The sequence below is a fragment of the Hordeum vulgare genome, chromosome 2H (genome assembly GCF_904849725.1).
Source record: "Hordeum vulgare subsp. vulgare chromosome 2H, MorexV3_pseudomolecules_assembly, whole genome shotgun sequence".
Classification (NCBI taxonomy): Eukaryota; Viridiplantae; Streptophyta; class Magnoliopsida; order Poales; family Poaceae; genus Hordeum; species Hordeum vulgare.
The window spans coordinates 520,248,066-520,320,154 of NC_058519.1; positions in this window are offsets into that span (position 1 = coordinate 520,248,066).

The window sequence follows — 72,089 nt, forward strand, 5'->3', positions numbered from 1 at the left end:
CGACTGCTAAAAATTCCTTTTCTGTAGTAGCATAGTTTCTCTGGGCACTGTCTAGAGTTTTACTAGCATAGTGAATAACATTCAACTTCTTATCGACTCTTTGCCCTAGAATAGCACCAACAGCATAATCACTAGCGTCACACATGATCTCAAACGGCAAGTTCCAATCAGGTGGTTGAACAATAGGTGCAATTATCAAAGCCCTCTTAAGTATTTCGAATGCTTCCTCACAATCATCGTCAAAGACAAAAGGAATATCCTTTTGCAAGAGATTGGTAAGAGGCCTAGAAATCTTAGAGACGTCTTTAATGAACCTTCTATAGAAACCAACATGACCAAGTAAACTTCTTATCCCTTTGATATCTGTGGGGTATGGCATTTTCTCGATTGCATCAACCTTAGCCTTATCGACTTCAATACCTCTTTCGGAAATTTTATGTCCTAAGACGATGCCTTCATTAACCATAAAGTGGCACTTCTCCCAATTCAAGACAAGATTGGTGTCTTTACATCTCTGTAAGACTTGATCAAGGTTACTGAGGCAATTGTCAAAGGAAGACCCGTAAACGGAGAAGTCATCCATGAAAACCTCAACAATCTTTTCACAAAAATCAGAGAATATAGCCATCATACATCTTTGAAAGGTGGCAGGTGCATTAAATAAGCCAAAAGGCATACGTCTATAAGCAAAGGTACTGAAACGGCAGGTGAAGGTGGTTTTATCCTGATCAGATTGTGCAACTGGTATTTGGGAGAAACCAGAACAACCGTCTAGAAAGCAAAAGTGTGTGTGTTTGGACAACCTTTCTAGCATTTGGTCGATAAAAAAGGCAAAGGGTAATGATCTTTCCTAGTGGCTTTATTCAATTTCCTAAAATCGATCACCATCCTATAGCCAGTAATAATCCTCTGTGGGATCAATTCATCCTTATCATTAGGGACAACGGTAATGCCTCCCTTCTTAGGAACGCAATGCACCAGACTCACCCAATCGCTATGAGCAACAGGATAGATAATACCCGCTTCCAGGAGCTTTAGTATTTCTTTTCTTACTACCTCTTTCATCTGAGGATTCAATCTCCTTTGATGATCAGCAACTGGTTTGACTTCAGGATCAGTTCTGATCTTGTGCTGGCATAGGGTGGGACTAATGCCCTTAAGATCATCAAGAGTATATCCTATAGCAGCGGTGCTTCCTTAGAGTTTTTAGTAACTTCTTTTCTTCCTGCTCTGAGAGGCTAGCACTGATAATAACAGGATATATCTCCTTTTCATCAAGATAGGCATACTTAAGAGTATCAGGCAACTGTTTAAGCTCGAACACAGGATCACCCTTTGGTGGGGGTGGATCCCCAAGTAGTTCAACAAGCAAGTTATTCTTAAGGATAGGATATTGTTCTAGGACAACTCTATCTATCTCATCTCTTTCATCCATATGCATATCATTTTCATGCTCAAGCAAGTATTGCTCTAAGGGATCAGTAGGAGGCACGACAATAGAGGCTAAGGCAATAGTTTCATCCCTACTACGCAACTCCTTTTCATGAGGTTGTCTACCAAACTTAGAGAAATTGAACTCATGTGACACTCCTTCAAAGCCAACAGTGACAGTTTGCTTCTCACAGTCAATATGAGCATTGACGGTATTGAGAAAAGGTCTACCAAATATGATGGGACAAAAGATATCTTGTGCGGTAGCAAGAACGAGGAAATCAGCAGGATACTTCGTTTTACCACACAAGACTTCAACATCCCTAACAATTCCCACAGGGCAGATAGTATCTCTATTGGCAAGCTGAATAGTGACATCTATAGGTTCTATCTCAACAGGTGCAATCTCATCTTTGACTTCATCATATAAGGATTGAGGTATTACACTAACACTAGCACCCAAGTCACATAAGCCATGATAACAATGATCTCCTATCTTAAGAGAAACCACAGGCATTCCAACAACAGGCCTATGTTTGTCTCTAGCGTGAGGTTTAGCAATTCTAGCAGCATCTTCACAAAAGTGAATATTATGTCCCTCAACTTCTTTAGGCAGAAGATCTTTGATAATAGAAATGATAGGTTCAACTCTAATTTGCTCACGGGGTGTAGGTGTACTAATATAGCCCCTATGTATCACAGTTGATGCTTTAGAATGATCCTTTATCCTAACAGGGAAAGGTGGTTTCTCAATGTAAGCACTTGGAACAACAGGATCATTATAGGCAATGACTTTCTCTTCAACTGGAGTGGGTTTAACTACATTGACTTCTAAAGGAGGATGAAATTTAAACCACTTCTCTTTGGGGAGATCAATATGAGCAGCAAAGGATTCACACAATGAAGCTACTATCTCAGAGTCAAGTCCAAACTTAGCGCTAAAGTCACAAAAAGTATTTGTCTCAACAAAGGATTTAACGCAATCAAAAGTGAAATTCATACCTAACTTCTTACCTTCTTCGAGCTCCCAATCTTCAGAGTTGTGTTTAATTCTCTCCAATAAGTTCCATTTGAAGTCAATATCTCTCTTCATAAAAGAACCGGTACAAGAAGTGTCAAGCATGGTGCGATCATCATGAGAAAGCCGAGCATAGAAGTTCTGAATGATAATTTCTCTCGAGAGATCATGATTGGGGCATGAATATAACATTGATTTAAGCCTCCCCCAAGCTTGAGCGATGCTTTCTCTGTCACGAGGCCAAAAATTGTAAATATAATTTTGATCACGATGTACTAAATGCATAGGATAAAACTTTTGATGAAATTCCAATTTCAACCGATTGTAGTCCCATGATCCATGTCAACGCCTTATCCTTCAAAGATAAAGGAAAGACCTTCTTCTTGACCTCATCCTCGGGCACACCTGCAAGCTAAAATAAACCACAAACTTCATCTACATAGATTAGATGCAAGTCTGGATGTGATGTTGCATCTCCTGTAAAAGGATTAACCAGCAGTTTCTCAAGCATACCCGAAGGAAATTCAAAGCAAATATTTTCAGTAGGTGCAGCAACTTGAGGAGAAACTCTTTCTGCTTCCGTTCGAGGTGAAGACACCCCGAACAAGCCCCTCAAAGGATTAGTCTCCATAGTGACAAGTGACAATAAATTTCAGCACACTATATGAATGTTTCCTTACCAAGTTCCACTTACCAAAGGCGCTTCACTCCCCGGCAAAGGTGCCAGAAAAGAGTCTTGATGACCCACAAGTATAGGGGGTCAATCGTAGTCCTTTCTATAAGTAAGAGTGTCGAACCCAACGAGGAGCAGAAGGATCTGACAAATGGTTTTCAACAAGGAAATATTTGCAAGCACTAAAATTGTCGGTAACAAGTGATTGTGTGGTGAGATGATTCATAGCGAGCAACAAGTAACAAAAGTAGAAACGGTGCAGCAAGGTGTCCCAATCCCTTTTGTAGCAAGGGACAATCCTGGACAAAGTCTTATAGGAGTAAAAATGCTCCCGAGGACACACGGGAATTTCTGTCATGCTAGTTTCATCATGTTCATATGATTCGCGTTCGTTACTTTGATAGTTTGATATGTGGCTGGACCAGCGCTTGGGTACTGCCCTTACTTGGACAAGCATCCCACTTATGATTAACCCCTCTCGCAAGCATCCACAACTACGAAAGAAGAAATAAGACAAAGTCTAACCATAGCATTAAACTAGTGGATCCAAATCAGCCCCTTACGAAGCAACGCATAAACTAGGGTTTAAGCTTTTGTCACTCTAGCAACCCATCATCTACTTACTACTTCCCCATGCCTTCCTATAGGCCCAAATAATGGTGAAGTGTCATGTAGTCGATGTTCACATAACACCACTAGAGGAAAAATAACATACAACATATCAAAATACCGAACGAATACCAAATTTACATGACTATTATTAGCATGACTTATCCCATGTCCCGAGGAACAAAAGTAACTACTCACAAAGCATAATCGTAATCATGACCAGAGGTGTAATGAGTTGCATCAAGGATCTGAACATAAACTCTTCCACCAAGTAATCGAACTAGCATCAACTACAAAGAGTAATCAACACTACTAGCAACCTTACAAGTACCAATCGGAGTCGCGAGATGGAGATTGCTTACAAGAGATGAACTAGGGTTTGGAGATGTGATGGTGCTGATGAAGATGTTGATGGTGACGAGTCCCCTCCGATGAGAGGAGTGTTGGTGATGACGATGGCGACGATTTCCCCCTCCGGGAGGGAAGTTTCCCCGGCACGATCGTCCTGCCGGAGCTCTAGATTGGTTCTACTCAAGTTCCGCCTCGTGGCGGCGGTGAAAACCACGAAAAAGCTCCCTTCTTTTTTTTTCTGGACGAAACCCTCCATATAGCAAAAGAGGGGGGCCAGTGGGCTAGCAGGGAGCCCACAAGCCCCCATGGCGCGGCCTGGGGGGTGGTCGCGCCGTGCAGGCTTGTGGCCACCCCCTGGCGGCCCTCTGGCGCTTCTTCGGCCCAGTATTTTTTATATATTCGGAAAACAATCTCCGTTTATTTTCACGGTGTTTGGAGTTGCGCAGAATAGGTATCTCAACTTTGCTCCACTTTCAGTCCAGAATTCCAGTTGCCGGTATTCTCCCTCTTCATGTAAACCTTGCAAAATAAGAGAGGAAAGGCATAAGAATTGTACCGTGAAGTGAAATAACAGCCAAAGAAGAGATAAATAACAACATGAAAACATGATGCAAAATGGACGTATCAAGTATACTGTTCATATTTATTGGAGATGAATTCTTCGAGCCCGGCGTTGCGAACAAATGTATCAAACTCGTCCTTGAAACCTGCATCAATCATGAATTCAGCGGAAGGCCATTCACATGGTTGCACCGGTGCGTTCCTCGGCTGATAAGGATCGGGCTCCCGAATCGCGAGACGGGGACCCCTTTTGCTTGAGGAACCACCATGATAGTTTTTCCTGAACTTCTTCCTTTTTTTTGAAATAATTCTGAAATTTTTAGTGACTCAAAATAAAATTGAACAAGGCTTAACAAAACTCGTAGCAACTACTCCTACAAGTGCCTAGAGGCCATATCATGCATAAAAACTACTTGGGACCAACTAAAATTAACATGCAAAGCTCAAGAACAGGGTCCCCAAGGCAGCAATAATATCCAACGAATAAAGCACAAGAACAAAAACTAATTGGATCAATGGAGGAGTCACATACCAAGGAGCAGTTCCCCAAAACAGTTTGGTGAATGGGGCTTTGCATAAGGAGATCAAAAAATGCAGCAAAATGAGCAAGAACACGGGTTTGAGCTGTGGAATGATTTTTTCTGGAGGTAGACAAAGGAGATGGGTGCTGGAATAAGTGGAGGGGGTCCACGTGGGACCCATGAGCCTGCCAGGCGCACCCAGGGGGGTGGGCGTGCCTCCTGGGCTCGTGGCCCCCTGACGCATCCCCCTGACTAGTTATCTAACTCAGAAATTCTTAAATATTCCTGAAAGAATCATACTTGAATTTCAGGGCATTTGGAGAACTTTTATTTTCAGGTCATTTTTTTATTGAACGGATAATACAGAAAACAGGAAAATAATGCTATATTTATTATTTTCTACTAAATAACACAAAGTAAAAGTTGGGAACACAAGGTTGTGACTTCTAGATTCATCAATCTCATGGTCATCAAAAGAAATCGGTCAATGAGGTTGATCGAGTCTCCTTGACAAACTTTTTTTTCAATCACATAAAACCGGAGAATTTTCGAATAATCACTAGGTTACCTCAACGGGGATGTGCATATCCCCAATAACAGGTATGTCATATTTCATCTTGACAGTAGGTATAGGGAATTCAAAGCTTCCAATAATAATTGATGAAGATTTTTCAATAGCATTAATGCAATGAACTCGATATTGTTTCTTCGGAAAGTGCATCGTGTGCTCATTACCATTAACATGGAAAGTGACATTGCCTTTGTTGCAATCAATAACAGCCCCTACAGTGTTTAAAAAGGGTCTTCCAACGATGACCGCCATGGCATCATCCTCGGGAATATCAAGAATTACAAAGTCCGTTAAGACAGTAACGTTCGCAACCATAACACGCACATCCTCGCAAATGCCGATAGGAAGCAGTTGATTTGTCGGCCATTTGCAAAGAAATTTCAGTGAGGTCAACTTATTCAATTGAAGTCTACGATATAAAGAGAGAGGCATAACACTAACACCGGCTCCAAGATCACATAAAGTAGTTCTAACATAATTTCCTTTAATGGAGCAAGGTATAGTGGGCACTCTGGGATCACCTAGTTTCTTAGGAGTCCCACCCTTAAAATTGTAATTAGCAAGCATGGTGGAAATCTCAACATCAGGTATCTTTCTTTTATTAGTCACAATGTCTTTCATGTACTTAGCATAAGGAGACATTTTAAGCATATCAGTCAAACGCATTTGCAAAAAGATAGGTCTAATCATTTCAACAAAGCGCTCAAAATCCTCATCATTGTTTTTCTTGGATGGTTTGCGAGGAAAGGGCATGGGTTTCCGAACCCACGGTTCTCTTTCTTTACCATGCTTCCTAGCAATAAAATCATTCTTATCATATCTCTTGTTCTTAGGTTGTGGGTTATCAAGATCAACAACAGGTTCAATCTCCACATCATTATCATTACTAGGTTGAGCATCATCATGAACATCATTATCAATATTATCACTCGGCTCATGTTCATCACCAGATTGTGTTTTGGCATCAGAAATAGAAACATCATTTGGATTCTCACATGTAACAGCAACAGGTTTACTAGCATGCAAGTTCCTATCATCTTTATTATTCTTCCTATTACCAGGATGACTAGGTGCATCCGTATTAACTCCTTGAGAATCTTGTTCTATTATCTTAGGATGGCCCTCGGGATACAAAGGTTCCTAAGTCATTCTACCACCTCTAGTAACAAATCTAACATAATTGTCATTCAATTCATTAAGCAAGTCATTTTGAGCCTTCAGTACTTGTTCTACTTGAGTAGTGACCATAGAAGCATGTTTACCAATAAGCTTAAGATCATTAACATTTCTATCCACACAAGCACTCATATGATTAATCATACGAGCATTTTGTTTCAGTTGTCTGCTAACATAATCATTAAAACTTTGTTGTTTGGCAATAAAGTTATCAAATTCATCTAAGCATAAGCTAGCAGGTTTATCATAAGGAATATCACTCTCATTGAATCTACGAAGAGAATTTACCTCTACTACCTGTGTCGGGTTATCAAGACCATGTATTTCTTCAATAGGTGGTAGATTCTTAATATCTTCAGATTTAATACCTTTCTCTTGCATAGATTTCTTGGCTTCTTTCCTATCTTCAGGAACGAGGAATAGAATACCTATTTTCTTCGGAGTTGGCTTCGGAGGTGGTTCGGGAATAGTCCAAGCATTATCATTGCTCAAGATATTATTCAATAGAATTTAAGCTTGTTCCACAGTTCATTCCCTGAAAACACAACGAACACAACTATCTAGGTGGTCCCTAGAAGCATCTGTCAGTCCATTATAAAAGATATCCAGTATTTCATTTTTTAAGAGGGTGATCAGGCAAAGCATTAAGTAACTGGACAAGCCTCCCCAAAGCTTGTGGGAGACTCTCTTCTTCAATTTGCACAAAGTTATATATATCCTGCAAGGCAGCTTGTTTCTGATGGGCAGGAAAATATTTCTCAGAGAAGTAGTGTATCATATCCTGGGGACTACGCACACAACCAGGAGCAAGAGAAGTAAACCAAATTTTAGGATCACCCTTTACTGAGAAAGGAAACAACTTAAGTATATAGTAATAGCGAATTTTTTCCTCATTAGTGAATAGGGTGGCTATATCATCCAGTTTAGTAAGATGTGCTACAACAGTTTCAGATTCATAACCATGAAAAGGATCAGATTCAACCAAAGTGATCAACTCGGGATCGATAGAGAATTCATAATCCTTATGAGTAACAAAGATGGGTGAAGTAGCAAAGTTAGGATCATATTTCATTCTAGCATTCAAAGATTTTTCTTTCCACTTGCGTAATAAATTCTCAAGATCATAGCTATTTTTACAAGCAAGAAAGTCTTCAGCTACCTCTCCCTCCATAACATAACCCTTAGGTATATTAGGCAATTCATATCTAGGAGAGCTAGGTCTAACAGGTGTAACAGCAGGTTCCATTTAAATAATTTCATCCATTTCAGAAGTAACTCTAGCAATTTGGGCATCAAGAAATTCACCCAGTGGCATATCATTATTAAGAAAAGCATCATCATAAGCATCATGGATAGTAGAAGTAGCATCATCAAGCACACACGGCATATCAGAATTACTAATAGGTGGTGGTGTCGCAAATTTACTCATAACTGAAGGTGAATCAAGTGCAGAGCTAGACGACAGTTTCTTACCTGTCCCCGTAGTTGAGGGCAAGACTTTAATTTTTGGATCTCTCGGATTCCTCATAGTGATCAACAGATATAAATCCCAAGTGACTCAGAGAATAGAGCTATGCTCCCCGGCAACGGCGCCCGAAAAAGGTCTTGATAACCCACAAGTATAGGGGATCGCAACAATTTTCGAGGGTAGAGTATTCAACCCAAATTTATTGATTCGACAGAAGGGGGGCCAAAGAATACTCTCGAGTATTAGAAACTGAGTTGTCAATTCAACCACACCTGAAAGACTTAGTATCTGCAGCAAAGTTGTAACATCCCAATTTTCGTAAATTCGGATGTTAATAGATCATTCATTTGCATTCCATATTTTATGCATCATTGTGTTCTTGTGAAAATTTTATCGTCATGTGACTGCAGGCAATTTATCGGAGCGGAGATAATATGACTTCTCCCCTGTGAGTTAAAGTCATCATTTTTGGTTTTTGCAAATTTTTCCAAACTCCGAATTATTTTAGTCGAGTTTTTTTTCGATCGCGTTGTGTGATCCTAGTGCATAAAACTTTTTTTTAAAGTTGCATTAGGTGGAACTAGGGTTCCTATATATATTATATATATATATATTAGTTGTATATGTTATTTTGTTTTCTCCTAAGTTCTAGTACATATATGTATATTAGTTCCTACTTTTTGTTAGCTAGGAATATATATATTTTTTTACTGTTTTGGTTTTCTTTCTTTTCTTTTTTGCTGCTGTTAGTTTGTTTAAAAAAAATAGAACTGCCAGGCCGAGCCACAAGGGCTAAGCCCAGCCCCCATGCATGCACGCATGCAATTTCCATGCATGCACTCCCTCCCCACGTGAGTCTTCCCTCCCCTTTCCTTATTTATCTCCTTCCTTCTTTCTCTCCCTCCTTTTCCTTTTACTCCCCACGTTCACCTCTCCCTCTCTTTCCTATTTTCTCTCCCATGATCTCCTTCCCAAAGTTCTCCCTCTCCTTCCTTCTACTCCCCTCCCCTAAGCCTCTATAAACCCCCCCCCCACCGTCACCTCTCCCCAACCCTAGTCGTCGTCTCTCCACCGCCGCCTCCACAAGCCGCCGCCGGCGCCTCACCCCACCGCCGCCCTAGCCGCCGCCGCGAGCAGCGGCAGCAGCCCGAAAGCTGCTGCACCTCGGCCTCGCCGCGGAGGAGGAGCCCTCCCCGAACTCTCTCTCCACCGCCGCCTCTTCCCCGCGGAGGAGGAACCTCACCGCTGCCGCCCGACGCCCCACCGCCCGGAGCTACTCCCTCCTTCCTCGCCGGCCATCTCCTTTCTTGCCGGTGCAACACCTCCAGCAGCGGGTAGCAACCTCTCTCTCTCTATTTCATGCACTCCATCTCAGCCATTAGAAGCTTGCCACGTGTGCCTCTCATTAGCACTAGCAGTTTTGTAATTTTCTGTCCAGATTTCGAAAACAGAAACTTTCAATCTTGTTTTGATCAAAACTTTTTATCCCTACGTCCAATGACATTGATTCTTTTTCCAGTAGCTCACAAATTTCCTGTAGTTTTTAAAAATATATAATTTTCCAATATAAGTTAGAGCAGATTTAGTTTAAACACTGTTTTGCCTATTCCAGGAGTTTGAAAAATGATATTGAGTTGATTCTTTTTGCTACTGTTTTCTAGTGATAAAACCTTACTGTAGTAGAATTTTCAGAATTTTCCAAGTATTTTTACTAGTGTTTTCAACAGAAACAAGTTTCTGTCCTACCGACGCACGATAAAATTCTTTTGCGTAGTCGTTTGCCAATCATTGCATGTGATGTTATTTTTACTCGTGGCATGATTGAATTGCTTATGGTGTGCTTTGTGTTTGTATCAGTAGATCATCCGGAGTGCGAAGCGTGTTACTTAGAGACGCTCGAGCAGGACAACTATCATCAAGGCAAGTCATCTTTGATCATGTTATTTTTACCTATGTTTTCAATGCATAGTAGATCACCTTCTTTGCCCTATTTGCATGCTGCCTAGGTACTTGGAAACTTTAGTCATAGGTGTAGTATCATGTGGTAGGAACACCAACACCCCGATACTTGGCCCCGGGACGACAAAGTTATATATATGCTATCCTTAAGTAGACGGGTTATCGGTTGAGTGTATGCCACGAGAGATGCGAGATTGATATAATAACCAAGACCGGACTAAGACAAGATTTTCAAGACCTCGGACGCAATGCAACACTGGGTGAAGGACGGTTGATCGGCTCCCTGGAAAACCCAGTGGATGCCCGGGATGCTGGAGAGGCCATGTCATCCTGCGGAAAGCTTCACCCAGGCTCAAAGGGACGGACGGAGACTTCAAGACTCAAGGCTTACCTGCACAGCCACAAGTCATTATGGGCTCTGGCTTGGTTGGACAACGTGGCGACTCTGGACAGGCGGTGCTAGCAGATGTAGACGAATGGTAGGAATGGATGGGCACCGACAGGGATTCAGAGGGACCCGTTGAAAGACCATGTTTTGATCATCCGGTCTTCAAACACCCTGAAGTGCGAGGACATACACGGAGGCGATCAAATCTTGTGGGGAACGTGTGCAAAACTCTGCAGAGTACTCAACCTAATCGATTAGCCGTGTCCACGGTCATGGACGACTTGAGCCAAAGGAACTGAAGTTATCTGGATTTCTCAACACCATTATATATATTTGATGAGGGTAAATATTGACAACTCGGGTACGAGAACTGGTTGGCGGAACCATCTCGTTAACAACAAACTATGTAGTAATATTTTGCTTTCGACCCCTTTTGTTGTAGGAGAAAACTGGCTTTATGCAAAAACTTAGCTCCACCGGCCAAATATGCATGTAGAGATAGTTGATTATTAGTTTACTCCCTCTCTTGATGATTTGCCAGCATAGTCGATATGCTGACCTACACGGCTGCAACATATCATGTTGCAGAGTACTTTTCCGACCAGGAGTGAGGCTACGGTTCTACGCTCAGCGACATGCCCTTGGAGTCGGATGGACTCGCCTACCTGATGCTTCCGCTTAGTCTTCGTTAGATAATCTCATGAGTTGGCCTTCAGCCACTTTATTGTTCTCCTTTATTGTAATAAAGTACTCTTTATGAGATTTCGATTAATAAAGCTGTGTGATTGCACTCTTGAATATATACATTATGTACTGTGTGTGTACCAGCATGATCTTGGGATGGTACAGGAACACCAGAGGCTTGACTCGTTGAGTCGGGTCGTTACAAAAGTTTTAGTAGCAAAGTAGTATGATAGTAATGGTAGCGGCGGTAACAGTAGCAGTAGTAATTTGTATAGCAATTGTGACAGCAGTAGCGGTGAAGTAACTTAGCAAGGACCAGTATAGGAAAAGCTCGTAGGCATTGGATTGGTGATGGATAATTATGTCGGATGGCATTCTTCATGTAACAGTTATAACATAGGGTGATATGCAACCAGCTCCAGTTCGTCAATGTAATGTAGGCACATATTCCGTATTTAGTCATACGTGCTGATGGAAAAGAACTTGCATGACATCTTTTGTCCATCCCTCCCGTGGCAGCGGGGTCCTAGTGGAAACTAAGGGATATTAAGGTCTCCTTTTAATAGAGAACCGGAACAAAGCATTAGCACATAGTGAATACATGAACTCCTCATACTATGGTCATCTCCGGGAGTGGTTCCGGTTATTGTCACTCCGGGGTTGCCGGGTCATAACACATAGTAGGTGACTACAACTTGCAAGATAGGATCAAGAACACACATATATTGATGAAAACATAATAGGTTCGGATCTGAAATCATGGCACTCGGGCCCTAGTGACAAGCATTAAGCATAGCAAAGTAGTAGCAACATCAATCTTAGAACATAGTGGATACTAGGGATCAAACCCCATTAAAACTAACTCGATTACATGATAGATCTCATCCAACCCATCACCGTCCAGCAAGCCTACGATAAGATTACTCACGAACGATGGAGAGCATCATGGAATTGGCGATGGAGGATGGTTGATGATGACGACGGCATCGATTTCCCCTCTCCGGAGCCCAGAACGGACTCCAGATCTGCCCTCCCGGTGAAGAACAGGCGGTGGCGGCGGCTCCGTATCGTGAAATGCGATGAACTCTTCCCTCTGGATTTTCTCTGGGCAAGAGAGACTATATAGAGTTGGAGTTGGAGGCTGCGGAGACATGTGGGCTCCACGAGCCTGCCAGGCGCGCCCTACGGGGGGCGCCTCCTGGGCTCATGGGCCCCTGGCTCCGGGTCTTTGGGTAATTCTTGCGCCAGTATTTTTTATATATTCCACAAAAAATCCTCGTAAGTTTCGAGGTCATTCCGAAAACTTTTATTTCTGCACAAAAACAACACCATGGCAATTCTGCAGAAAACAACGTCAGTACGGGTTAGTTCCATTCAAATCATGCAAATTAGAGTCCAAAACAAGGGCAAAAGAGTTTGAAAAAGCAGATACGATGGAGACGTATCACATACCCTGCAAAAACAAGTTAGACGTACTCTAATTTGTTGTTGCATGTTTTGCATGGCTGCTATGGGTATCTAGTATAGTCACATCTTACTTACGCAAAGCCACAACGGTGATATGCAAATTGCAATTTAACCTTCTCCGAGGACCTCCTCGGTTAAATCCGATTCAACTAAAGTTGAAGAAATAGACACCCACAAGTCATCTTTATGCAACAAGTCGCATGTTAGTCGATGAAACCGGTCTCTCGTAAGAGCAAGAGTAAAGTTGGTTCGGGCCGCATCAATCCAACAATTCCATTGAATCAAGAAAAGACCAAGGAGGGCATCAAATTGAACATCAACGCGAACAAACACTTTTGTGTTCTACTCGTGATATCATCTACGCATGAACCTAGCTCATGATGCCACCGTTGGGGAACGTTACATGGGAAACAAAAAAATTCCTACGCACACGAAGACCTATCATGGTGATGATCATCAATGAGAGGGAGATCAGATCCACATACCCTTGTAGATCGCTAAGCAGGAAGCGTTAAGAAATGCAGGTTATGTAGTGGAACGTCTTCGCGATCCAAATCGTCGCTGTCCCACGATCCGTCCCGATCTAGCGCCGAACGTACGGCACCTCTGCGTTCAGCACACGTAAATATCAATGACGATCTCTGCCTTCTTGATCCATCAAGAGAGACAAAGAGGTAGCCAAATTCTTTGGCAGCACGACAACGTGGCAGATATGATGGTGAAGCTACTCCGGTAGGGCTTCGTTGTGTCGTACCGATCTATACGATGTGTCACGAAGTAGTGGGGGAGAGAGGGTTGTACAAATGCTTGAGGTGCAAAAACCCTAAAACCCTCCACTATATATAGGAGGAACCAAGGGGTGGGTGGCTTGCCTCCTACTCCAAGGAGGAGCCTTCAGCCGAGGCAAGCAGGGAGGAGTCCTCCTCCTATTCGGTTTGGTGGAGGACTCCTTCCTATCTTGCCCACCTCCTTCTCTTTTTTCCCTTCTATATTATTGCCTTGGCCGAAATAGCCTTATTGGGCCAGCCTCACAAGCCCACTAAGGGTTGGTGCGCAACTCATGGGCCTATTTGGTTAGCTCCCGGGTGGGTGGCCCCTCCCGGTAAAACCCCATAACCCATTCGTCACTCCTGGTATTTTACCGATAATGCCCCAAATCTTTCCGGAAGCCAAATGCAACAATCCCTTTCCATACCATTCTGGAGACAATCATGACGTCCGAGATCTCAGCCGGGACTCCGAACAACATTCTGTTACCAACATCAATAATTCAACTATACAGAAAACGTCATCGAACCTTAAGTGTGCAGACCCTGCGGGTTCAAGAACTATGTAGACATGACCGAGACACTCTCCGGTCAATATCCAATAGCAGGACCTGGACGTCCATATTGGATCCTACATATTCTACGAAGATCTTATCAGTTGAACCTCTATGTCAAGGATTCACACAATCCCGTATATCATTCCCTTTGTCCTTCGGTATGTTACTTGCCCGAGATTCACTCGTCGGTATCGCCATACCTATTTCAATCTCGTTACCGGCAAGTCTCTTTATTCGTTCCATAATACAAGATCTCGTGGCTAACTCTTTAGTCACATTGCTTGCAAGGCTTGTTTGTGATGTTGTATTACCGAGTGGGCCCCGTACCTCTCCGTCACACGAAGTGACAAATCCCAGTCTTGATCCATGCTAACTCAATGGACACCTTCGGAGATGCATGTAGAGTACCTTTATAGTCACCTAGTAATATTACGATGTTTGATACACACAAGGCATTCCTCCGGTGTTAGTGAGTTACATGATCTCATGGTCATAGGAACGTATACTTGACATGCAGAAAACAATAGCAACAAAATGACACGATCATATGCTATGTTTATAGTTTGGGTCTTTGTCCATCACATCATTCTCCTAATGATGTGATCCCATCATCAAGTGACAACACTTGTCTATGGCTAGGAAACCTTAACCATCTTTGACCATCAGGCTAGTCAACTAGAGGCTCACTAGGGACATAGTTTTGTCTATATATCCACACATGCATTTATGTTTCCATTCAATACAATTATAGCATGGATAGTAAACGATTATCTTGAAACAGGAAATATAATAATAACTATTTTATTATTGCATCTAGGGCATATTTCCAACAAATTCCTCGTTCAGAAATTTTATGCCCAAGTACTATACCATCATTCACCATAAAGTGGCACTTCTCCCAATTCAAGGCAAGATTAGTTTCTTCACATCTTTGCAAAACTCAATCAAGGTTGCTCAAGCAATCATCAAAAGAAGTCTCGTAAACGGAAAACTCGTCCATTAAAACCTCAACAATCTTTTCACAAAATTCAAAGAATATAGCACGCATACATCTTCGAAAGGTAGGAGGTGCATTACATAGACCAAAAGGCATACTCCTATAATTATAAGTTCCAAAAGGGAAAGTAAAGGTAGTTTTCTCTTGGTCCGCTTTTAACACATGTATTTGAGAGAATACAGAATATCCCTCAAGAAAACAAAAGTTTGTGTGCTTTGGTAATATTTCTAAAATTTGATCAATAAAAGGCAAGGGGTAATGATCTTCTCTAATAGCTTTATTCAATTTCCTCATATCAATTACCATCCTATAACTAGTTACTATTCTTTGTGGAATAAGTTCATTTTTATCATTAGGAACACCAGTTATACCACCTTTCTTACGAACACTATGAACATGACTTACCCATCTACTATCAACAATATGATAAATTATACCCGCGTGAAGTTTTAGTATTTCAGTTCTTACCATCTCTTTCATCTTAGGATTGAGATATCTTTAATGATCAACGAAGGATTTAGCATCCTGTTCCGTATAATCTTGTGCTAACAAAGAGTGTGGCTTATGCCCATAAGATCATCACGAGTATACCCAATAGCAGCCTTGTGCTTCTTTAGAGTTTTGAGTAATCTCTTTTCTTCATTCTCTCAAAGGTTAGAACTAATAATAACAGGATATATCTTCTTTTCATGAAGATAATCATATTTTAAAGTATCACGCAATGTCTTTAGCTCAAACACGAGATCTCTCTTGGGTGCAGGAGGATCCCCTAAAATATCGACTCGTAGGTTGTGCTTAAGGATAGGTTGTTGATCAAAGAATCTTATCTATTTCATTCCTTTCATTCATATGCATATAACTTTCATGGTCTGGCAAATATTGTTCTAGAGAATTGGTAGGTGGTACAACAATAGATGCAAGACCAATTATTTCATCCTTATTAGCCAATTATTTTTCATGTGGTTGTTTACTAAACTTGGATAAATTGAACTCATGAGACATATCACCAAATCTCACTTCAAGAAAGGTCTACCAAATATGAGGGTACAAAATTTATATTGTTCTCAACCAAGTACTAGGAAATCTGTGGGGTACTTGACTTTTCCAGAAAAGACTTCAACATCTCTAACAAGCCCAAGTGGTGAAATAGTATCACAGATTGCAAGTTTAATAGTGAAATCAATATCTTCAATCTGAGGGGGTGCTATATCATGCATAGTTTATTAATATAATTTTAACCGTGTAGCACTAACACTAGCACCAATATCACACAAACCATGATAGCAATGGTCTCCACTTTTAAATGAAATGACATGCATGCCTACAACTAGTTTATTTTTATCGAGCTCATCTCACTTGTTTCTACAAGGTTCTGCTATTGTAGCAGCTTCATCATAGAGGCAAAAGATGTCCATCAATATTATTAACTAGGAGATCTTTAACTATATCAACATTAGGATCAACACATATTTGTTCAGAAGGTTTAGTTGTCCTAACATAACTTCTATTAACCACAGTTGTAGCCATAGCATGTTCCCTGATCCTAACAGGAAATGGAGGTTTCTCAATGTAAGTAGTAGGAACAATTGGATCAACATGGCTAACAATTATTTATTCCTTCTTAATTTTAACAGGTTCCTCGGATAGTTTTTCAATGGGAGGGTGATATTTAAACTACTTCTCCTTGGGAATATCAACTTAGGTAGCAAAACAGCCATAGGAAGTAGCTACTATCTTAGAGTCAAGAGCATATTTATTGCTAAATTCGTGGAAAGAAACCGTTTCCATAAAAGATTTAACGCAATCAAAATTAAGCTTTATACCTAACTCGTTACCTTTGTCCAGTTCCCAATTTTGAGTATTGTGTTCAATCCTTTACAAAGATCCCATTTGAAATCAATTGTCTCCTTCATATAGGAACCAGTAGCACAAGAATCGAGTAACGTTTGATCATCATGAGAAACATCGAGCATCAAAATTTTGTATAATCAATTCTATCAATAGCTCATGGTTGGGTCAAGTGTGTGTCATAGATTTAAGACTGCCCCAAGCTTGAGAGATACTTTCTCCTTCACGAGGCCAGCAATTATAAATAAAGTTCCTATCACGGTGAATTAGATGCATAGGATAAAATCTTGTGATGAAATTTTAGCTTCAAGCGATTCCAGTTCCATGATCCAATATCATCCAATAGTGTGTACCAAATTAATGTTATTTCCTCCAAATATAAAGGGAAAACTTTCTTCTTAACTTTATCTCCGGGCAGACCTAAAAGCTTAAGCAATCCACATATCTCATCGACATATATAAAATGGCAATCAGGATGAGTTGAACCTTTATAAGGATTAGCCAACAGTTTCACTACCATACCTGAATCTCATAATGTATATTTTCAGAAGGTTCAATAGGTTAAGCACGACTTCCTCAACTTCTGTTCGAGGTGAAGATGCCCCGAACAAGCCACTCAATGGGTGACCATTCATAGTTACAAACAACAGTAAATTTCAGCACGTACCCAAAATATTTCCTTGCCAATTTCCACTTACCATAGGAGCTTCACTCCCTGAGGATGGTGCCAGAAAAGATTCTTGATGACTGATATCCCACAAGTATAGGGGATCGTGTGTAGCCTTTTCGATAAGTAAGAGTGTCAAACCCAACGAGGAGTTAAAGGTGGGATAAATATTCTCTCAAGTTATATCAACCATTGACACAACTGTATGCACACTAAAGTTTTGCAATATCTAGGAGATAAAACTAGAGTGACAATACGGGTATGAGAGAAAGCTTTGCAAGATGATATACTAAGTAATCATAAACTAACAGTACCATGAGTGCGGAAAAGTGATGGTAATTGTGGTGGAATTGTGCATCATCAAATAGTCAAATACAAGGTTGATATTCCTCTTTTATGTGGGAGAGGCAAAGCTAACAAGCTCTCACTATCCAATGATTGTAAGTACTTATGCTTGGAACTCTAGAAAACATCCGTAAATACTAGAAGATACATTAAGGTAAAAATACCCAACCATAGCATTAAGATCAAAAGGTCCTATTTATCCCATATGCTTTGATCACTAGATTGGGACTCATGTTTCTGTCACTCAAGCAACCCACCCGCTAGCTTTCTCCACATAGTACAAACCCTATGATGTGATCCATGTGCGCATAAACATATGATGGGCACCATAGGACTGTAACAAATTCAATATATAGCTCAAACCATTCATGGAGATTCAGCAATCAATCATATGACAAAAGGGAACTACACAAACATTACATAGATGCAATATATCATTCGCAAATAATTTATAACATGAAACACCATGTTTACATACGGGGTTACAGAGGTTTGTGGGAGAGTGGACCGTTGTAGCTATGGAGGAGATGATGATGGAGGTGTTGGTGAAGGCGGCATCATGGCAGAGAGGATGGAGAAGGGGCAGCACGTGAGGTGCAGGGCGGCGCAGGCGGCCGGCGGCGGCGCACGGGCTCCTCATGTGTCGGCCGGCCATCATGGGGAGCACTGCCCCTTAGCCCCCTTCATCCATGGCTTGCTGGTGTTGTAGATGATCCCTTCCCCATGGAGATGAGGCCATGGGGGAGGCAAAATTCGAGGCTTTTGGTGGCTGCCCAGAAATCAGGGGTTTCCTCTCCTTATATGATCTGGGACGATCATCCTTGGCCCTCCGATGGATGCCCCTTTGATCTGAGGGCTCTTGGCACCTCTAGAACCTTCCTAGGGACCCCTCTCAGCCCTAATGAAGTCCTAAAGTCGTGGCTTGGCCGAGTCCATCAAATATGGTTAGAGTTGGACTCAATCACGTCACCGATTCTCGTAATCCCGTAAGCAGATATTTGTCCTCCAGTAAAATAGGCTTTCCTACAGCGTCCCAAATCCAAATGGGCCAAATTTTATGTCTAGAATTATTAGAATAAAATTTCCCACACTTTTGTCTTGTGTGAGATTTCTGTTTCAGGCCGTATTCAATCCGTAACGTGGCAATCTTTAAAAAGAGTTTTCAGACAGATTTCAGGAAAGTCCCAATTCGACTCCAACAAGGTTTCCTCTTATAGTTCCTACACATAAAAGTGTAAAACCAAAAAATTGTGCACTTCTTCAACTATTAATAGGTTAGTCCAAATAAATCATAAACTTAATGTAAAAACAATTATCAAAAGCATAAAAGTAGCATGAAACCATCAAAAATTATAGATACGTTTTGGACGTATCAACATCCTCAAGCTTAGTTCCTACTCGTCCTCGAGTAAGTGAAACGATAAAAACAAAATAATTTTTGAGGTCACATGCTACCAACATAATCTTGATCATCGTATTTGTAAAAGCATCTATAAGCTGAGATCATAGCATGCTAAACATAGGCATGATAGATATAATGCTAACAATGAAACTTAGCAACTATGCTGGAACATGAAAGGTAACACAAACAAAAGATCATGAATAATAATGCACTTGAAAGTTATACTTTTGTTTCGAGCATAAGGAAAACATAGAAAAGTGGTATTTCGCTTGTCCTTAAGAGTGGGGCAAAACATAAATGGCAGGACACCTTCAAAGTTTAAGTGGATGACTAGAACAAATAATTTGAGAGCAAGTAATAACATATCATGAATCAATCAATATTAAATTTTGGGACTATGCACATTATACTCAGAATGACAACTATGCTCTCTTAAGTGGTGCATAAAGTTAGAAGATGAAGACTCAACATAAAAGTAAAAGAAAGGCCCTTCGCAGAGGGAAGCAGGGATTACTCATGTGGTGATCCTTTAGAGATTTTTGAAATCAATAAGATTGTAAAACAAGCTTTTGGGAGCTGCATAATTCGTCAACGAATTCTAGTAGATAGCCCAATACTTCTCATGCTGGAAAAGTTCTGAGGAACTTCTCCCAAAGTGGGGACAATCACATCCCCTTAATCTCCTTTGTTTATCACTATTCTGATTTCTCATGAACCAAGCGTGAAGGAGGTTATGTTTGTTGCTATTATCTTTTATGAGCTGGGCGCACTCATGCGAGTCCCTCCTCGTATTATGGGTTCGCAGATTAGACATGCAAACCCAAGATAAAGCTTGTCTAGTATGAGAAGATCATGAATTATCTACTACTTCCTCATGAGCTAAAACAAAGGCACAAAACAGGAATAATTTTGAAAGTAATAAAGGTAGCACATAAGAAATTTACTTGGAGTGGCGGTTAAATACCACATGTAGGTAGGTGTGGTGGACACATTTGGCAAACTTTGGTTTTTCGGAGTTGGATGCACGAGTAGATCTCATACTCAGTACACGTGGAGGCTAGTAAAAGACTGAGAGCGACAAATTAAGAGAGCAATAATGGCCATAATCATGCATAGCGACAAAAACATTATTAATCAAAGCATAAATGGTATTACAAGTCAAAAACTAAATGATCATAGAGGCTATAAGTGACTGTTTTGTAGTCATAACATGGTGTGAGCATGCGCCAAGTCAACCCAAATGAAGTAGTAAAGGAGAATACCACAATATTATGTTTCGATATGATAAAAACAACACACGATTCTTTCAATGGCACATTAAGCACTCTCAGCTATTCAAGACAAGTCATGCTACATCAATAACTACTAAGCATATAATTAAGATAATATCTAACATGACATGTTAAAGTCTAAGCCAGAGTCTAAACGAGCTTCCTATTGCACCACTATAAGCATGAAATATTTTACTCTTCTCCAACACCAATCAACTTTCTTGAAACAACTCTCATAGATAACATTAGTTAAACACCAGAGAGATAATCATATATAACTGAAGCAAACTAACAAGCTCTAAACAAAATATTTTTGGAAAACAAGAGCTAAACGCAGTACTAGCAAAAAGTGAACATTCACAAAACAATAAGAGTGAAAACTAGAGTGTTCTAAGCAATTAAGATGGAGCGTCTCTCTCTCCAAACTAATATGTTGGGATCCAACCATTTATTATAGCAAAGAAAACTAAAAAAACTGAGAAGTAAAGAGCGGGACTCTCCAAGCATAGCACATAACATATGAAATGATAAAAATATAGCATGGAGAAGGACGAACTGAGGATTCTTGATGGAGAAGGGGATGCACGGAGGCATCCCCAAGCTTACATGCTTGAGTCTCCTTGAATATTTCTTGCAGTGCATGTGGGATACCCAAGCTTGAGCGCTTGACACTCCTCGATCTTCTTTCATCATCTTCCATCGCATACTTGAAAACTTCCCTCATACAAAACTCGTCTTAAGCATATTAGAGTGGTTAGTGCCCATAATAAAATAAATTATTCTCTACTGGAAATAAAGATTTTCATGAAGATCTTCTGTTTCTCAAGATTGCCAAAAGGTTTTTGCAAACAAAAAGAAAGCTTAAGATTTGCAAAACAATGAAAACGCAAAACAGGGCAGAGTCAGGGAAAAATAGACCACGTGTAGTAAATAATTTTTTCGAGGCACTTCTGCAACTTAAATCAAAAAACTCAGAACAGACGCCAGAAATTAAATTATATAGATCATACTGTAAAAAACATTCAGATCGAAAAGATGATCTCGTGATTTGTGGCGAATTTTTCTGACAAGCAGACATAATCTGTTTCTAGACAGCATGTCATAACTTTTGTACTTTCTTGCAATCGGAGGCTAAAACTTGGCACAAAACGAAAGGTAAGGAGAGGTTGATACAAAGGTAACAACTTCCAAGACTCAAAGAAAACAAAATAAACTGAAATAAAACAACATGAAAACATAAGGAAACCAAAGTGGGTTGCCTCCCACAAGTGCTTTTCTTTAACGCCTTTTAGCTAGGCATGGAAAAAGGATGGATGCCTTGGGCATCCCCAAGCTTTGATGATTGAATATTCTTGAATACTTCATTAAGGTGCAATTTGGAGTCCACAAGATTAAGCTTTTCTCTTCTCATTCATCTCGTATCACCATCTCCATTGGATCTTAAATACTACATTCACATAAAACTTGACAAAAACTCATTAGTAGGGTTAGTACTCATTAAATAAAATCCACTCATGTTCAAGCATTGACAAGTTTCATAATATTTACTCAGCATTAGCCACTATATATACTAAGGTGTTCATGATTTCCGTTGTCCGTCGAAAAACTAATGAAACTAATAACACCAAGTACAATATTGAATAAACTAAGAAATCTGTCAAAACTGAGCAGTCTGTAAAGATGACACTCAACGAGATAGTTAGGTAGCTCAAATTGAAAAACTCAAAATTAATGAAAGACACATCATAATCTCAGGTTTACGCAGAAAAAATTTCAGATCAAAATACTATTCTGAGATTTATCACGATTTTTTACAGTGAAGCACAGAAAATCTGCTTAAACAGAAAAGTCAGTAAAGATCGAATTATTAGACCTATCTGCGCACCTCAAATCAGAAAAGTCAAAACTAATGAAAGTAACATAATAAAAAGTAATTTGAACTCAAGAAATTTCAGATCAAGATCATGTTCTGGTGATTTTTAAAATTTTCTACCGTGAAGCACGGATATCTGTTTCTAGGCAGCAAAGTGGCAAACTTGCATCATAAACAAACTAGAAGTTATTTATACATTTTATTTTTATGGCACGCAGCAATATGAACAATATATACAAGTTTTTAAGTGAAAATCTTCCATGGAAAGAATTGTTTTGGTTTCATAGGCATGAACACAAGTGTTCAAGGTCGACCCCCACTTAACCATTACTCATCTTTCCAATCACTTTCCTTTTTCAAAACGTTTTTAGATAAGAAGTACAACTAATTTTTTTTTAATTCACATTCCCTATCCATATAAAGATAGAGAACAACTTAAAACTGAAAGTAAAGCTACTTAGAGACAAAGCAAACAAATGCAGACAAGAACATTCACCCATGCTATTGCTCCCGGGCAACGGCGCCATAAAAGGTCTTGATATCCCACAAGTATAGGGGATCGTGTGTAGCCTTTTTGATAAGTAAGAGTTTCGAACCCATCGAGGAGCTAAAGGTGGGATTAATATTGTCTCAAGTTATATCAACCATTGACACAACTCTACGCACACTAAACGTTTCGCAATATCTAGGAGATAAAACTAGAGTGACAATATGGGTATGAGAGAAAGCTTTGCAAGAAAATAAATACAAGAAAGTAAATGTTAGTGCCGCAGCGATAAAATATACTAAGTAACCATAAACTAACAGTACCACGAGTGCAGAAAAGTGGTGGTAATTGTTGTGGAATTGTCCATGATCAAATAGTCAAATACAAGGTTGATATTCATCTTTTATGTGGGAGAGGCAAAGCTAACAAGCTCTCACTATCCAATGATTGCAAGTACTTATGATTGGAACTCAAGCAAACATCCGTAAATACTAGAAGATACATTAAGTTAAAATATCCAACCATAGCATTAAGATCAAAAGGTCCTCTTTATCCCATATGCTTTGATCACTAGATTGGGGCTCATGTTTCTGTCACTCAAGCAGCCCACCCTCTAGCTTTGTCCACATACTACAAACCCTATGATGCGATCCATGCGCGCGTAAACATATGATGGGCACCATAGGACCGTAACAAATTCAATATATAGCTCAAACCATCGATGGAGATTCGACAATCAATCATATGAGAAAAGGGAACTGCACAAACATGACATAGATGCAATAGATCATTTGCAAATAATTTATAACATCAAACACCACGTTTACAAAGGGGGTTACAGAGGTTTGTGGGAGAGTGAACCGTTGTAGCTATGGAGAAGATGATGATGGAGGTGTTGGTGAAGGCGACATCATGGCGGAGAGGATGGAGAAGGGGTCGGCGGCGGCGTCGGCGCAGGGGGCTCCTCGTGTGCCGGCCGACCATCATGGGGGAGCGCCGCCCCTTAGCCCCATTCCTCCATGGATTCTAGTGATGTTGATGAGCCCTTCCCCGTGGAGATGAGGCCATGGGGAGGCCAAATTCGTGGCTGCCCGGAAATCAGGGTTTTCCTCTCCTTATATGAGCTGGGACGATAATCCTTGGCCCTCCGATGGATGCCCCTTTGATTCAAGGGCTCTTGGACACCTCTAGAACCTTCCTAGGGACCCCTCTCAGCGCTAATGAGGTCCCAAAGTCGTGGCTTGGTCGAATCCATCAAATATGGTAAGAGTTGGACTCAAGCACGTCACCGATTCCTGTAATCCCGTAATCAGATATTTGTCCTCCAGTAAAACGGACTTTGCTGCAGCGTACGGACGCCAATTGGGCCGAATTGTATGTCTAGAATTATCAGCATAAAATTCCCCACACTTTTGTATTTTGTGAGATTTCTGTTTGAGGGCGTATTCGACCTATAACGTGGCAATCTTTAAAAAGAGTTTTCAGACAGATTTCAGGAAAGTCCCAATTCGCCTCCAACAAGGTTTCCTCTTCTATTTTTGATAGTTCCTACACATAAAAGTGTAAAACAAAAACATTGTGCACTTCTGCAACTATTAATTTGTTAGGCCAAATAAATCATAAACTTAATATAAAAACAATTATCAAAAGCATAAAAGTAGCATGAAACCATTAAAAATTATAGATACGTTTTGAACGTATAAATGACCCACAAGTATAGGGGATCAATCGTAGTATTTTCGATAAGTAAGAGTGTCGAACCTAACAAGAAGCAGAAGAAAATGGCAAATGGTTTTCAGCAAGGAATTCTCTACAAGTGTTCTAAATGACAGTGATAGATAGTTTCATAGACAGATTATTTGTAACAAGTTACAAGTAACAATAGTAGCAAAGATGCAGAAAGGTAGCCGAGTGCTTTTTGTAGCAAAGGAGAGGCCTAAAAGTACTCTTATATTAACCAGGCATTCCGAAGGACACATGGGAATTTATGTCTAGTCATGTTCATCATGTTGAGTTGATTCGCGGATGCTATTTTTATAATTTGGTATGTGGGTGGATCTATGATACTCGTGATCTGCATTGGTTATTCCGTGAAGATGAACAGATTATCGCAGCACAAAGCGGGTAAGTATTTCCCTCAGTTATGAAACCAAGGTTTATCGAACCAATATGAATATCAACCACAACCGTCTTCAGCAGCTTCATACAAAAGAACAAATAGCTTGCAGCCAACGCGGGCAAGAGGTTTGTCAATCCCCTTGGTCACGTTATTTGCAAGCAAATGAGGTGTGTAGATAATTGTAAAATGCAAAATGAAATAAAAGCAAATAAATGGCAGCAAGGTATTGGAGGTTTTAGCAATATGTTGTGAATAGACCTGGGGGCCATAGCTTTCCCTAATGACATCTTTCATAAAAATAACACACTATTGGTAAACAAATTATAGTTGGGCAATTGATAGAAGAACGGATATTTATCCGATTTTCACGACAATGATCATGTACATATAGGCATCGTGTCGATAAACAAATAGGCAGAATCCTGCCTGCACCTAGTACTATTACTTCATTTCAAGAGCGCTTCTATGCTTGCCTCTCCATGTATTAAGTTCATGACAAACGAAGTAATGCTTGGAGTAAGATTGCATGATGTAGACAAATTACACTCAACCAATATGAATAAACCCCATCATTTTACCCTTAGTAGCAGCAACACAAAGATGCAACTTGTCCCTTTGTGTCACTGGGATATAGAAACTCGCCACGTTGAACCTACTATGACGCACCTCTCTCACCGAAAACATATCAATCTAGTTGGCCAAACCATTTCAATAGATCGAAGGGAATTATGAAGCTAACATAATCATGCACATAAGAATCATATTATATATTAGAGGAGACTCAAATATTTATCATAAATAATCTAAACATAAACCCACAATTAATCGGGTCCCAACAAACGCATCGTACAAAATAGTTACATCATATGGATCAAAGCTAAGATGTGATGATCATTGCATTGAAGATCAAAGAGAGACAGATAGCCATCTAGATACTCTATATATGGACATGTAGGTCTATGGTGAACTATTCACACATCATCATGAGGGCAGCAAGGTTGATGAAGAAGCCCTCCGTGATCGATCCCCCCTCCGGCAGAGTGACGAAATGGAGCTCTAGATGGCCTCTCATTGGAGAAAATACTTGCGGCGGCATAAAAAGTGTTTCGGGACCTCCCTCGAAGGTTTTAGGGTAATAAGAATTTATACGCTAGAGAATGGGGTTGGAGACGCACGAGGCAGCCACAAGCCATCAAGCCCCCCTGGTCGCATCGTGTTGGCTTGTGGGGGCCTCATCCGCCCTCCGGCCTTCTTTCGATGCTCCACGGTCTTGTTTTGGTCTGGAAAAAATGCACAAAAAGTTTCAGGTCAATTGGGCTTTGTTTGGTACTGGAACCTAAAAAGTGGAAAAACTTGCAGAAAACAGCAACCGGCACTGGGCACTGGGTCAATAGGTTAGTACTCGAAAATAAAATAAATTGGTAGATAAGTGCCTAAAAATGTTCTAAATGATAACATAGTACCATGGAACAATCAAAAATTATATATACATTGGAGACGTATCAAGCATCCCCAAGCTTAATTCCTGCTCATCCTCGAGTAGGTAAATGATAAAAACAGAATTTTTATGTGACATGCTATCCATGATGTATTCTTATTCATGTATGCTCATGGAGAAACGATGAATTGACAAATATTAAAACAACAATATTCATAAGTATAAGAAGCAAAACAATTAATTTTTCAAAGTGTACAATCCTCAAAGATTATTTCAACCCTTTCCATCTTTATTATATTAGCAAGGCATGGCTCCATCTTCACCACATAACTACAAATATCAAGCACCACGGTGCCCAAGTCAGGAAATTGGATCGTACCTTTTCAATATGTATCAACTTTTTATTCTTCATGCAATACATGAGCGTGAACATTGGATATAGCATATAAGTGCAATAGAGTAAAGTGGTAGGTTTCAAAGGGTTGGAAAAGTGGAGAAGATAGTCTCGTATCAACTACGTGGACCAACAGGTTATGGAGATACCCATTGATGGATATTGACACCAAGGAGTAGGGATTGCCATGCAAATGATGCAGTAGAGCTATAAATGTATGAAAGCTCCACTGAAGCTAGGTGGGGTGTGCATCCAACTTGCTTGCTCATGAAGACGTTGGGCATTTGAGGAAGCCCGTTATCGGAATATACACGCCAAGTTTATAATTTTTTTAATTCCCACTAGCATATGAATGATATAACATGAGACTCTCTACATGATGAACATGGTGCTACTTTGAGGCACAAGTGTGGTAACGATAGTAGCAAAGTCCCTTCTCTCTTTTTCTCTCATTTTTATGGTGGGCACATTTGGCCTCCCCCATCTTTATTTCCTCACTAGGACAATGCCCTAATAATGATGATCATCACACTTTTATTTACTTACAACTCATGGATAACTTGATATGATGAATGAAGCAACATGACTCCAATATGGATGCCTCAAGCAGTGTACCAGGATGTGCAATGATCTAGTGTGACATGTATTCACCAAATTATATTTGGTGGCTTTGACACAAATGCTATTATGAACGGTGGCTTTGCCACAAATACTATGTCAGCTCTGTATGACCATGCAAAGCAATATGATGATGAACAAACAATCATGTGAAGTGACGATGAAATTTTCATGGCCATATATCTCGGAATGGATATGGAAACGCCATAATAGTTAGGTATGGTTGCTGTTTTGAGGAGGATATAATAAGGCTTCTGTGCAATAGAGTGTATCATGTCATGGGGTTTGGATGCACCGGCGAAAGTTGCACCAATCCTCGAGGTGAGAATGGGCTATGCACGGTACTAAAGAGCCTAGCAAATATGAGGAGCTGAGATTACGTATGTCCATGGTGTCAAATTAGTCATAAAAAACTCATATACTTATTGCAAAGTTTCATTAGTCTTATCAAAAATCAAAGACTACTCTTATTAGGCACCTCGCAATTCTTTCCATAAATTTCTAAAATGATCCCTGCCTCCTTGCTTATCTTGCTTTCTGATGATTCACCAAACTTTGACCATTCATTGAGATCCATATTGGGATTGATCCTCTTAATAGTCTTGAAGTTCTTACTCGGCAATTGCAACGAACACTGCTCTTGTAGTCTCTAAACATCTTCGTCCATTTCAGCAGGGCATACACTTCGGCCTTTTTTAGTGTGAGGCAAAAATGCATAACTTTGGTTTAACACTTTGAGTAGCTTTAGCTTTTCTCCACCAAAATCCTTGCAACCGATCGAGACGTTATTTCGCAGATGAACCTAGCATTTTTCTATATTCCTTTGTCGAGGCATCTAGGGTGACAGGCTCTCCTTTTGGGCTAACTTGGGTTATTGTAATGATACCTTTGTGTAGCTTGTTTGGGTCCCTAGACTTACGCGTGCTCTTGTCGTTGTGATAGTGCTGCATGAAGTTCAATTGGTGTGGTTTGTTTCTCCTCGCCTTGTGGGTGGTTCTTCATATTAGTTGTTGCCCGTCTCAACGTCAGGGGCACCCATATCTACGTTATTGCAATTGTAGTGGAATTCCTCTTGAGATGATGCTCTCGCGTGGGGATCCATTCGTCGAACTCCAAAATTGATAAAGAGTTATTATCAAACATCAAGAAAGAATTATAAATCTTGGCATGACCTTTGCTAAAAGTAGGGCATATTGCGTGCCAGAAATTTGACGAAACGGAGATTAATCAATGTTTCGTCAAAACATTGGCACTCAAAATAAGTCCTACAAATAAATCATGTCTTTCGTGGTCGTACAAATATTATATTGACCGATGTAGACATTTCATAAAACACCTTGTAGTGCTAAAATAGTGGTGTTCATGTTACTTGGAGGAGACGGGTCAGCCGCAATATATATGCACCTTGGTGGTAGACGGGTCGTCCATGGTGGTGGTCTTGGAGTAGATGAGCGCGCCGACAAAGGTGTTCGAGGAGAGGGTCTAAGGACGGTGTTGTAGGAGAGGGGCCACCGACAGTGTCCTCGTGGTAGCGGCCTCACGACAGGCAAGCATGTGGCGGCGGAGCGGTGGCGGCGCGGGAGGCAAGCACGCAGGGTCGGCGAGGTCTACGACAGCAACAAGCGAATCTGGTGAACGAGCACAGAGATGCGACCGCGGTTTGAACGGAAACATTGTAAGATAGGTGAGGGAGATGTAGTGAATTTGGGATCGAAAGCACTTGGCAGGCATAATGTGCGCGCCTACCACCGTAGACAACTCACGTGGCAAGCCCATAAAGGCACCCGCTAACGCAAATCTCTGACGTGTTGGCCAACATACCACGCCCGCCACCGCAAACATTTTTTGTTAACCGTTCTATTATTTCGATCTTCAATTACAACAGTTTGACGAACACAACAAATAATAAAACTTACATCCAGATTGATGGACCACCTAGTTATGAAGCCGAGTGCTAAAAATTTGCACATTTTTGAGTTGGTTCTCTATTTTCATGGCATTAAATGAATTTAAGCACATGGACAGAGCTATAATTTAGAAAAAAATTCTCACCTAAAACACGTCTCGCTCGTCTCGGATGTCGTGTCCGATCGGATGAAGTCCAGAAGAGAGAGATTTGGTAGTTTGAGGGTTAGGTTGCTCGTAATGGAAGTATCATAGGTAGTATCATGCATGCCAACTAAGCAATTTTGATGATGTGTCATAGAATTAAATGAAGAAAAAGAGGGTTGAGTATCATATTATGATACCGTATCATATTAAATGATGTGCTACTATGTGTCTTGCATGACAATAAATGAACTATCCTATGATACTAATATATGATACTATGCATTACGAATGTGGTATCATACACTAGTATCATATGCATGATACTAGTATATGATATTGCCCATTAAAACCAGCCTTAGAGAGGGTGGTGGGTCCATGGATGTTAATTAATTAGGATGGATGCATGTGGGCCCACGAGCAAACATTGCACACGTTCTTATTACTGACGAGCGCCAATAAACGCCCACCACTAGTAAGAGACGTCGACGACACCCCCCAGAGAGGAAAGTGCTTTGTGGTGAGCAAAATATTGCTCGCCACTAGAGTGCAACCTACCACTAGCGAGCGGTTTGCAGAGCCCGGCACAACTATGTTCAGTCAAAACTAGCCATCCGACAAGGATAACTAGTGGCGGTTGCGAGCTACTGCTCGTCACTCATTGTTCATCTACCTATGACAGGCGCTCGTAGGGCTCAACTGTCGGGACACCGATCCTAAGCCATAGGAATCCATCCTGTAACACATCGCATCCCTTTGAGGTCTCACGCACGGTTAACCCCACGGCTGCCACCTTACCTTAGCTGGGACCGTTTGCGCCTTTTGACTCACGTATGCATTTGTTTTGCTAGCATTCCAATGTCAAAGAACCCGGGTCGACATAACTAGTCATAAACTCAAGTGGCTCAAGTGTACACAGACAGGCATACATAGCCCAGCAAAGGAGGTGTCGGTCATCAACGAGTCTAGACGAGTCGTAGCAAGCTACAAGGACTCCATTACACCGTGTGACATTTCCCCATAGGGACAGAGACAGCAGCTAAGAAGGATACATGTCGGTCAACCAATGTGTCCGGAGCAGTAGTGAACTACCAGGGCTTGGTGGAAACAGAAAGGGGCATTTCTCTGTATAGACAGCTACTACGGGCATATGACTAGGTGTCGAATCCCATACATATCACAGTGCATCACACGTACGCATGACATACTCGATATGCATAGATACAACAATGGCATCACAACATAACCATACAACATCACAACATTTATTTAGAATACTCGGAAGAGTCTTGCATAATATGTTCATATAGGCACGGGTCACACGACCCGACACTCAAGTCATACAAGCAGAGTCATACAAACCACGCGGAAGCATTAAAGTTGTCTGAGTACATATAGTTGAAAGGAAAAGGCATAAAGCATGACTATCTACAGATCCCTTCTGAAAGGGGCCAGGTCATAGCTGGGACACCAGCTACTCGTTATCATCGATGTCTAGATAGAACCCACCTGTTGGCTCGTGGGTATCCTCTGCAACAATTATTAAGCAAACATGAGTACAGGAGTACTCAGCAATACTTTAGAACAGATCTATCTACTCATGCACATGTATCAACAAAGGGGGTTGTGGTGTTTCCTGGAGCAAGCCAGCTTTGACTCTTGGCTAGACTAAACTACAATTTTAAATAGTTTTAAACAACTTTGATAAGTCGTACACGAGTCCACTACCACCACAACAATACACTATCATGAACTCCTTTCCGTCTCCCTACGGAAATGCCATACATGATACTCATGCTTATCTTGATACTTTTATGAGTAGCCATTAAAGTTATCCATGAACAACATATGTCTCCAAGTAGTACATATCCGCGGACGCGGCTATTCGAATAGATCATAACCCTGCAGGGGTGTGCTTTTTCACACACGCTCTATCCACTTATCGCCATGTGCACGTCATGCACCTCGGCATCCTTCAAGCGGAAGACCAGCGAGGGAGTCGGCCACGACCGTTAACCACACTAATACCTAGTCCAGGTCTATCGCCTATTTGAGGGTGAACCCGTGAACGTCCATTTTGCATCATGCTTTCATGTTGATATTTATCTCTTCTTGGGCTATTATTTCACTTCACGGTACAATACTTATGCCTTTTCTCTCTTATTTTGCAAGGTTTACTTGAAGAGGGAGAATGCCAGCAGCTGGAATTCTGGCCTGAAAATGGAGGAAAGTTGAGATACCTATTTTGCGCAACTCCAAACGCCGTAAAAATCAAAGAGGATTATTTTCGGGATTTATAAAAAATACTAGGCCGAAGAAGTGCCAGAGGGGCGCCAGCACGTGGCCACAAGCCTCCTATGCGCGGCCACCCCCTGGTCGCGCCTAGGGGGCTTGTGGGCACCCATCTGACCCTCTGGCCCCCCTCTTCTGCTATATGAAGGGTTTCGTCCGGGAAAAAAATCAAGAGGAGGCGTTTTCAAGGATTCGCCGCCGCCACGAGGCGGAACTTGAGCAGAACCAATCTAGAGCTCCGGCAGGACGATCCTGCTGGGGAAACTTCCCTCCCGGAGGGGGAAATCGTCGCCATCGTCATCACCAACACACCTCTCATCGAAAGGGAATCATCACCATCAACATCTTCATCAGCACCATCTCATCTCCAAACCCTATTTCATCACTTGTAACCAATCTCCGTCTCCCGACTCCGATTGGTACTTGTAAGGTTGCTAGTAGTGTTAATTACTCTTTGTAGTTGATGCTAGTTGGATTATTTGGTGGAAGAGTTTATGTTCAGATCCTTGATGCTACTCATTACCTCTCTGGTCATGAATATGATTATGCTTTGTGAGTAGTTACTTTTGTTCCTGAGGACATGGGATAAGTCATGCTAATAGTAGTCATGTGAATTTGGTATTCGTTTGATATTTTGAGGTGTTGTATGTTGTTTTTCCTCTAGTGGTGTTATGTGAATGTCGACTACATAACACTTCACCATTGTTTGGGCCTAGAGGAAGGCATTGGGAAGAAGTAAGTAGATGATGCGTTGCTAGAGTGATAGAAGCTTAAACCCTAATTTATGCGTTGCTTCATAAGGGGCTGATTTGGATCCACTAGTTTAATGCTATGGTTAGACTTTGTCTTAATTCTTCTTTCGTAGTTGCAGATGCTTGCAAGAGGGGTTAATCATAAGTGGGATGCTTGTCCAAGTAAGGGCAGTACCCAAGCGCCGGTCCACCCACATATCAAACTATCAAAGTAACAAACGTGAATCATATGAACATGATGAAAACTAGCATGACAGAAATTCCGGTGTGTCCTCGGGAGCGTTTTTCCTCCTATAAGACTTTGTCCAGGCTTGTCCCTTGCTACAAAAGGGATTGGGCCGATTTGCTGCACCGTTGCTACTTTTGTTACTTGTTGCTTGCTACGAATCATCTCACCACACAACTACTTGTTACCGATAATTTTAGAGCTTGCAGATATTACCTTACTGAAAACCACTTGTCAAATCCTTCTGCTCCTCGTTGGGTTCGACACTCTTACTTATCGAAAGGACTACGATAGATACCCTATACTTGTGGGTCATCAACCCGGACGGAAGTCTGGCCGAGGTTTCCGCCACGGCCCCAAACATTGTGCGCAGGGTTCCCAAGCCCACCATCCGGGTGCCACTTGGTACACCGTGCCATTGCCTACCGCATCATAGCCCACCTCTAAGGTCAGCACTATGCACGGCCTCGAGCATGACTATAAACACCAGAAACTACATGCAACTCCTGGACCGACTACTAGGCGATTAATAAGTCGAGCGGGGTCATATTTCAGGGCCCAGCATGTGGTAGTAACTAGTCTTGGATTACATACATGGAACTCAGTTCCTAAGGACGGTTCCGATGAAACAACCCGCCATGTACTCCTATATAGGCTTTCATCGGTACCTTTACCAAATCAGGTTCCACACTTATGCCTTGTCACTAGAACACATTCATCCATTCATGTTCATCACCCAGATGAAACAGACCTGACACAACTCTAGGCATAGCAAGCATAGCAGGATAAGACACATCATGGCTCAAGCAACTACCAGGTATGATAGGTTGCAAGGTTTGTCTATTTACTGTGACAATGACAGGTCATGCAAAGGAATGGGTTCAGCTACCGAAGTAAAGTGGGATCAGGAGCAAGAACATGGGATTATATCGGGATGATCAAAAGCGTGCTTGCCTTGTTGCTCAGCAGAGGGATTAAATCCGTCAGTCGGATATTCGGGCATATTCGGAAGGGTAGAGCCTACCGAAACAATAACGACAATCAATAACATTCATATGCAACAATATGATGCATGATCATGGCATGAAATGGAATGTAGCATGAGCTAGTGTGGCTATCAAACCTTTAGGATGATGCTGATTTGAATTCAAATTCAAATATTAGTTGAAATAGTATATTTATCATGTTCATTTAATTGATTTGACCTGATGTTGTTTCATAACTTTGTTTGTCATGCATGAAACTAGCACCATTATGTTCATTGAATTTTTCTGATCAATTTGCATATATTATTTCTCAAATTTGGAGTTATAATCAATTTTCTATGAATTTCCAAAGTTTTGCACTTATTCTGGAATTAATATAAATTAGAATTAGTATTACTGCATCACCATGACATCAGCAGGTCAATCTAGCCGTTGAAAGTCAAACCTGACCAGTGGGACCTACTGGTGAGTGACTCTGGATAGATTTTAATTAAACTTTAAGTTAATTAGTTAGTTAACAGAGGCTGGCCCACATGTCAGTGATTGCTTAGGGTTTTAATTAATCATTTAGTTTTTATTAACCTAAACTTAATTAGTCACGGGCTGGCCCCACCTATCATAGGCTCAGGGGAGTCAACCCATCGGCGCTGGGGGTCAAACCCACTGGCGTTGAGCCGCCGGTGGCTCAAGGGACGGCGAAGGGCATCCGATATGCTCCTTCGGTGACCAAATGAGTGGCGGATGGCACTAGAGGAACGGCCACTCATCCGCGCATCCATTTTTGATATGCTCAGTGGTTGAAACGGCCGGACATGACGCCGGCGGCGACCTCAGCGGCTGCCGGAGCTCGGGCATCATTGAGATCAAATAAATAGAGGGCAATAGGGTCGGGGTTTGGCTCCTACACCATCTACACGACGCACTGAAGCTGATGGTGGTCTCAGATGGACCAACCCATCATCAGAACATCACCGGCGATGAGCTTCCGCGACTGATCTCATCGGGCTTCGGTAGAACCAGGTGCTAGGGCATGGGATCGACGGGGAAAAGAAGGGGGAAACCATCCTGAGCTCACACGGGTTGCAGAGACGTCGAGAGCGGGCTCGAGGACGGTCTGGTGAGGGAGAGCGACGGCGGCGAGCTTCGGTAATCCGAGGAGGAAGACGATGGCGTCAAGGCGATGCAGGGCTCGAAGGCTTGCTTCCTTGGGCACAGACGACGTTTTGGATGAGGCAGAGCGAACGGCGTGCTCCGGGAGGCTTGAGGTGGCCGGAGGCGACGGCTAGCTCGAGCTTGAGCTCAGCTCTAATGGCGGCCGAGAGGAGGGGCATACAGGGCGAATGGGGAGAGGGAGCGAGCTGGAATGGGTGCGGGAGGCTTATCCTTCCATGTCCTGCACGACGGGGAGGCCAGGAAGGCACCGAGGTGCATGGCCGCGACGGAGAGAGCGGCGGACACCTCCTGCTGCCGACTGGCGCGAGGAAGACGACACGGAGAAGAGTTGGGCTGGGCCAGGTAAGCGCTAGATAACCCTTTTCTCTTTTCTTTCTTTTCTGATTTCTATTTTAATATTTTTGACATTTGTTTCATTTTATTTTTGGCTCCAAACTATTTCTAAAATAGTGAAAATAATGTTGGGGTGTTATTTGGAATATTTCCAACCCCACATAAAAGATTCAACATTTTATAATAACTAGAGATATTTAAAACCACTTAATTGCATATTATTAGTGGCTTTTGTGGTTTAAATAAAATGCCAAAAGTATGTTTAAAAAGAAATCCACCCCTGAATTGTTGTTTCCAATATTTATCAAAAATGATGGACTTTTATGAAGGCCATTTTGAGTTTATTGATTTGTCACAAGTTTGAATATGGAGTTGCTAGGATTTTTCTCTTTGATTTCTAATTTTACTTTTAAATGCAATAATAAACATGAGCACAATCTTGCTAATCATCAAAGGGTAGCTAGGGATGTGACAACTCACCCCCACTCAAAATAATCTCGTCCCGAGATTTGGAAGTCGTCGGGAATAGCGCGGGATACTCAAGTCGGAGACGGTCCTCTCTTTCCCATGTTGCCTATTTTTCAGAATGATTTGACCATTTAACTTTAAGAAACTTGAGGTTTCGACGTCGAGTGGTACGCTCAGCTTGATCAAGAATACGAACAGGGTATTCTCGGTATGAAAGGTTATCTTGGAGATCAAGCGTTTCGTGGTCCACTTCACGGATAGGATCTGAAAATTAACGCGTGAGTTGCGAGATGTGGAAAACATCATGAACCTTGGAAAGATGCGGAGGAAGTTCCAACTGGTAGGCAACTTCTCCTCGTTTGGCAAGAATGTGAAAAAGGACCAATATAACGAGGAGTGATACGTCTCAAACGTATCTATAATTTTTGATGGTTTCATGTTGTTATCTTGTCATCTTTGGATGTTTTATGTACCTTTTATATCTTTTTTGGGACTAACTTATTAATTCAGTGCCAAGTGTCACTTCCTGTTTTTTTCTGTGTTTTTGGCTCTTTTCATATCTGATTTTGGAATGGAGTCCAAACGGAATAAAATCCCCGAAATAAATTTTTCCCGAACGGAAGAAGATCAGGGGGCTTGAGGGCCAAGCCAGGAGGGCTACCGGGGGCCACAAGCCCCCTATCCGCCACCAGGGGCGGCGGCCAGCAGGCTTGTGGCATCCCTGGCGCCCCCCTTACCTAGCTCCTTCGCCTATATATTCCCTAAAATACAGAAAAAAATAAGGGGATCCACGAAAATACTTTTCCGTCGCCGCAAGCTTCCGTTTCCATGAGATCTCATCTGGAGACCCTTCCCGGTGCCTTGCCGGAGGGGACTTTGGAGTTGGAGGGCTTCTACATCAACATCATCACCCCTCCAATGACTCGTGGGTAGTTCACTTCAGACCTACGGGGCCGTAGTTAGTAGCTACATGGCTTCTCTCTCTTGGATCTTCAATACAAAGTTCTCCATGATCTTCATGGAGATCTATCCGATGTAATCTTCTTTGGCGGTGTGTTTGTCGAGATCCGATGAATTGTGGATTTGTGATCAGATTATCTATGATATATATTTGAGTCTTTGCTGATTTCTTATATGCATGATTTCATATCCTTGTAAGTCTCTCCGAGTCTTGGGTTTTGTTTGGCCAACTAGATCTACGATTCTTGCAATGGGAGAAGTGCTTGGTTTTGGGTTCTTATCGTGTGGTGACCTTTCCCAGTGACAGTAGGGGCAGCAAGGCACGCATCATGTAGTTGCCATCAAGGGTAACAAGGTGGGCCTTGTCGTAGATATGAGATTGTCCATCTACATCATGTCATCTTGCTTAAGGCGTTACTCTGTTCTTTGGGCTTAATACACTAGATGCATGTTGGATAGTAGTCGACGTGTGGAGTAATAGTAGTAGATGCAGAAAGTATCGGTCTACTTGTTTTGGACGTGATGCCTATAGATATAATCATTGCCATAGATGACGTCACGACTTTGTGCGGTTCTATCAATTGCTCGACAGTAATTCGTTCACCCACCGTCTACTTGCTTTCATGAGAGAAGCCACTAGTAAACACTACGGCCCCCGGGTCTATTCACATCTATCGTTTCCACTTTCACTTTTACTTCGCTTTGTTACTTTGTTGCTTTCAATTCTCACTTGGCGAACAATCTATAAGGGATTGAAAACCCCTTCATAGAGTTGGGAGCAAGCTTTTGTGTTTGTGCAGGCACTTGTGATACTCCTTCACTGGATCGATACCTTGGTTCTCAGAACTGAGGGAAATACTTACCACCGTTGCGCAACATCACCCTTTCCGCTTCGAGGGAACACCAACGCAAGGCTCCAAGGCCGCGGGGAAATCCTTTGCATATTTGCCTAGGAAGTCCCTAAAGGCGTAGTCATAGCAGAAGGATTCCTGGTGCCGTTGCTGAGGAGAATCAAGACAAGAATAGTCTCCCGTCAGCACGTGTTTCTGGCGTCGTTGGAAGGTCTTTTGTTGCAGTAGCAAGGAGCCAATTTGCCTTTGATACCGAAACGATGGGTACCCTTCAAAGGTGTAACCCTAAGGTAAGCCTTCTCGTCAACTTCAAAGGTCACAGCCTTATGATGACGATCATATTGGCTCTTTTGACGAGATTGGGCTCTTTTCAACTTTTCACGAATAATGTGAACTTGCTCTTCTGCTTCCTGGATCATATCCGGACCAAAGAGTTGCCTCTCTCCGGTTTCTGACCAATTAAGAGGTGTTCGACATCTTTGTCCATAGAGAACTTGAAAAGGGGCTTTGCCCAAGCTTGATTGATAACTATTGTTATAAGCAAATTCGGCGAATGGAAGGCACTTCTCCCAATTCATACCGAACGATATAACACAAGCTCGGAGCATATCCTCTAGGATTTGATTCACTCTTTCTACTTGACCACTTGATTGAGGATGGAAAGCAGTGCTAAAAGATAGGTGAGTCCCCATGGCATTCTGAAAACTTTCCCAGAAGCGAGAAGTAAAAATACTTACACGATCTAAGTTAATCTCGAGAGGAACACCATGAAGAGACACTATTCGAGAGATATATAACTCTGCTAGATGGCTAGCTGTTATACTCTCACGAACTGGAATAAAATGAGCTACTTTGTAAAGACGGTCAATGACCACAAAGATAGCATTATTTCCTTTCTTGGTCCTGGGAAATCGAGTGATGAAATCCATACTAACTTTATTCCATTTCCATTCAGGAATATCTAAAGGTTGAAGGGTGCCAGCAGGCCTTTGATGTTCTTCCTTAACTCAACGACAAACGTTGCAGTTAGCAACAAACTCAGCAATTTCTCTCTTCATCCTAGTCCACCAAAACCTCTCGCGTAGGTCCTGATACATCTTAGTACTACCAGGATGAATGTTGAGAAGAGAATCATGAGCCTCCTTAAGGATCAACTGCCTTAGATGTGGATTCTTAGGAACCACTAGGCGGTTCTAGAAAAACACAACATCTTGATCATTCATGGAGAATTCCTTAGCGTTTTTGCTAATAATATTCTCCTTAATCCGTGATATACCCTTATCACGCTTTTGGCCAACTATGATTTGATCCCTAAGAGTAGGTTTAGACACCAGGGTAGAAAGGAATCCTTGAGGAACAATGTGGAGGTTTAACTTCCAAAATTCCTCATAGAGACGTGGTTGACCTCATTGTAGCATCACACTGTTACAATAAGACTTACGACTTAGTGCATCAGCCATGACATTGGCCTTCCCCGGGGTGTAAGTTATCCCTAAGTCGTAATCTGAGATCAACTCAACCCATCGTCTTTGCCTGAGATTCAGACGTTGGTGATCAGTGAATATTTCTCAACGATTACCAAGAAAGCAATGTCGCCAGGTTTTAAGTGCATGGACTATAGCTACAAGCTCAAGATCATGTGTGGGATAATTATCCTCATGTGGACGCAACTGTCTAGATGCGTATGCCATCACATGACGATTGATACGTCTCTGTCGTATCTACTTTTCCAAACTCTTTTGCCCTTGTTTTGGACTCTAATTTGCATGATTTGAATGGAACTAACCCGGACTAACGCTGTTTTCAGCAGAATTGCCATGGTGTTGTTTTTGCACAGAAATAAAAGTTCTCGAAATGACCTGGAAATTTACGAGGATTTTTTCGTGGAATACATAAAAAATACTGGCGCAAGAATGAACCGGATGAGTGGAGCAAAGAGCCCACAAGCCCACCAGGCGCGGCCCCCCTGGCCACGCCTAGCAGGCTTGTGGGGCCCTCGGAACTCCACCGCCTCCAACTCCAGCTCTATTTAGTCCCTTTCGTACGGAAAAAAATCAAGAAGAAGAGTTCATCATGTTTTACGATACGGAGGCGCCGCCACCACCTGTTCTTCCTCTCGAGGGCAGATATGGAGTCCGTTCTGGGCTCCTGAGAGGGGAGATCGTCGCCATCATCATCACCAACCTTCCTTCATCGCCAATTCCATGATGCTCTTCACCGTTCGTGAGTAATCTCATCATAGGCTTGCTGGACGGTGATGGGTTGGATGAGATCTATCATGTAATCGAGTTAGTTTTGATGCGGATTGATCCCTAGTATCCACTATATTTTGAGATTGATGTTGCTACTACTTTTCCATGCTTAATGCTTGTCACTAGGGCCCGAGTGCCATGATTTCAGATCTGAACCTATTATGTTCTCGTCAATATATGTGTGTTCTTAATCCTATCTTGCAAGTTGTAGTCACCTACTATGTGTTATGACCCGGCAACCCCGGAGTGACAATAGCCGGAACCACTCCCGGAGATGACCATAGTATGAGGAGTTCATGTGTTCACTAAGTGCTAATGCTTTGTTCCGGTTCTCTATTAAAAGGAGAACCTTAATATCCCGTAATTTCCATTAGGACCCCGCTGCCACGGGAGGGATGGACAATAGATGTCATGCAAGTTCTTTTCCCTAAGCACGTATGACTACATACGGAATGCATGCCTACATTACATTGACGAACTAGAGCTAGTTACATATCTCCCCGTGTTATAACTGTTGCATGATGAATGTCATCCGGCATAAGTATCCATCACCGGTCCAATTCCTACGAGTTTTTCGTACTGGTCCTTTCTATGTTACTCTGACGCTATTGTTGTCGCTGCTGCTACTGTTACTCTATCGCTACTGCTGTCACTGCTATACTCTTACTCTGCCGCTACTGTTGTCACTGCTGCTACTATTACCGTTGCTACTCTTGCTATCACACCACTTTGCTACTGATACTTTGCTGCAGATACTAAGTCTTTTGTGTGTTTGAATTGACAACTCAACTGCTAATACTCGAGAATATTTTTTGGCTTCCCCTTGTGTTGAATCAACAAATTTGGGTTGAATACTCTACCCTCGAAAACTGTTGCGATCCCCTATACTTGTGGGTTATCAAGACTATTTTCTAGCGCCGTTGCCGGGGAGGCATAGTTCTATTCTCTGAGTCACTTGGGATTTACGTCTCCTGATCACTATGAGGAATCCGAGAGATCCAAAAACTAAAGTCTTTCCCTCAACTACGAGGACAGGTAAGGAACTGCCATCTAGCTCTGCACTTGATTCACCTTCAGTTATGAGTAAGTTTGCGACACCACCTCCTGCTAGAAATCTTGATATGTCGCATGTGCTTGATGATGCTACTTGTGTTGTCCATGATGCTTGTGTTGATGCTTTGCTTGATACTGCTTTGCCACTAGGTGCATTCCTTGATGCACAAATTGCTAGAGTTGCTGCTAGATGTGATGATACTTCTGAAACTGCTGAGATTATTGAAGTAGAACCTGCTATTTCGCTTGTTAGAACTAGCTCTCCTAGATATGAATTGCCTGATATGCCTGAGGGTTATGTTATGGAGGGAGAGATAACTGAGGACTTTCTTGCTTGTAAGGATGGCTACGATCTTGAGAAATTACTGTGCAAGTGGAAAGAAAAATCTTTGAACGCTAGGATGAAATACGACCCGAAGTTTGCTACTTCGCCTATTTTTGTGACCGATAAGGATTATGAATTCTCTGTCGACCCTGAGTTAATCACTCTGGTCGAATCTGATCCTTTTCATGGTTATGAGTGTGAAACGGTTGTAGCACATCTTACTAAGCTGCATGATATAGCCACCCTATTCACGAGTGAGGAAAAGATCCGCCACTACTATATCCTTAAGATGTTTCCTTTCTCGCTAAAGGATGATGCTAAGACTTGGTTCACTTCTCTTGCTCCTGGTTGTGTGCGTAGTCCCTAGGATATGATCTACTACTTCTCTGAAAAATATTTCCCTGCCCATAAGAAGCAAGCTGCCTTGCAGGAAATATACAACTTTGCGCAAGTTGAAGAAGAGAGTCTCCCACAAGCTTGGGAGAGGCTCGTCCAGCTACTGAATGCTTTGCGTGATCACCCACTTGAAAAGAATGAAATACTTGATATCTTCTATAATGGACTAACCGATGCTTCTAAGGACCACCTAGATAGTTGTGCCAGTTGTGTTTTTAGGGAATGAACTATGGAACAAGCTGAAATCCTATTGAATAATATCTTGTGCAATGAGAATGCTTGGACTATTCCCGAACGACCTCTGAAGCCAACTCTGAAGAAAAGAGGTATTCTATTCCTCAGTCCTGAAGATATGCAAGAAGCTAAGAAATCTATGAAAGAGAAAGGCATTAAATCTGAAGATGTCAAAAATCTACCACCTATCGAAGAGATCCATGGTCTTGATAACCCGACACAGCTAGTAGAGGTAAATTCTCTTCGTAGATTCAATGAGAGTGATATTCCTTTTGATAAACCTGCTAGCTTATGCCTGGATGAATTTGATAACTTTGTTGCCAAACAACAAAGTCTCAATGATTATGTTAGCAGACAATTGGAATAGAATACTCGTATGCTTAGTCATTTAAGTACTTGTGTGGACAGAAACGTCAATGATCTTAAGCTCTTGAGTAAACATGCCTCTATGGTTACTACTCAAGTAGAACAAGTACTTAAGGCTCAAAATGACTTGCTCAATGAGTTGAATGACAATTCTGTTAGAGTCGTCACTAGAGGCGGTAGAATGACCCAGGAACCTTTGTATCCTGAGGGTCATCCTAAGAGAATTGAACAAGATTCTCAAGGCGTTAGCACTGATGCACCTAGTCATCCTAGGAAGAAGAAGTAAGATGATAGGAACTTGCATGCTCGCAACCCTGTTGTTGTTACACCCGAGAATACAAACGATGTCTCTGTTTCTGATGCCAAAACACAATCTGGTGATGAACATGAGCCTAATGATAATATCGATAGTGATGTTCATGTTGATGCTCAACCTAGCAATGATAAGGATGTGGACATTGAACCAGTGGATCTTGATAACCCACAACCTAAGAATAGGAGATACGACAAGAATGACTTCATTGCTAGGAAGCACGGTAAAGAAAGGGAACCATGGGTTCAGAAACCCATGCCCTTTCCTCCCAAACCGTCCAAGAAAAAGGATGATGAGGATTTTGAGCGATTTTTTGAAATAATCAGACCTATCTTTCTGCAAATGTGTTTGACAGATATGCTCAAAATGTCTCTGTATGCTAAGTACATGAAGGATATTGTAACTAATAAGAGGAGGATACCTGAGGTTGAGATTTCCACCATGCTCGCTAATTACACCTTCAAGGGTGGAACTCCTAAGAAACTAGGTGATCCTGGAGTGCCCACTATACCTTGCTCCATTAAAGGAAACTACATTAGAACTGATTTATGCGACCTTGGAGCCGGTGTTAGTGTTATGCCTCTCTCTCTTTATCGTAGACTTGAACTGGATAAGTTGACACCCACTGAAATCTCTCTGCAAATGGCCGACAAATCAACTGCTTTCCCTATCGGCATTTGCGAGGATGTTCCTGTTGTGGTTGCTAATGTTACTATCCTAACGGACTTTCTGGATATTACCGAGGATGATGCCATGGCGGTCATCCTTGGAAGACCCTTTTTAAACACTGCAGGGGCTGTTATTGATTGCAACAAAGGCAATGTCACTTTCCATGTTAATGGTAATGAGCATACGATGCACTTTCCAAAGAAACAATATCGAGTACATTGCATCAATGTTATTGAAAAAACTTCATCGATTCTTATTGGGAGCTTTGAATGCCCTATACCTACTGTTAAGATGAAGTATGATTTGCTTGTTGGGGATATGCACATCCCCATTGAGGTAACCTAGTGACTATTCGAAAATTCTCCGTTTTTTACGCAATATGTAAAAAGTTTGTCAAGGAGACTTGATCAACCTCATTGACAGATTTATTTTGATGACCATGAGATGGATGAATCTGAGAGTCACACCCTCTGTTCCAAACCTTTACCTTCGGTAGCTTAGAAGAAAAATGATAGATTTAGCTTTAGTTTTTTCTGTTTTCTGCTTTTTGCATCCCGTAGAAAAGTGTCCCGAAAATAAAAGTTCTCTGAATGCCGTGAAAATCAAGTATGATTTTTTCTGGAATTTTTGAAAAAATCTGAGATGGATAGCTGGTCAGGGGGATGCACCAGTGGGCCACAAGCCCTGGAGGCGCGGGCACCCCCCTGGCCGCGCCTACCAGGCTTGTGGGGCCCACGTGTCCCCCCTCCACTTATTCCAGCTACCATCTCCTTCTCCTACCTCCAGAAAAAATCCTCCCGCGGCTCAAACCCGTGTTCTTGCTCTTCTTGCTGCGATTTTCGATCTCCTTGTGCAAAGCCCCATTCACCAAACTGTTTTGGGGAAATTGTTTAGGGTTTGCAAAGCCCCATTCACCAAACTGTTTTGGGGAAATTGTTCCTTGGTATGTGACTCCTCCATTGGTCCAATTAGTTTTTGCTCTAGTGCCTTATTCGTTGCGTATTTTTGCTGCCTTGGTGACCCTGTTCTTGAGCTTTGTATGCTAATTTTAGCTGGTCCCAAGTAGTTTTGATGTGTGATATGGCCTCTAGGCACTTGAAGGAGTAGTTTCTACGAGTTTTGTTGAGCCTTGTTCACTTTTCCTTTGAGTCACTAAAATTTGAGAAAAGGAAGATGTTCAGGAGAAACTATCATGGTGGTTCCTCAAGCAAGAGGGGTCCCCGTCTCGCGATTCGGGAGCCCGATCCTTACCAACCGAGGAACGCACAGGTACAACCATGTAAATGGCCTTCTAATGAATTCATGATTAATGCAGGTTTCAAAAACGATTTTGATACACTCGTTCACAATGTTGGACTTGAAGAATTCATCTCCGATAGATGTGAATAGTACACTACTCTCACTGCCTCTTTTGTTCGTAGATTCAAATTTTTAGCTCGTCGTGACACATCTGTACTGTTTGATCTCTATGACAAATCGTATACCATGGATTTAGAGGATTTCAATAGAATTAGCAAGATACCTGATTGGGGTAGTCTCAATGATCCTCCTAAGTCTTCGGTTAGAGATTTTTTCTCTAGTATAACTGTCGGAGAAACTAAAGATAATACGCAGGCTACCATGGGGAGCATTCATTTTCCTGCCTTGCATTACTTTGCCCTCTTCATAGTTAGATGCATTAACGGCAAGATCGAGCATTTTCACCTCTGTGCACCTGACCTTAGTATTCTTAAGAGCACAGTAATGGGTGATAGAAGATTCAACATGGGAGATATAATAGCAAGGAGGCTGAATAATAATGCTAATGAAGGGGATTTCTTTGGTGGGATCTGTGCCACTCGCATAGGAAATTTTCTTGGAGTACCCATCCGCGAAGGAGATCCCCCGCTCCATACAGCTTTCCTTGATTGCGCCGTTATGACACGCTATCAGTTCCTTGAGAGGGATAATGAATCCCTCCTATACCGGTTAATATTTAACCTACAGTGTGTTTTCCATATTACCCTTCCTGCTCCTGCCTTCTTTGACTTTCGGGTAAAACGAAGATATTACATAACCAGAGGAGAGGCAGAGGAGTATGAGAGGGAGGCAAAGGCTGCTCCCCTTCGTGAGGCAGCTATTTAGGCGGTAGCTGCAACGCTCCCGTACAACCCCCATTATGATTTTGGGTATTGCTCGGACCATCAATGGGAGTATACCAACTTAGGCCAAAAGCCTAAGCCTGGGGGAGTATGTGTTTCTCACCGACTTTATATTCATGTTCACACTTTCACTTTGTTAGTCCGTGTTCACACTTTGCCATTGTATCATCCATGCTAGTTTATTTTTTTTCTCGTTTTCTTCTCGTGTGTTTGTCTAGTTTGAGAAAACCCAAAAAGATTTCTCATTCTTCTTTTGCTTGTTGGGAGCTTTCCCATGTAAATAGTTTTCTTTTTCTTTGGGTCAAGGTAGAAGACCATGGTTACAATGTTTAGTGGCTCTCGCATGCATATCTGTTTATCTGTCAAAGAGCCATATTACTTTGTCTTCTCCTTTGTGTTTGCTTGCAGATTCCAGCTTAATCCAATGCACGAACACTCTTATTATTGTTCACATCATTCGGTCGTGCAAGTGAAAGGCAATAATGACGATATATAGTGAAGTGATTGAGCCTGGAAAAGCTGGTATGAACTCGATCTATTTTTTTTGTAAATATGACTAGCTCATCGTTCCAGATTCATCTTTGTTGTGAGAGAAACATGTTTGCAATGACAACTTAGAGAACATAGTTTCTGATGCCATGCTTAATTAGCAAGGAGCTTATAATGGTTTCTCTTGGATGCCAACATGAATTTTGAGATGATTATGATGTAGTATGATAGGATGGTATCCTCCTTTGAATGATTCAAGTGGCTTGACTTGGCGCATGTTTGCACATGTAGTTGAAACAAAATCAACATAGCCTCTATGATATTCATGTTCATGGTGATTTATGTCCTACTCATTCTTGCACTCAATGTTAGTTAATCTCAATGCATATTGATGACTGTTGTCGCTCTCTAGTTGGTCGCTTCCCAGTCTTTTGCTAGCCTTCACTTGTACTAAGCGGGAATACTGCTTGTGCATCCACTTCCATAAACCCAAAGTTGTTCCATATGAGTCCACCATACCTACCTATATGTGGTATCTACCTGCCGTTCCAAGTAAATTTGCATGTGCCACTCTCTAAACCTTCAAGTAAGAATCTGTTTTGCATGCCCGAACCGCTCATGTGGTGACAAGGGGCGATCAGTATCTTCCATGCTAGGCGTGTTATCCTCGATACGTGTTTATTCACTATCACCCACGAGAAAGGGGCCGGTAATTGGAATGCCCAGTTCCATACTGAAATCGAAAAGATAATTGCAAACAAAACTCCCCCTGGATTGTTGTTGGTATGGACGGCACCCGAGTATTCGGCTAGTCGTGGAGTGTGATTGATCGGTGGTGGGGGAGTCAAAACTTTACTTTTCTGTTTGGGAACCGCCTATAGTATGTGTAGCATGGAAGATGGTGAAAACTCTTGGTCATTGTGTTGAAAATGAAAGCAGGCCACCCAAAATTATTTATCTCTGTCTTCAAAGCTTGAGCTCTGGCACCTCTGCAAATCAATGCTTCCCTCTGCGAAGGGCCTATCTATTTATGTTTCTGTTGAGTCATCCTCTTGTTATAAAAGGACCAATTAGAGAGCACCTATGTCATTTTTATGCTTTTATTTTAATTGATATTGAGTATGACTGTGACTGGATCTTGTTTGCCATGAATTACAATGTTCAGTCAGCCCTTGGTCTTTGAAGGTGCTCTGCATTTATGTTTTGCGGTCTCAGAAAGAGCTAGCGAAATACCATCTGTTCATATTGCTTCATGATTGTTTTGATTGAAGTGTTGACATTTGAAACTCATTATTATTGCTCCCTAGTTGATTATGCCATTGATATGAGTTTGCCATGAGAGCTAAACGTCATTGCTTATGTGGTTAGCTTATGATCTTGCTGAAAATCTGAATATGAGTTCGACATAATTGTACATCACGAATATGCAACTTGCATATATGTTTGAAGAAGTTTGATGTGCCAAATGTCTAGTTTTGTGTGCTGTCTCAATAGGATAATTGCCCGTAGTTAATTTTCACGCGTGTCCGGATTGCCGGAACACCGTAGATAAAATGCTCATGTTTTAGGAACCCTATTGCCATGTATTTTAGAGTAGTCATTGGTATTTGTGCATGTAGGGTTTAGTCGCTAGTTATTATTTCGCGTTTAGGACATAATCCCGCATATACGTGCGGTGTTGTCTTTTTTTTTTGCAACCCCCTCATGTTATATATGTTTTCGGGATAGACAAATCCATAGGATTTAACTGTGTATTTAGATTTAGCTTTAGAGCAAGTTAGTTCGCATGATATTTTGCCATGTTGCCCTTTTGTTTATTTAGTGGGATTTAATCCGTGCGTGCTATGATTAAGTTGTCAACTAGAGAGTTGCCCTTGGATGTTTAGTATAGCCCCTCGTAATTTTGGTTGCAATAGAAATCCATGTTTAGGTGCGGTTTGTTTGTTCTTTACTTGCTAGGAAATAGTGTTGTTTTAGAGATGCTGAAATATTTCTAAGTCTGAAATCTGTTTTATTTTGTTGTTGTCTTTGCATGAGTTTATCTTGTGATTTGTAGCTCTTTTGAGGTTGGTGCAATGGAGTTAGTTGTAGACTTTAGGATTCTCTAGCATGTTGTAAATTTTCATGCCATTTGGAGTTCTGTATCTTATGGTTTTTCTGCTGTCAATATGCCTTCATATCGAAAACTGCAGTTTCATAAACTGTTTTTTTTTCACTAAGTTTGAAACTGTGTGTGAGAAGCCTTTTTGTGACTTCTTTTCCTAGAGATCCATGCTTTTTTCCCTCTATGGTCTCATGCCTTGGTTGACCATATTGGATTTGTGTAGCTCGTAGTTGTGGGGTGTAGAAAATGCTATGTGGCTGATTTTGGCAGATTGTAGTGATTTCTTGTTTAGCTCGTAGTTGTTTAACCGTTGCTCCATTTTGATCGTGTCCTATATGAAACTTGCTTAGAATCTCGTGTAGTTTCATTTTATCTTGCTGGTTGTATGTTTTGAAGTGCTCATGACTGTCGTTGCATAAATTTTGCATTCATGCCATCATATCTTGCGGTGTCCGTATCTTTTGAACCGTAGCTCCGTTGGAGATGTTCTCTATGTGTAAATTGCTTGTAATGACGCATGGAATCACGTGAACCTATTTGTTTTGCTGTTTAACAACTATTTAAACCTGTTAGTTCAGATCTGGATAGAATTATAAGTTAACATGTGAGTTCGTTTCGGAGGTGCTATATGTCATTTCCGACCTCATTTAAAATGCCTAGATAGGTAGATTAATTGCGCTTCACCTCTTGCCATGTTTAATAACATTTAATATTGCCGAGTACCTAATCGGGATAGAACTAAATAATTTGTATGTGGAGTTTCGTCAATATGCAACTCGTTGCATATTGAACTTCACTTAATGTGTAGTATTTGGTTGTTGTGAATTGACATGTCGTGACTTGCATGTATTCAGCTGATCATGCATCATATGTGGATTGCATCTTGTCGTGCATTGCCGTGGTGAATATCGTGTGTTGATTCTTGTTTCCAGTTTGCTTCGTCTCGATAGAGTTCCGCGTGTCGGATTGTGAGGACCCGTTCGACTACATCGGTTCGTCTGCTTCACGGAGTCGTTCTTCTTCCAAGAGGGATCTCGGGCAAGATGACCATTTCCCCAGATACCATTACTATCATTGCCATGCTAGTTTGCCGTTTCTTTCGATTATGTCTCGCTGCCTACCACCTATTAAATATCAGCCTCCCGACATTGCCATGAAAACCTTTAACATGTTCACAACCTAGCAAACCACTGATTGGCTATGTTACTGCTTGCTTAACCATGTGTTAGCATTGCTAGTTGCAGGTGCAGTTGCTTCCATGTGATAACATGGGTTCCTTGTTATATCACCCTATTTAAATGATATTTAATTTAATGCACATATAAACTTGGTAAAAGGTGGAAGGCTCGGCCTTTCTAGCCTGGTGTTTTGTTCCACCTTTGCCCCCTTAGTTTCGGCTACCGGTGTTATGTTCCATAATTGAGCGCTCCTAACATGATCTGGGTTGTTATGGGGACCCCCTTGATAATTCGTTTTAGATTAAGACTGGTCTGGCAAGGCCCAACTTTGGTACTACATTTGCCTAATAACTAATTAATGCATAGGGACCCGCCGGCACCCATGGATAATTAATCAACCCCCCGGGCCAGTGCTCCGCATGAGTGTTGGTCCAAACTGGCAGACTACGGGGCCACCGCGGGGCAACCCGAGGTTTGGTTTATCCTAGTGTGACCCATCCGTCGTGTCGTGAGAACGAGATACGCGGCTCCTATCGGGTTCGTCGACACGTCGGGCGGTCTTGCTGGATTAGTTTTACCTTTGATGAAATATCTTGTGCATCGGGATTCCGGTGATGCTTTGGGTAATCTCAAAGTTGAGGTTTTCCACTAAGGAGTCCGACGAGATCGCGAGCTTCGTGATCAAGGATTTCTATGCGGCTTGTGGTAATTTGTGATGGGTTAGTTGGAGCACCCCCTGCAGGGTTAAATCTTTCGGAAAGTCGTGCCCGCGGTTATGTGGCAACGTGGAAACTTTATTTCACACTGGTTCTAGATAACTTGAAGTTAACTTAATTAAAATATGCCAACCGTGTGCGTAACCGTGACTGTCTCTTTCGTGAGTTCCTTCTCCGATCGAGGACATGGTGGGGTTATGTCTGACGTAGGTAGGTGATCAGGATCATTCATTTGATCATCAGTACTCACGTCCGCTATGCGTAGATCTTCCCCCCTCTTATTTCTTGTACTCGTAAGTTTAGCCACAAAATATATGCTTAGCCGCTGCTGCAACCTCACCACTTAACCATACCTCTCCTATTAATCTTTGCTAGTCTTGATACCTTTGGAAATGAGATTGCTGAGTCTCCTATGGCTCATAGATTACTACAACACGAGTTGCAGGTACAGGTAAAGATTACTTGACGTGAGCGCGTTGAATGTTCATTTGGAGTTGCTTCTTATTCTTCTTCTTCTTCGATCTAGGATGGGTTCCAGACCGGCAGCCTGGGATAGCAAGGATGGACGTTGTTCTTCTTTTCTCGTTTGTTTTCGTGCATAACCGGACCCTGCTCTTCTTCATGATGATTATGTATTGTACTGATGTGACTCTGATGTAGCTTGTGGCGAGTGTAAGCTAATTCTATATATCTCTTCTTTTTTAGTACATGTACTTGTAACGATATCCATTCTTGTAAAACGACGAGATGCGCTTCTATGCCTGATGAGGCCCTCATGCCAAACTGAGGATAGGATCGCATCTTGGACGTTACACCAGTCAACATGAGCTGGAAGATGAGTCCTAACGGGGTTCAACATCTCCATATCTCCATACCCTGTCTGAACTACACGTGCCAACTGTGTCAAAGCTGTCCACAAACGAGCACAAGTAGCATAGAGCTCCATACGAAGGGCATGAGCATCTCTGTCTCTATACTCTAACATCTTAGTGGTAGACTGCAACAGCGGATCCTCCAAAGAGGAATCAAAGTAGACCCCACTGAGGTATCCTTCTTCTCCTGGCTGAGAAGCGGGAACATAACAGAACTCTGAATTCTGCAGCAGTGCATGTCTGGCTCTCATGATGGTCAACATTGAATAGGCGGCATCTTGTACCGCCATGTCAACAGTAACCCCCAATCCATAAGACCAATGGATCGGCTCCTCGGCTCCAGGGTAATCTGAGAATACCCTAACAGTGCACAGGTATTGACTCTAGTTGAAATCCCGGTACTCCTCTTCCACTGTATACTCTGGGTACGAGCGGTAACCGGCTACTGACATCATCCTAACCAGCATGGCCGTGTGACCCGGCACATCAATGCACCTAGTTAGACGAACCACCTGACGAGAAGGACTGCCAGGCATCTGAAATAGAGAATAATGCAAAAGGCATTAGAGCTCTAGAGATAAAATTGGGCAGCATAACGGTTGTAAATGCTCCAAAACAATTTTGAGACAACCCACAAAAGATAGGATAGCATAACCACTCAACTATCAAGTTCAATTCCATGGTCATCAAAACTTATTTTCTTTTCCTTGGAACAAAAGAAACTCTGATTAACTCGCGAACCGTTTTCCTACAATCTACCGATAGTAACACATGATCCTGAGAGATAGATAAGTAACCTAGTTCTTAATCCCCATAGAAAAGACGAGAATGACAAGAATAGAATGACTTGAGAAGAGAAGCAAGAAACTTACGTTCCCTTCCACAAACAATTCCCTTATATATAACTAAAGCATTTCTAGAATCAACTTCGACCAGTTTGGCTTGGTAATCCTACAGTTAGTCAGGCTCTGATACCAACACTATCGGGACCCCGATCCTAAGCCATAGGAATCCAGCATGTAACACATCGCATCCCTTTGCAGTCTCACGCACGGTTAACCCCACGGCTGCCACCTTACCATAGCCGGCACCGTTTGCACCTTTTTACTCACGTATGCATTTGTGGCGCTAGCATTCCAATGTCAAAGAACCTGGGTCGACATAACTAGTCATAAACTCAAGTGGCTCAAGTGTACACAGACAGGCATACATAACCCAGCAAAGCAGGTGTCGGTCATCAACTAGTGTAGACGAGTCGTAGCAAGCTACAAGGACTCCATTACACCGCGTGACATTTCCCCATAGGGACAGACACAACAGCTAAGAAGGATACATGTCGGTCAACCAATGTGTCCGGAGTAGTAGCGAACTACCAGGGCTCGGTGGAAACACAAAGGGGCATTTCTCTGTATAGAGAGCTACTAAGGGCATACGACTAGGTGTCAAATCCCATACATATCACAGTGCATCACACGTACGCATGACATACTCGATATGCATAGATACAACAATGGCATCACAACATAACCATACAACATCACAACATTTATTTAGAAGACTCTGAAGAGTCTTGCATAATATGTTCATACAAGCAGGGGTCACACGACCCGACACTCAAGTCATACAAGCAGAGTCATACAAACCAAGCAGAAGCATTAAAGTTGTCTGAGTACAGACAGTTGAAAGGAAAAGGCATAAAGCCTGACTATCTACAGATCCCTTCTGAAAGGGGCCAGGTCATAGCTGGGACACCAGCTACTCGTTATCATCGATGTCTAGATAGAACCCACCTGTTGGCTCGTGGGTATCCTCTGCAACAATTATTAAGCAAACATGAGTACAGGAGTACTCAGCAATACTTTAGAACAGATCTATCTACTCATGCACATGTATCAACAAAGGGGGTTGTGGTGTTTCATGGAGCAAGCCAGCTTTGACTCTTGGCTAGACTAAACTACAATTTTAAATAGTTTTAAACAACTTTGATAAGTCGTACACGAGTCCACTACCACCACAACAATACACTATCATGAACTCCTTTCCGTCTCCCTACGGAAATGCCATACATGATACTCACGCTTATCTTGATACTTTTATGAGTAGCCATTAAAGTTATCTATGAAGAACATATGTCTCCAAGTAGTCCATATCCGCGGACGCGGCTATTCGAATAGATCATAACCTTGCAGGTGTGTACTTTTTCACACACGCTCTCGCCACTTATCGCCATGTGCACGTCATGCACCTCGGCATCCTTCAAGCGGAAGCCCAGCGAGGGAGTCGGCCACGACCATTAACCACACTAATACCTAGTCCAAGTCTATCGCCTATTTGAGGGTGAACCCGCATGGAAGTCCGACTGAGGTTTCCGCCACGGCCCCAAACAATGTGCGCAGGGTTCCCAAGCCCACCATCCGGGTGCCACTTGGTACATTGTGCCACTGCCTACCGCATCATAGCCCACCTCTAAGGTCAGCACTATGCACGGCCTCCAGTATTGTTGGAATTGTGCCCTAGAGGCAATAATAAATGTATAGTTATTATTATAATTCCTGTATCAAGATAATAGTTTATTATCCATGCTATAATTGTATTGAATGAAGACTCATTTACATGTGTGGATACATAGACAAAACACCGTCCCTAGCGTGCCTCTAGTTGGCTAGCCAGTTGATCGATGATAGTCAGTGTCTTCTGATTATGAACAAGGTGTTGTTGCTTGATAACTGGATCACGTCATTGGGAGAATCACGTGATGGACTAGACCCAAACTAATAGACGTAGCATGTTGATCGTGTCATTTTGTTGCTACTGTTTTCTGCGTGTCAAGCATTTATTCCTATGACCATGAGATCATATAACTCACTGACACCGGAGGAATGCTTTGTGTGTATCAAACGTCGCAACGTAACTGGGTGACTATAAAGATGCTCTACAGGTATCTCCGAAGGTGTTAGTTGAGTTAGTATGGATCAAGACTGGGATTTGTCACTCCGTATGACGGAGAGGTATCTCGGGGCCCACTCGGTAATACAACATCACACACAAGCCTTGCAAGCAATGTAACTTGGTGTAAGTTACGGGATCTTGTATTACGGAACGAGTAAAGAGACTTGCCGGTAAACGAGATTGAAATAGGTATGCGGATACTGACGATCGAATCTCGGGCAAGTAACATACCGAAGGACAAAGGGAATGACATACGGGATTATACGAATCCTTGGCACTGAGGTTCAAACGATAAGATCTTCGTAGAATATGTAGGATCCAATATGGGCATCCAGGTCCCGCTATCGGATATTGACCGAGGAGTCTCTCGGGTCATGTCTACATAGTTCTCGAACCCGCAGGGTCTGCACACTTAAGGTTCGACGTTGTTTTATGCGTATTTGAGTTATATGGTTGGTTACCGAATGTTGTTCGGAGTCCCGGATGAGATCACGGACGTCACGAGGGTTTCCGGAATGGTCCGGAAACGAAGATTGATATATAGGATGACCTCATTTGATTACCGGAAGTTTTTTCGGGATTACCGGGAATGTGCCGGGAATGACGAATGGGTTCCGGGAGTTCACCGGAGGGGGGCAACCCACTCCGGGGAAGCCCATAGGTATTTGTGGGGGTCACACCAGCCCTTAGTGGGCTGGTGGGACAGCCCACCAAATCCTATGCGCCAAGGAAGAAAAATCAAAGGAAGAAAAAAAAAAGGGGAAGAAGTGGGAAGGGGGAAGGACTCCCTCCCACCAAACCAAGTAGGACTCGGTTTGGGGGGGGGGAGAGTCCTCCCCCCTGGCTCGGCCGACCCCTTGGGGTTCCCTTGGACCCCAAGCCAAGGTCCCCCTCCCTCCTCCTATATATATGGGGCTTTTAGGGCAGATTTGAGACGACTTTCTCACGGTTGCCCGACCACATACCTCCATAGTTTTTCCTCTAGATCGTGTTTTTGCGGAGCTCGGGCGGAGCCCTGCTGAGACAAGATCATCACCAACCTCCGGAGCGCCGTCACGCTGCCGGAGAACTCTTCTACCTCTCCGTCTCTCTTGCTGGATCAAGAAGGCCGAGATCATCGTCGAGCTGTACGTGTGCTGAACGCGGAGGTGCCGTCCGTTCGGTACTAGATCGTGGGACTGATCGCGGGATTGTTCGCGGGGCGGATCGAGGGACGTGAGGACGTTCCACTACATCAACCGCGATCTCTAATCGCTTCTGCTGTACGATCTACAAGGGTACGTAGATCACTCATCCCCTCTCGTAGATGGACATCACCATGATAGGTCTTCGTGCGCGTAGGAAAATTTTTGTTTCCCATGCGACGTTCCCCAACAAGTATGACTATAGACACCAGAAACTACTTGCAATTCCTAGACCGAGTACTAGGCGATTAATAAGTCTAGCGGGGTCATATTTCAGGGCCCATCATGTGGTAGCACCTAGTCTTGGATTGCATACACGGAACTCAGTTCCTAAGGACGGTTCCAATGAAACTACCCGCCATGTACTCATATATAGCCTTTCACCGGTACCTTTACCAAATTAGGTTCCACACTTATGCCTTCTCACTAGAACACATTCATCCATTCTTGTGCATCACCCAGATGAAACTGACCTGACACAACTCTAGTCATAGCAAGCCTAGCAGGATAAGACACATCATGGCTCAAGCAACTACTAGGTATGCTAGGTTGCAAGGTTTGGCTATTTACTGTGACAATGACAGGTCATGCAAAGGAATAGGTTCAGCTACCGAAGTAAAGCATTTGAAATATTTGTCCTAATGCATTAAGTGGGAGCAGGAGCAAGAACATGGGATTATATCGGCATGATCAAAAGCGTGCTTGCCTTGTTGCTCAGCAGAGGGATTAAATCCGCCAGTCGAATATTCGGACGTATCCGGAAGGGCAGAGCCTACCGAAACAATAACGATAATCAATAACATTCATATGCAACAATATGATGCATGATCATGGCATGAAAATGAATGTAGCATGAGCTAGTGTGGCTATCAAACCTTTAGGATGATGCTGATTTGAATTCAAATTGAAATATTACTTGAAATAGTATATTTATCATATTCATTTAATTGATTTGACCTGATGCTATTTCATAAGGTTTTTTTTCATGCATGAAAGTAGCACCATTGTGTTCATTGAATTTTTCTGATCAATTTGCATATATTATTTGTCAAATTTGGAGTTATAATCAATTTTCTATGAATTTCCAAAGTTTTGCACTTATTCTGGAATTAATATAAATTAGAATTAGTATTACTGCATCAACATGACATCAGCAGGTCAATCTGGCCATTGAAAGTCAAACCTGACTAGTGGGACCCACTGGTCAGTGACTCTGGCTAGATTTTAATTAAACTTTAAGTTAATTAGTTACTTAACAGAGACTGGCCCAGATGTTAGTGATTGTTTAGGGTTTTAATTAATCATTTATTTTTTTATTAACCTAAACTTAATTAGCCAGGGGCTGGCCCCACCTGTCATAGGCTCAGGGGAGTCAACCCACCGGCGCTGGGGGTCAAACCCACCGGCGTTGAGCCGCCGGTGGCTCCACGGACGGTAGAGGGCATCGGAAAAGCTCCTCCGGCGACCAAATGAGCGGCGGATGGCACCAGAGGAATGGCCACTCATCCGCGCGTCCATTTTTGCTATGCTCAGGGGTTGAAACGGCCGGAGATGATGCCGGCGACGAGCTCGGGGGCTGCCGGAGCTCGGGCATCATCGAGATCAACTAAACAGAGGGGCAATAGGGTCAAGGTTTGGTTCCTACAGCATCTACACGATGCACTAAAGCTGATGATGGTCTCAGATGGACCAACCCATCATCGGAAGATCACCTGCGATGAGCTTCCGCGGCGGATCTCATCGGGCTCCGGTGGAATCAGGCGCTAGGGCACGGGATCGATGGGGAAAAGAAGGGGGAAACCATCCTGATCTCACAGGGGTTGCAGAGACGTCGAGAGCGGGCTCGGGGACGGTCTGGTGAGGGAGAACGACGGCGGCGAGCTTCGGTGATCCGAGGAGGAAGACGATGGCGTCAGGGCGATGCAGGGCTCGAAGGCTTGCTTCCTTGGGCAGAGACGACGTGCTGGACGAGGCGGAGCGAATGGCGTGCTAAGGGAGGCTTGAGGTGGCCGGGGGCGACGGCTAGCTCGAGCTTGAGCTCGGCTCTAATGGCGGCTGAGAGGTGGGGCACAGGGGGCGAATGGGGAGAGGGAGAGAGCTGGAATGGGTGCGGGAGGCTTATCCCTCCCTGGCCAGCATGAAGGGGAGGCCACACACGCACCCAGGTGCGTGGCCGCGCCGGAGAGAGCGGCGGCCACCTCCTGCTGCCGACTGGCGCGAGGAAGACGACAGGGAGAAGAGGTGAGCTCGGCCAGGTAAGCGCTAGATAACCCTTTTCTCTTTTCTTTCTTTTCTGATTTGTGTTTTATTCTTTCTGACATTTGTTTCATTTTATTTTTGGCTCCAAACTATTTCTAAAATAGTGAAAATAATGTTGGGGTGTTATTTGGAATATTTCCAACCCCACATAAAAGATTTAAAATTTTATAATAACCAGAGATATTTAAAACCACTTAATTGAATATTATCAGTGGCTTTTGTGGTTTCAATAAAATACCAAAAGTATGTTTAAAAAGAAATCCACCCCTGTATTGTTGCTTCCAATATTTATCAAAAATGATGAACTTTTGTGAAGGCCATTTTGAGTTCATTGATTTGTCACAAGTTTGAATTAGTTGGAATATGGACGTGCTATGGTTTTTCTCTTTGATTTCTAACTTTACTTTTAAATGCAATAATAAATATGAGCACAATCTTGCTAATCATCAAAGGGTAGCTAGGGATGTGACATCAACACTGTTGGATTAAGAAGATAAGTCTTGATTAGAATATTATACTCCCTCCATAAACTAATATAAGAGAATCTAAAACACTATTTTAGTAATCTAAACACTCTTATATTAGTTTACAGAGGGAGCGTGTGTCGGGTCACGAACACGGCGCACCACAATTACGCTTTTAGATGTGGCGGGTGGTTTTATCTACTCACCACTACTTGTTTTAAAAAATAATTGTGGTGGGTAGCACACCGCACCCGTAACTAATGGGAGTTCACCTATAAGCCTTTTTCCAGTAGTGCCCTCCGCCACACCACAAATCTGGCACGTTGGTGAGCATAACCGGAAATGAGAATGAGTAAAGCATGGAGATCTTCGGAGCTCGGGTCCCAGGAAGGCCACGGATCACCCCCTCATGTTGAAGCCAAGCTTGATGGTCTCAACAACATCGGTCGGTTAGACGCTTGGCGGCAACATGGAGGCGGATAGTTTTAGTTGTCGTAGCTCATAGGTGCAGAGACAGGTGTGGATACTATCGAGACGAATCTGGAGACTGTAAAGATGGAGGTGGAGCTTCATTATGTTGTGCTCACATTCGGACATGCGCCGACGTTCATTTAGATTAGGTTTAGATTCAATTTTAGTTAAAATATATCTGAAATGTAATTAATTTCATTCAATTTATATAAAATCCAATCCGTTTCCATGAATTTTGTTTGATTGGTTTAAATACGATTTCAAATGTATGCGCGTAGCGTTGGATCGCCGACTTCCAAATCCATATGCAGAGAGTGGTATCCTATTTGTGGACATATACAAAAGTAAATTTTAGTTAGCAAAGGAGATACCATAAGGAGGCAAACCTTTTAATTTGTATTCTCATCTCTCTGGTTGAGAGCGTGATTAACTACATGGATTCACCTCATGGGTGCAATTTCTATGCTGCAGAGGATCGTCCAAGTATAAACAGGTGACATAAACATGCTATAAGGACTAAAATATTATATCCTTTCTTAGTTGGGGGAGATAGAATAAGAGAGAGAAGATAAGAGCAAGTAAAATAGAGCTGAGTCAGCGAGAAATGCCTTTTGGAGCTCGATTTCCATGGCACGCTTTCTTTTTGAAAATTTCAAAATTCAAAATTTCTGTTCCAAAAAAACTGAAAAAACATGCAAGCACAAAAGGATGAAATATATATGTGTGCAAAAATTCAGGATGAAATACCATAAGATGTGATGTGTGCAAAAAGAACAAATTCATGGAGTTTTGGCATGAATAGTATCATGTGTTAAAATGCCACAAATTTGTCTTTTTTGCATAGACCTCGCTTCAACGTATTTTGTTCTAAAAATTTACACAGATGTGTGTTATGCCTCCATGTATATCCATATTTATTTTTAGATTTTTTTGACATGTAAAAATACAAATTTTGATGAATTTTGGGTTTTTCAAAAATAGTGCTCCATGGAGCCCAAGCTCCAAAATGCCCCACTTTGAGTCAGCGGGCTATAAAATTTAAACTAGTATACTTTTTCTTACGTGGAGGAAAGAGAAGAAGAGAAAGAAGGTAAGCGGACTCTTAATTAAGAGCGAGATCTAGCACATGTTCCTAGGCACTTTGTGAGAGTAAAAGGTGAGACATATAATAAAAATAGTATATTTTTAATTAACTATTATACATGTTGGCTATAAGATGGGCTATAGATGGCATATGCCAATATCTTATAGCCAAGAGTTCTCTATACTATTAACCATGCTCTAAGCGGGATGTTCATGAGTATCTAGCTAGAGCACGAGGCCCAAACACTTCGTGAGGTTGTGTGATGGGCCAACTAATCATAAAGTATTATACATTTGAAATATGTTATTGTACATGCTAGCTATTAGGTTGGTTCTAAATTACATGACAACTGCTTACAACCGATTGTTGCTTATATTATTAATCATGCTCTTTTTTGTGGGGATTATTATTAACCATGCTTTTTTTGCGGGGATTATTATTAACCATGCTCTAAGAGCATCTACAGCCGGACCTTGCAAATCCGGCATCACAAACGCCCGCAGACGTGCCCGCGCATGTCCGCACACACTAACTGGTCATGCCTCAAATTTCCCTCTCCACATCCAACTTTCTCATATTTCATCTCTCATATCCATACAAAAGCATGCAGAATATATCATACGTACTACTACTATAATCTTCTTCCTCGTTGAAGATGGCATACGCCGCCTCCTGTGACGCTCACGCTTCCTCCATCTGAAGCTTGGCCACTGTTGAGGATACACAAAACGGGTAGGCCCATGAAGGGTCTAAATACCATAATAGCATGGGTCCACACATGAGGTGGGTCCAGACAAATACATACATACTATAGACTCAGACAAGTACATTCCATCCACTCGGATGACACTCAACCAGTCGGCCACATGACTAACTCAGGTATGCGAAGATCAACACTCGGCAGGGCAGTCGAAGCATAGAGAAGGTTCTGTAGTGGGCTCACATTATGGCATCAATGCCCCATCTTGTAACATAAGAGGTGAGGGGGTGGAGCACTCTATACAAGCCACCCCCTCCACATAGCTAGGGGTTGGAGGATTCTTCCCCATTGGCTACGACGTCATTAGCCTCAGGACTTAGCTCAGGCATGAAGATCCGTTCTTCCCTTTCTCCCTCAAATACACCATGTAACTCTGTGTTCATGACAATAAGCAAAGCCTCTCCGGAGCATGAGATGTAGGGTTGTTATCTCCACTGTGAGAGGCCCAAACTCGCTAAAATCACCGTGTCACCCATTTGCATCTCGATAGATCATGCTCCTTTATCCTACCCGTTTCTATTGTCGAAATCGTTACCACGATAGTTGGTGCCCATCGTGGGGTATGACACCTATCGAACCATGATGCAGATGGTTATTTCTTCAACCACCAGCGTCATCCACCTCATCATCATCACACGCAACCACCGTCGCCGTCAGCATCATCGTTGTCACGTGCGGCCACCTGCGTCATCCGCCTCATGGACATCGCGCGCGATCGTCGGCATCGTCTGCCTCGTCATCATCATCTTCGGCTTCGTCTGCGATGTCATCGGCGAATGACCACACACACATGGATGCTAAAGCTCGTCCAGGTTCCTCGGGCGGCACATCACGACGACCGACGCTTGACACGGTTCATCGGGCAAAGAGTCCCGACTGCTTGTGCTCGGCCCGGCTCTGCGGCGTCAAAACACTACTCTGACCGGCGCACAGCTCGGGCTCCTGAGACAGCGAAACATGTCCACTACTGTGCCGTCCCACATCCCCGGCGCCTGGGCTGCGGATAGACGCTCATCTGCCTCGTCGGCACCTCTCCAGTGCTCACCGATTCTAGCCAAACCGGCCGTTTCAAGTGCAGCGGAGCTCTCCGGACTCCAGGTTGCCTCTACAATTTCCATCACATGCAGGATCAGTATTAACTCTTTCTTAAATTACCATCAATTAACGACTATTGCATTGCATTCAGGTGTTGGACATGGACATGTTGGAAATATGCCCTAGAGGCAATGATAAAATAGTTATTATTATATTTCCTGTTTCAAGATAATCGTTTATTATCCATGCTATAATTGTATTGAATGAAAGCATAGATACATCTGTGGATATATAGACAAACCAATGTCCCTAGTAATCCTCTAGTTGGCTAGCCAGTTGATCAAGGATGGTTGAGGTTTTCTGACCATATGCAAGTGTTGTCACTTGATAACTGGATCACATCATTACGAGAATGATGTGATGGACAAGACCCAAACTATGAATGTAGCATGTGATCGTGTCATTTTGTTGCTATTGTTTTCTGTGTGTCAAGTATTCATTCCTATGACCAGGAGATCATGTAACTCACTGACATCGGAGGAATACCTTGTGTGTATCAAATGTCACAACGTTACTGGGTGACTATAAAGGTGCTCTACACGTATCTTCGAAGGTGTTCGTTGAGTTAGCATGGATCAAGACTGGGATTTGTCACTCTGTGTGACGGAGAGGTATCTTGGGGCCCACTCGGTAATACAACATCACATATAAGCCTTGCAAGCAATGTGCCTAAAGTGTTAGTCACGGGATCTTGTATTACGGAATGAGTAAAGCGACTTGCCGGTAATGAGGTTGAAATAGGTATAGAGATATCGACGAACAAATCTCGCGCAAGTAACATACCGAAGGACAAAGGGAATGGTATACGGGATATATGAATCCTTGGCACAGAGGTTCAACCGATAAGATCTTCGTAGAATATGTAGGATCCAATATGGACATCCAGGTCCCGCTATTGGATATTGACCGGGGAGTGTCTCAGGTCATGTCTGCATAGTTCTCGAACCCGCAGGGTCTGCACACTTACGGTTCGGTGACGTTTCGGTATAGTTGAGTTATAGGTGTTGGTTATCTAAGGTTGTTCGGAGTCCCGGATGAGATCACGGACATCACGAGGGTTTCCGGAATGGTCTGGAAATGAAGATTGATATATAGGATGGTTTCATTTGGTCACCGAAAATATTTCGGGCATTACGGCAGTATACCGGGAGTGACGAATGGGTTCCGGGTTTTCACTGGGAGGGGCCCACCCACCCAGGAATGAGCCCGATACTCCTAGGGTGGCGCACCAGTCCTTAGTGGGCTGGTGAGGCCAGCCCAAGTGGGCTATGGCGCTAGAAGAGAAAAGCAAAACAAAAAAAGAGGGAGGTGGGAAGGAGAGGAGGACTCCTCCTTCCCAAAATCGAATTGGAGTTGGAGTCCTCCTCTCCACTTCGCCCAGCGCCCTAGGGGCTCCCTTGAGCCCCAAGGCTAGCCTCTCCCCTCCTCCTATATATACTAGAGGTTTTAGGGTTTTTGAGACACAACTTTTCCACGTGCAACTCAACCCTATACCTCGTAGTTCTACCTCTAGATCGGATTTCTATGGAGCTCGGGCGGATCCCTGCAAGAATAGATCATCACCATCGCCGGCGCGCCGTCATGCTGCCGAAGAACTCATCTACTTCCCCATCTCTCTTGCTGGATCAAGAAGGCGGAGATCGTCGTCGAGCTGTACGTGTGCTGAACACGGAGGTGACATCCGTTCGGTGCTAGATCGGGACGGATCATGGGACGACGGCAATTTGAATCACGAAGTTGTACCCTACATCAACCGCGTTTCTTAATGCTTCCCGCTAAGCAATCTACAAGGGTATGTAGATTCATGATATGTCTCCAACGTATCTATATTTTTTTATGGTTCCATGCTATTATCTTGTCAACTTTGGATGATTTATGTGCATGAATATGCTATTTTATATCTTTTTTGGAACTTAGTGCTAGTTTCTATTTTTTCGTGTTTTTGACATTTTTCAGAGAAGAATATTAAACGGAGTCCAAACGGAATAAAACCTGCGGAATGATTTTTTCCATAACAGAAGATACACACGAGACTTGAGAACCAAAGCACGGGACCTCGGGGGAGGTCACAAGCCCCCTATCCACGGCCTGGGGGTCGCGCCTGGCAGGCTTGTGGGGCCCCCGTGGCTCCTTTGCCCTACCTCTTTCGCCTATAAATTCTCTAAAAATCTAAAACCACCGGAGAGAGCCACGAAAATACTTTTCCGCCGCCGCAAGCTTCTGTCTCCGCAAGATCCCATCTCGGGACCGTTCTGGTGCCGTGCCGGAGGGGGGATTCGGACACGGAGGGCTTCTTCATCAACACCATTGCCTCTCCGATGATGCATGAGTAGTTCACCACAGACCTTCGGGTCCATAGCTAGTAGCTAGATGGCTTCTTCTCTCTCTTGGATCTTCAATACAAAGTTCTCCATGATCTTCATGGAGATCTATCCGATGTAACTTTCTTTTGCGGTGTGTTTGTCGAGATCCGATGAATTGTAGATTTATGATCAGATTATCTATGAATATTATTTGAGTCTCCTCTGATCTCTTATATGCATGATTTCGTATCCTTGTAATTCTCTTTGAGTTGTGGGTTTAGTTTGGCCAACTTGATCTATAACTCTTGCAATGGGAGAAGTTAAGGTTTTGGGTTCATGTCGCGCGGTGTCCTCACCTAGTGATAGAAGGGGTAGCGAGGCACGCATCGTGTTGTTGCCATCAAGGGTAAAAAGATGGGGTTTATATCATATTGCATGAATTTATCCCTCTACATCATGTCATCTTGCTTAAGGCGTTACTCTATTTGTTATGAACTCAATACACTAGATGCATGCTGGATAGTGGTCGATGTGTGGAGTAATAGTAGTAGATGCAGAAAGTATCGGTCTACTTGTCTCGGACGTGATGCCTATATGTATGATCATTGCCTTAGATATCATCATGACTTTGCGCGATTCTATCAATTGCTCGACAGTAATTCGTTCACCCACCGTAATACTTGCTGTCATGAGAGAAGCCTCTAGTGAACGCTATGGCCCGTGGGTCTACTTCACATCATATTTTCAGATCTACACAATTACTTTGTTGCACTTTCCACCTTCAGATCTCACCTTGCAGATAATCGTGAAGGGATTGACAACCCCATTATAGCGTTGGGTGCAAGTTTGTTTGTTTTTGCGCAGGTACATTTGTTCCTCATATTGATACTCCTACTGGATTGATACCTCGGTTCTCAAACTGAGGGAAATACTTACCGCTACTGTGCTGCATCACCCTTTCCTCTTCAAGGGAAAAACCAACGCAAGCTCAAGAGGTAGCAATTCACTCTCCCCTCTCGTAGATGATCATCACTATGGATAGGTATTGCATGTGCGTAGGAAAAAATTTCTTTCCCATGCAACATTCCCCAACAATGGCATCATGAGCTAGGTTCATGCGTAGATGATATCTCGAGTAGAACACAAAAGAGTTTGTGGGCATTGATGTTCAATTTGCTGCCCTCCTTAGTCTTTTCTTGATTCAGCGGTATTGTTGGATGGAAGCGCCCTGGACCAACCTTACTCGTACGTTTACGAGAGACCGGTTTCATTGACTAACATGCAACATGTTGCATAAAGATGACTGGCGGGTGTCTATTTATTTAACTTTAGTTGAATCGGATTTGACCGAGGCGGTCCTTGGAGAAGGTTAAATAGCAATTTTCATATCACCGTTGTGGCTTTGCGTAAGTAAGATGCGATAGATACCCATAGCACCCACGTAAAACATGCAACAACAAATTAGAGGACGTCTAACTTGTTTTTGCAAGGTATGCTTGTGATGTTATATGGCCAATGACATGATATGATATATTGGATGTATGAGATGATCATGTTGTAATACTTAAATATCGACTTGCACGTCGATGCTACGACAACCGGCAGGAGCCATAGGGTTGTCTTTAAATTTATGTTGCGCTTGCACATGCTCTTGCTATATCGCTAGGCAGTAGCTTTAGTAGTAACAGCATAGTTAGCGCGACAACCTCGATGGCAGCAGAATGATGGAGATCATGGTGTGGCACCGGTGACGATGGAGATCATGTCGGTGCTTTGGTGATGGAGATCAAGAAGCACAAGTTCATGGACATATCATGTCACTTATGATTTGCATGTGATGTTAATCCTTTTATGCACCTTCTTTTGCTTAGGACGACGGTAGCAGTATAAGGTGATCCCTCACTAAAATTTGTAGATAAAATTGTGTTCTCCCTGACTGTGCGTCGTTGCGATAGTTCATCATTTCGAGACACCACGTGATGATCGGGTGTGATAGACTCAACATTCATATACAAGGGGTGCAAAACAGTTGCACACGCGGAACACTCGGGTTAAACTTGACGAGCCTAGAATGTAACTCATGGCCTCGGAACACAAGAGACCGAAAGGTCGAGCATGAATCATATAGTTGATATGATCAACATGGAGATGTTCACCATTCAAACTATACTCAACTCAGGTGATGATCGGACTTGAGTTAGTGGATTTGGATCATGCGCCACTCTAATTACTAGAGGGGTGTCTATTTGAGTTGGAGTTCTTAAGTAATATGATTAATTGAACTCACTATCATGAACATAGTCAAAAGGTCTTTGCAAATTATGTTGTAGCTTGCGTTGTAGCTCTAGTGTTTTAGATATGTTCCTAGAGAAAATTTAGTTGAAAGTTGATAGTAGCAATTATGCGGGTTGGGTCCATAAACTGAGGATTATCCTCATTGATGCGTAGAAGGCTTATGTCCTTAATGCACCGCTCGGTGTGCTGAACCTCGAGCGTCGTCTGTGGATGTTGTGAACATCTGACATACACGTTTTTTATGACTATGTGATAGTTCAGTGTGTAATGCTTAACGGCTTAGAATTAAGGCACCGAAGACGTTTTGAACGTCACGGAACATATGAGATGTTCCAAGAGATGAAATTGGAATTTCATGCTCGTGCCCTTGTTGAGAGGTATGAGACCTCCAACAAGATTCTTTGTCTACAAAGTAAGGGAGAAAAACTCAATCGTTGAGCATGTACTCAGATTGTCTGAGTGCTGCAATCACTTGAATCGAGTGGGAGTTAATCTTCCAGATGAGATAGTAATTGTTCTCCAAAGTCACTGCCACCAAGCTACACAGCTTAGTGATGAACTATAACATATCAAGAATAGAGATGATCCTTGAGTTATTCGCGATGTTTGACACCGCGAAGGTAGAAATCAAGTAGGAGCATCAAGTGTTGATGGTTAGTAAAACCACTAGTTTCGAGAAGGGCAAGGGTAAGAAGGGATACTTCATGAAAGGCAAACCAGTTCCCACTCTAGTGAAGAAACCCAAGGCTAAACCCAAACCCGAGACTAAGTGTGTTCGAATTATGCCCTAGAGGCAATAATAAATATAGTTATTATTATAATTCCTGTATCAAGATAATCGTTTATTATCCATGCTATAATTGTATTGAATGAAGACTCATTTACATGTGTGGATACATAGACAAAACACTGTCCCTATCAAGCCTCTAGTTGGCTAGCCAGTTGATCAAAGATAGTCAGTGTCTTCTGATTATGAACAAGGTGTTGTTGCTTGATAACTGGATCACGTCATTAGGAGAATCACGTGATGGACTAGACCCAAACTAATAGACGTAGCATGTTGATCGTGTCATTTCGTTGCTACTGTTTTCTGCGTGTCAAGTATTTGTTCCTATGACCATGAGATCATATAACTCACTAACACCGGAGGAATACTTTGTGTGTATCAGACGTCGCAACGTAACTGGGTGACTATAAAGATGCTCTACAGGTATCTCCAAAGGTGTTCATTGAGTTAGTATGGATCAAGACTGGGATTTGTCACTCCGTGTGACGGAGAGGTATCTCGGGGCCCACTCGGTAATACAACATCACACACAAGCCTTGCAAGCAATGTAACTAAGTGTAAGTTGCGGGATCTTGTATTACGGAACGAGTAAAGAGACTTGCCGGTAAACGAGATTGAAATAGGTATGCGGATACTGACGATCGAATCTCGGGCAAGTAACATACCGAAGGACAAAGGGAATGACATACGGGATTATATGAATCCTTGGCACTGAGGTTCAAACGATAAGAGCTTCGTAGAATATGTAGGATCCAATATGGGCATCCAGGTCCCGCTATTGGATATTGACCGAGGAGTCTCTCGGGTCATGTCTACATAGTTCTCGAACCCGCAGGGTCTGCACACTTAAGGTTCGACGTTGTTTTATGCGTATTTGAGTTATATGGTTGGTTACCGAATGTTGTTCGGAGTCCCGGATGAGATCACGGATGTCACGAGGGTTTTCGGAATGGTCCGAAAACGAAGATTGATATATGGGATGACCTCATTTGATTGCCGGAAGGTTTTCGGAGTTACCGGGAATGTACCGGGAATGACGAATGGGTTCCGGGAGTTCACCGGGGGGGCAACCCACCCCGGGGAAGCCCATAGGCCTTGAGGGTGGCGCACCAGCCCTTAGTGGGCTGGTGGGACAGCCCAAAAGGGCCCTATGCGCATTGGAAGAAAAATCAAAGAGAAAAGAAAAAAAGGAGGAGGTGGGAAAAGAAAGAAGGACTCCACCCACCAAACCAAGTAGGACTCGGTTTGGGGGGAGTCCTTCCCCCCTTTGGCTCGGCCGACCCCCTTGGGGATCCTTGAGCCCCAAGGCAAGGTCCCCCCCCCTCTCCCACCTATATATACGGAGGTTTTTGGGCTGATTTGAGACGACTTTTCCACGGCAGCCCGACCACATACCTCCACGGTTTTTCCTCTAGATCGCGTTTCTACGGAGCTCGGGCGGAGCCCTGCTGAGACGAGATCATCACCAACCTCCAGAGCGCCGTCATGATGCCGGAGAACTCTTCTACCTCTCCGTCTCTCTTGCTGGATCAAGAAGGCCGAGACCATCGTCGAGCTGTACGTGTGCTGAACGCGGAGGTGCCGTCCGTTCGGCACTAGATCGTGGGACTGATCACGGGATAGTTCGCGGGGCGGATCGAGGGACGTGAGGACGTTCCACTACATCAACCGCGTTCACTAACGCTTCTGCTGTACGGTCTACAAGGGTACGTAGATCACTCATCCCCTCTCGTAGATGGACATCACCATGATAGGTCTTCGTGCGCGTAGGAAAATTTTTGTTTCCCATGCGACGTTCCCCAATAGTGGCATCATGAGCTAGGTTCATGCGTAGATGTATTCTCGAGTAGAACACAAAAGTTTTTGTGGGCGATGATGTGCTTTTTGCTGCCCTCCTTAGTCTTTTCTTGATTCCGCGGTATTGTTGGATTGAAGCGGCTTGGACCGACATTACTCGTACGCTTACGAGAGACTGGTTTCATCGCTACGAGTAACCCCGTTGCTCAAAGATGACTGGCAAGTGTCGGTTTCTCCAACTTTAGTTGAATCGGATTTGACCGAGGAGGTCCTTGGATGAGGTTAAATAGCAACTCATATATCTCCGTTGTGGTGTTTGCGTAAGTAAGATGCGATCCTACTAGATACCCATGGTCACCGCATAAAACATGCAACAACAAAATTAGAGGACGTCTAACTTGTTTTTGCATGGTATGCTTGTGATGTGATATGGCCAATGATGTGATGTGATATATTGGATGTATGAGATGATCATGTTGTAATAGATAATATCGACTTGCACGTCGATGGTACGGCAATCGGCAGGAGCCATAGGGTTGTCTTTATACTAATGTTTGTGCTTGCAGATGCGTTTACTATTTTGCTAGGATGTAGCTTTAGTAGTAATAGCATGAGTAGCACGACAACCCCGATGGCGACACGTTGATGGAGATCATGGTGTGGCGCCGGTGACAAGAAGATCGTGTCGGTGCTTTGGTGATGGAGATCAAGAAGCACGTGATGATGGCCATATCATGTCACTTATGAATTGCATGTGATGTTAATCCTTTTATGCACCTTATTTTTCTTAGAACGATGGTAGCATTATGAGGTGATCTCTCACTAAAATTTCAAGACGAAATTGTGTTCTCCCCGACTGTGCACCGTTGGTACAGTTCGTCGTTTCGAGACACCACGTGATGATCGGGTGTGATAGACTCAACGTTCACATACAACGGGTGCAAAACAGTTGCGCACGCGGGACACTCGGGTTAAGCTTGACGAGCCTAGCATGTGCAGACATGGCCTCGGAACACATGAGACCGAAAGGTCGATCATGAATCATATAGATGATATGATTAGCATAGGGATGCTTACCACTAAAACTATACTCAACTCACGTGATGATCGGACTTGAGCTAGTGTAAGTGGATCATGAACCACTCAAATGACTAGAGAGATGTACTTTTTGAGTGGGAGTTTAGCGAATAATTTGATTAAGTTAAACTATAATTATCTTGAACATAGTCTAAGTCCACTTTGAATATATTTGTGTTGTAGATCATGGCTCACGCGACAGTCACCCTGAATTTTAATACGTTCCTAGAGAAAGCTAAGTTGAAAGATGATGGAAGCAACTTTGTAGACTGGGCTCGTAATCTTAAGCTAATCTTACAAGCTGGGAAGAAGGATTATGTCCTTAATGCTGCGCTAGGAGATGAACCACCCGCTACGACTGATCAGGATGTTAAGAACGCTTGGTTAGCACGTAAGGAGGACTACTCAGTAGTTCAATGTGCAGTCTTGTATGGCTTAGAACCGGGACTTCAACGTCGCTTTGAGCGTCATGGAGCATTTGAGATGTTCCAGGAGTTGAAGTTTATCTTTTAGAAGAACGCCCGGATCGAGAGGTATGAGACCTCCGATAAATTCTATGGTTGCAAGATGGAGGAGAACTCGTCTGTCAATGAACATGTGCTCAAAATGTCTGGGTACTCAAACCGTCTAGCTGAGCTGGGGATTGAACTCCCGCAAGAGGCTATCACTGACAGAATCCTTCAATCACTGCCGCCAAGCTATAAAGGCTTTGTGTTGAACTACAACATGCAAGGGATGAACAAGTCACCCGGCGAGTTGTTTGCGATGCTGAAAGTCGCAGAGTCTGAACTCCGTAAAGAGCATCAAGTGTTGATGGTGAATAAGACCACTAGTTTCAAGAGAAACGGCAAAGGCAAGAAGGGTAATTCAAAGAAGAGCGGCAAGCCTGTTGCCAATCCGACGAAGAAACCCAAAGCTGGACCTAAGCCTGAAACAGAGTATTACTATTGCAAGGGTATGGGTCACTGGAAGCGCAATTGCCCCAAGTATCTGGCAGATAAGAAGGCGGCCAAAGAAAAATCAGGTATGTTTGATATACATGTTATTGATGTGTACTTAACCGGCTCTCGTAGTAGTGCCTAGGTATTCGATACCGGTTCTGTTGCTCATATTTGCAACTCGAAACAGGAACTGCGGAATAGACGAAGGTGGCGAAAGATGAAGTGCCGATGCGCGTAGGAAATGGTTCCAAGGTTGATGCAATCGCCGTCGGCACAGTTTCACATCAGTTACCATCAGGATTAGTTATGAACTTGAATCATTGTTATTTAGTGCCTGCGTTGAGCATGAACATTATATCTGGATCTTGTTTATTGCGAGACGGTTACTCTTTTAAGTCAGAGAATAATGGTTGTTCTATTTCTATGAGTAACATCTTTTATGGTCATGCACCCAATGTGAGAGGATTGTTCATATTGAATCTTGATAGCGATACACACATACATAACATTGAGACCAAAAGAGTTAGAGTTAACAATGATAGCGCCATATTTTTGTGGCACTGTCGCTTAGGTCATATTGGTGTAAAGCGCATGAAGAAACTCCATGCCGATGGACTTTTGGAGTCACTTGACTTTGATTCACTTTACACGTGCGAACCATGCCTCATGGGCAAGATGACTAAAACTCCGTTCTCCGGAACAATGGAGCGTGCAAGTGACTTGTTGGAAATCATACATACCGATGTGTGTGGTCCAATGAGCGTAGAGGCACGCGGCGGATATCGTTATTTTCTCACCTTCATTGACGATTTGAGTAGATATGGTTATGTCTACTTAATGAAGCACAAGTCTGAAACATTTGAAAAGTTCAAGCAATTTCAGAGTGAAGTTGAAAATCATCGTAACAAGAAGATCAAGTTCCTACGGTCTGATCGTGGGGGTGAATATCTGAGTTTCGAGTTTGGTGCTCACTTAAGACAATGTGGAATTGTTTCACAGTTGACACCGCCTGGAACACCACAGCGTAATGGTGTGTCCGAACGTCGTAATCGTACTTTATTAGAGATGGTGCGATCTATGATTTCTCTTACCGATCTGCCGTTATCGTTTTGGGGTTATGCATTAGAAACAGCTGCATTCACTATAAATAGGGCACCATCAAAATCCGTTGAGACGACACCATACGAACTGTGGTATGGCAAAAGGCCAAAGTTGTCGTTTCTTAAAGTTTGGGGATGTGATGCTTATGTCAAAAAGCTTCATCCTGAAAAGCTGGAACCCAAAGCAGAAAAGTGCACCTTCATAGGTTACCCAAAAGAGACAGTTGGGTACACCTTCTATCTCAAATCCGAGGGCAAAGTGTTTGTTGCTAAAAACGGAGCTTTTCTCGAGAAGGAGTTTCTCTCGAGAGAATTGAGTGGGAGGAAGATAGAACTTGACGAGGTTGTCGAACCTCTCATCCCTCTGGATGGTGGCGTAGGGCAAGGGGAAACCTCTGTCGTTGCAACGCCGGTTGAGGAGGAAGTTAATGATGATGATCATGAAACTCCGGTTCAAGTTTCTGTCAAACCACGCAGGTCGACGAGACCACGTGCTGCTCTAGAGTGTTACAGTAATCCCGTCTTATCAATCATGTTGTTGGACAACAATGAACCTGCAAATTATGAAGAAGCAATGGTGGGCCCAGATTCCAACAAATGGCTAGAAGCCATGAAGTCCGAGATAGGATCCATGTATGAGAACAAAGTGTGGACTTTGGAGGTAC